A 72,089-nucleotide genomic window follows, 5' to 3' on the forward strand; every position below is an offset into this window, starting at 1 on the left:
TCATAAAATTGTACTATGGATGAATACGGTACATATGGAAGGAAATAGAGCCATTTTATTATTGCTTCAAATATTTACAAAATCAACAAATCAATTACAATTTAAAATCATGTACTCGCATTTTAAAATTTCACTCTTCTACTAAGTGTACATGTATCTACAGTATATATTCATTGAAAAGCAAAGGAATATATGATATATGGAGCTGTAAGATCTGGGCCCCGTTGTACAAAGAGTTACGATTGATCCGATTAATCGTAACTCTATGGAAATCCATCAGAGTCATATTTTTTTCTACAGGAAATTTGCAAAATGTCCTTTGTAATCAAAGGAGAACACCCCAAATTGTCAAGAAATCAATCAATTTATGGATATGCATTCATATCTAGAATTTTTTTTGAACAAACATGCATTTCATATGTTGACTTTGCTGGCTTTCCATAGTTGCAATTGATCGGATCAATCGTAACTCTTTGTACAACGGGGCCCAGACATCTTTGATGATAATATTGTTTCAGTATAATTTTTACTATCAGGATACCAACATAATGTACAGGGGTATTGCTCTTAAATATCGGGGTCCATCAATAGTCCACTAGCATGAGCATATATGGTCTAACTCTTAGATAGTCCAACACCATCTTGGCCAAACTCACTTGATCTTCTATAACTTTGGTCTCATCTTTTGGTCCAACCATTACATTGTCTAACAGCAAGATGTTTAAATTTCCACTTTGTGTGCTTTTCTTTCATACTTTTTGTCAAATCAAACTTTAATAGTTCATGAATAATAATAAGAAGAATAATAACAACATGGTTGTATAGCAAATATCACTGCCAAATGCGTCCCGATGAGCTTTTGAAGAAGACAAAGCAAAGAAAAGTGAGAAATTTGCTGGAAAATTGTGGCACTAACTCATTCAAAAGTCTTTTTTAATAAGTCTGTTTTCAAAGTGGATTTGAACTATGTAATTAAACCTTTGTATCAAGCGCTATATAAATGTTGCATATTATTATTATCATTATTAGTTATATAGACTGAATGGTTTCAGTCCAATTGGATTTTAGATGAAACTTCAAACTATATTTTCTCTTTTTCTTCTCTGATATTCTTCAACATTTAATCAAGTATGTCAGATGGATTTTACATAATCAATATGACAAGTTATATAGATACTGTATTCCAAAGCTTCTGATAAGCCCGTTCATATTATAAAAGACCAAAATGAAGTTTCACTTTGGCTGAACTATTGTGGGTATTGAGCGGCCAGTCACTCCTGTGTTTCATTAAAGCTGTTCGTAAAGTTACGCACAACTTTACGCACGACTAGACCATGTTCTTAGGTCATAAATCAATTATATAGGGATATCATTTGGCACAAGAAAGGATCACCAGTCGTGTGTAAAGTCACTCGTATCTTACAAACAGCTTTATGAAACACCCACCTGGCTACTGTACCACAGAGCCTTGCAATCGACCGCAAGACTTATTTTTATGTTTGATTGTACATTGTGGTAAATGCAATCAATCATCAAGATGTGTTCAGTGATCAATTGCTACGCATTGTGCTACATATCCCTGTTCACATTGGTATCCATCATACAGTCACCATTATCAGTGCCATCACAATCATCTTTTTTCTCATTTTGACGCAATTTACATAAGAACTGAGTGGTCTCGTGGCCAAGAAAAATTAGCCATTTGAATGGCGGCCAGCTAGGTAGGACCCTAAAGCATAGCATTTACAGGGCGTTGATCATAAATACATTACCCCAGCTTTGGGCATGAGATCGAGCAACACCCCTCACCCCTAAGGTTATGGGTGGAACATTGAGCCAGAGGCCATCAAGATACATGTGACAAAGTAAATCAAAAGTGCAGTCACACACTGATTAAAATCAAACAAAGAGTCACAGAAATATCATCAACAGCATCGTCTGCATCGGACCTCAAACGAAGCAGGAACTGCTGGCTTGCTCATCAGTATGACTGATCTTTGAAGAGACATGAAGTTCCAGAGGTGATGTGCCTTCATAGCCGTTTCCTCAGGAGTGTGTCAACAGCTTCTTCATCAGCACTGATGTTGCCCCATCACATGATAGGTCACATGGCATGCCAGTCACATGACATACCAGTCACATGACATCTTAGTCACATGATTCCAGTCATGTTCATCAAGCAGTGGTGAATCTCAAACAAGGCTGGTGTAGTCTTGTGAGTCCAGGAGTTTCTTCAGACTCTGGGGGTAACAAGAGTGATCACAAAACAACCAATCAGTCACTGAGTAATAAATAACTATATGGATTCTACATTATATTCTCTAAATCTATCTTTAACAAAGTTTGGAACCTCAAGATCTAATAAAGGGATACTCCAGGCTGAAGATATTCATATCTCAATAAATAGAGTAAAATTCACAGAGCAAAATGCTGAAAATTTCATCAAAATTGGATAACGAATAACAAATTTATTGAATTTTAAAGATTTGCATTATTCCGCTGAAACAGTGCTAGGCATGTCTTCATGAATATTCAATGAGCAAACTGAAGATGTCATATCCTCACTTGTTCTTTTGTATTATATTATATGAAATTAGGTTTATTTTATTCAAAAATTTTCTACCAAGAACTAAAACAATTGGATTGACAACTGTTTAAGTGCATTAGTTATTTATTGCTGCAACTTATTTCATCAATGGAGACACACCATTTACACATGTACATGTATGAAGAAATGAAACATTTATGATTTCATTTAATAACATAAGAAAAAGGAAAGTGGGGATGTGACATCATCAATCCACCTAATGAATATTCATGATGACGTGCATATAACTGTTTAAAAATAATATTGCTGAAATTTAAATTTCGATAACTTTGTTATTTGTTATCCGACTTTGTTGAAATTTTCAGCATTTTACTCTATTTATTTAGATATGAATATCTCCAGCCCAGAGTATCCCTTTAAGATACAATTAAGTTTATACAATGAATAATTTGAAATACTTTACAGAACATGCAATTAGCATTATGCACAATGACTTTAATAGCATACTACTTTCTAAAATTGAAAAAAATCCATTAGAATCATAATTGTATTTTATTACTCTAAATCTTTGCTTGGAATAAAAATCATTGAGATGTAAATGAAAAATCTGTCAACATACCCTTTTTTTCACACAGGAAGCTCACAAAGAACAAAAAGTAGGTTTTTAAGAAATCAATGCAAAACTAAAGAAGTGGCAAGCTTGGTAGGCTAAGAACATGCAAAGTGGATAGGGATGGTGAGTTGGACGTTGACAAGTTGGTTGATGACAGAGGTCAACTCAGTAACGCAGCCTGCCGCATGGCAGATATTGGCCAAGTGAGGGCGTGCTTTCTCTCTCTGCACTGAAGCTTGGATAGCACACTGTGGCAGTTGAAAAGAATCCGGTAACATTCTTCCATGTCGGTCCATAAGTCATCTTCGACATCGTCATCGGTGTCGCCACTACCCACATCACTGTCGCTATCATATTCTTCGCTATTGTATTCTTCACTATCATACTCGATGTCATCATCCTCATCAGTTTCAGAGCTACATGCAATATGGACAATGGGTAAAGAACATGCAACATGCAGGAATTAAGTTAGTGTCTACCGGTCTGTCTAGGACATAAATAAGATTGCTCAGTAGGAAGCGCATCATCTATTACTATATGTTGATATGGATCATAATCAAATGATTGGCTCAAACCTATCACATGACCTGTCCTTCATTTTAGCTGACAGAAACTTTTGCTAATGACTATAGAGTACCAAAGCATTGACGTCAGTTGCCATGGTGTCATGGTGGCCTGGTTCTAAACAAATGAACCTGGAGCCTGTTTCTCATAGAAGAAAATGGCTGCTTTTGGAATTTCATCGCTTATTTTACATACACATAGAAATTATCTCTCTCTTTGGTACATATATTTTCTGACCTGTTACACAACCTCAGAATGATGGTGATTTTATGCCCTCAATAATGCTCACATTATGTCAGGGTTGCAATAATATGTGGTATGATCTCTTTTAATACACAATTTTTTATACCATCATACCCTGGGCTTTTATTTTGTTTTAGATTATTAACAATGTCAATAACTTCATGTTCTAAGATTGGGGTAAAGAATAAAGCATATGGATTCGGGGATTTTTAAAAGTATTTAAACTTAGGCCCCTCCATTTTTCACTGATTTAAATTCTCATTGCGTATAATTTCTGTCTCAAGAACCATTTATTTCAACTCAAGATAATTATGTTATACTCATGTCAAGCATGTAAATGTCTGTATATGAATTATGGAAATAAACTAAACTGAAACTGAATGAGTATTATTTGCATACTATAACACTGAGAAAGATTTTTAAATCACAAGATGGCTCAATTAAATCAAGTTATTGCAAAGGATTATATTTTGAAGGATCATGAAAACATCACTGAAAACTACATTTCATATCAACATGCATCATGCATTAAGAACAATACAAACAAGTGCAATTTACTAAATAACAAACAAATATTAAATCATTACATATCTTGGCCTATGATTTCCTTTGAAGAATTATTTCAAGTCTGAAAACTTATGACTGTCAAGTGTCGGCTCTCATGGGAATATTGACACCTAAAGGGTGTTAAGCCCAGTGCACACTAAGCGATCCAATGTGACGCGACTTAAAACAAATAAATTGCATTTTGCATTAAAAGTTCTAAGAAGTAAAATTACTTCATTTGAAGTTCTGCAGAATGTTAGGAACAATGAAATCTATTGTTATGTATATTCTTCCCCATACCTTCATACCTTGCCTAAAGCAGGTAACAGAGTGCCAGTGGTTCGATGGTAAAGCATTATTAATTGGATGGGTTCCAAACCTGCAGCTATATTGCAGATATTTTTATGGGCTTTTTGCATAGTCTGGTGTCTGCAAACTATGATCTATTCTTCATGAAATCCCAAAATAGATTGACATTCATATTTAAATGGCATGATATCAAATCATATCTAATGTTTATAATGATGAATCGAATCTTGCAACAATGAAGGAACAGTCACTAACACATGCTACATTAGCTAATCTTGTTCTAAATGCAGGTTGCAATGAAAAAAAAAAGAGGACCTACTTGGAAGCCTTGAGGAACCCTCCAATGGAGCCACCTTTCTTCTTGCTCTTGATGGGATCTGGAGACTTGGCCCTCATCTTAGACCTATCAATAGAACTTGATCTTATTCCTTTGGACTTCCTCTCTGCACTGGGTGATCTCTCTTTGTTCTTGGATCCTGGTCCCACAGATCTTGCTCTCCTGAACAGTTCAAATTTATCTGCCTTGGCAAGGAAACGCCCTCTTCGCGTTGTCTCCTTCCGGGAACGACGATCATCTTCCTCAGCTTCCTTTGGTTTCTCCTTCTCTTTCTCTTTTTCCTTTTCTTTGTCCTCACTCTCAGGTTTGGGAATGGCTTGTCCAATGGCTGCAGCAGCGCCCTTAAGACCCGACTCTGCAACCATAGACCGAGGGCGACGTCTGCCGTTCCCTTCATCCTGTGAGTTTCCCTTGTCCTTGTCATGCAGCCTGGTCTGAGCCAATAGGTCAGGGTAGTCTTGACCTTCTATGCTGTCTATACTGCTTGATTTATTCTCAGCCTCCAGTCTCGCTCTCGTGGGGTCACGTACCTTGACCTCTGGTCTAACATCTTCCCTCTTGCTGACCATTCTCTTCAGTGCAGTCAATGTGGATTCCTTATCCTTCTTTTGGATGTGCCTCTCTGAAGGCTTGGTCACATCTTCCTTCTTTTCATATCTCTTCTCCGACTTTTCCTTTTCTTTCTCTTCCTTCTCTTCTTTTTCCTTAGCCTTTTCCTCTAGCACCTCAACTTTGGGTTTATTCTGGGTGCTTTGCTTTGGTTCATCAGGTATATCGACTGACTGTCCCTTTCCTCGTCTTCTCCTTCTTCCTTTCTTTCCAGTTTCAGTCTTGACCTCAGGCTTGCTCTCTTCCTTCTCCACTTTATTTGGAGGTTCTTCTGCCTTTGTTTCTTTTGTTTCATTCTTCTTTGTATCATGTTTCTCTGGTTCAGGAGTAGGTTCTGGTTTAGATGTTTCCTGTGCTTTCTTGTTAGATTCAGAAGCCTTATGCCTCTCCCGCCGTCTCCTACGCCCCTCCTTGGCATCTTCTTCCCGTTTTCCACTTGGTGTCTTAGGTTCTTTGTTCTCCCTTTCCTCTTTGGTTGGCACAGTGTTAGCATCATCCTTCTTTAGTTTTTCAGTCTCTACTGGTTTAGCCAGATCTTCAGTGACTGGAGGCTCTGCATGTTTGCTGTTACTGTTATTTGTGTTGTCGGCCATCGCCCCATACCGTCTTCTTCCGTGTGAGTTGACAGTAAATGTAACAGTATCTGGCTTCTTGGTAGAGTCAGTTGTTTCCACAACTGCCACAAGTCTTGAAGATTTAGACTTCTGCCTGTACGACCTATCATCTGTCCTTGATGATTCAGAATTTTCCTTGTCACTATCAGTCACAGAGACCGTGTAGGAGATCTTTCCTCCTGCCTTTCTTGTGGGTGACTGTGCAGTGTCCTGGTTACCACTCTTTTCAAACTTGCTCCTGACTGCCTGAATAGCAGGCATTGACTTCCTCTGGGGAGTTTCTGAATGAGTGTCTTTCGGCTGCTCCATCTGAGCAACCCTGGCTTTGATCAGGTCAGCAGACTTTCTTCTTTCAATAGGTTTCTCATCAGTATTTTTCAGCTTTTTAATCTTATCGGCAATTCCAGTGGACAAGGAACCACTAGAAGACGCTGGTGAAAGACTCCTAGGAGAGGACTTGTTAGAATTTCCACCAGTTTTCTTCTCATCTCCTGAACCAAAGGTCTGGCTTAATACTTTGACAGAACCTTCCCTTGGTCTCTCCTTCTCATATTTCAGAGACTTGCTCTTCTGCTTCACTGGACCTACTTGAGCAACATTAGCAGGGCTGCTCCCTGTAAACTTCTTTCTAAGATTCTGAACATCTCCATTAGTTCTTGTCCTGGAGAAGTTGGAGTCATAAAGCCTTCCAGAAGGTGAACTTCTACGCGAGCTGCTGACAGAATCTGAAGACTCCCGACGACGATGTGCCAAGATACTTTCAAAACGTCTTCTGATATCAGAATCAGATCTTAATGAGATGGACTCTTGCTCACTGTCATTTGTGGTATCTGAGAATACCTCCCTCTCTTGGCGATCTCTAGTCCTAGGTGATAATGGCAGTTTGAGTGGTGGTTCCTGAGGCGCTTCAACTGGGCTTTGGGTACTATGACCGCTCTGTCTATCGCGTCGACGACGCACACGGGGGCTCTCAGTAACACTATCCTGAGCTTTGACTGGACCAGTGATACTAGACGATTTGGCAGTCGTCTTGTCGGCTGTCCCTTTGGTTTGAGTAGGTTTAACTTCTTCCTTTGGCTCTGGAATGGGTGGCTTGTCTTGGGCAGAGTGGATTCCCAATCTTACGTTTCTCCTCGCTTCACGTCTAGCTCTTCTCCTTGTGACTATTTCATCCACAGACTCATCCTTTGATTGGTCTGCTTCTTTCTCTGGTTCTTTCTTCTGTTGCGCGACAGCTTTGGTTTGTCCTGCCGAAGTCTCTTCCTTGATATCGTTGCCCCTTCTCCTCCTAGATGATGTCTCAATTGGTCCGTACAGTCCTGGATAGGGTGATTTGGCATCTGGATCCTTGTTAGTACTGGATGCATTCTGTCAAGAAAGAACGAAAATGTTCCACATGGAATGATGAATAGTGAAGTAAGACTAAAGGCCTCCACATACAGAATCCAGTCTGGGTAACCATGTCCTAACCATTTGAAAACATTTGCAGAATGGTAATTGTTTGCTTACCAGACATAGCTAATGATTGGAAGGAACAACAGTATATACCAACAATTCATTTTTACTTTTTTATCTACTGTACGACCAGACCGGAACCCTGAATGCAATAATTGTTTTGGCGCCTTACTTCTTACAATAGAGAAAGTGATTTTTGTACAACAGGGGCATCTTGAAAGGGAATTTAGAATATAAGATCATACATATCTAGAAAGCAGCACCTTAAGTTGGGTTCCATGTGACATTCTACATTGTACATTCCATTCCTTTATTTTTATCATTTTTGTGGTGGTTGTGTTTTTTATTATCAGTTATAATTATTATCAGCATCACTATCATGACCATTGTCATCATCATCACTATCAACATTTTTATAATCATTGATATCATCATGTATCACAATGACGTTTTGAAAGTATCTTGGCACATCGCCGTCGGGAGTCTTCAGATTCTGTCAGCAGCTCACGTAGAAGTTCACCTTCTGGAAGGCTTTATGACTCCAACTTCTCCAGGACAAGAACTAATGGAGATGTTCAGAATCTTAGAAAGAAGTTTACAGGGAGTAGCCCTGCTAATGTTGCTCAAGTAGGTCCACAACTCTTTTCCTTCATTTTGTTTCATTTACCAAAGGTACATTTCTGTTGGCACTTTGTTAAGAATATATCCCAAGAAAGCAGAGAAAGTACATCTTGGCCCTGTCTTACAAAGAGTTGTGACTGATCTTATCAACCACAAATATGAAAAGCCACCAACGCCCATATCTAAAATGCATGTTTTTCAAAATCCTTCTAGACATAATGTATATTCATACATTTATTGTTTTCTTGAAAATATTGGTTTGCTTTGATTTGATTACAAAGGACATTGTGCGAATTTCCTGTAGAAGAAATTTTGATGGATTTCCATACAGTTGAGGTTGATTGGATCGACCGTAACTCTTTGCAAGATGGACGGGCCCAGATGGGTCAGAGTGCGACTCACCTGTTTATTTGAAGATGACTGTAATGTACTCCTCGAACTCTGAGGTTTCTTGGTGGAATCGACATCCATTCTGATGTCTTCAGCTACAATAAAAACATGAATATATAAACTAGAAGTACCATTTGATAGAAAAAATATATTACCACTAATCAAAAGTTTACACCTACAGTATGATTTTTTTTTGTCATGATCATTTCGCAATTAAATCTGTTCATATTCCCTTGGTGTATTGCTCAGTTAGTCCATTACCACATGGGCTAAACCCATTTGGTCAACAAACAATTTGGTCTAATTGTCATTTGGTCTACACTGCAATTGCTCTAACTCCCAATCAGTCTAATTCTTATTAACCCTACTCCCAAGACGGTCTTATTTCCGATGTAGTCTAATAGTTATTTTCTGCTTTGTCGAATGAAAATTTGATTTATAAATAGTTTGTATAATCACAAAGACTAAGTGAGACCGAATGGATATAGCTTGTAAACCAAGGCAGCAGTTTACCAAAGATAGAGAGACAAACAAAAAGAATGAGAAAGAGAGAAATAAAGATATAAAGGAACAGATAGAGGGGAAAAAGGGAGAAGGGGAGGGGCAGAGAGAAAGGCAGGTGAAGAGATAGTGAGAGAGAGGAGCAGATGGAAGGAAAAGAGAGGGGGAGAAAGAAAGGCATACAGAGAGAGAGAGGGGGAGAAAGGGGAGGGGAAGAGAGCAACACACAGTCAGAGAGAGAAAGAAAGAGATAAAGGAACAAATAGAAAGTTAAGAGGGAGAAGGGGAGGGATAGACAGAAAAGCATGTGAAGAGAGAAAAGTAGATGGAGGGAAAAGAGAGGAAGGGGGAGGTGAAAAAAAGCATATAAAGAGAGAGAGAGGGAGAGATGAGAGTAATGCACTGTCAGAGAAAGAAAGAGATAAAGGAACAGAGAGAAAGAAACAGGGAGAAAGGGAGGGATAGACAGAAAGGCACGTGAAGAGAGAGAGAGAGAGGAGTAGATAGAAGGAAAAGAGAGGAAGAGGGGGGAGAAAAGGCACACAAAGAGAGAGGGGGAGGGGTGAAAGAAACGCACGGTCAGAGAGAGATTTCCCCAGGTCCCTTCTAAAAGTTCCCCAAACTCCGTCTGATAAACCTTCCTGCCAGGAGGGGTAAAGAAGTTTCAGGAAGGGGGTCTTTCGACACCCCAGACATGACCCCTACCAATGTAAAGGTTACCATGATAATGTTACAATCACTCATTTACAAACTGGCCTGCTTGTCATATATATAGGGCTACTGAACTCTCCAACCTCCTTGAACTACCTTAAAGTTAAATCAAACAATGGATGAATGAAATCAGTTATGTAAATGATCATAATTATACATCTTTTTATGTAAAAAGTAATGTATTTACTTTTGTGATGGTCACACTATGTACACTGTCATGACATGAAGAAATGAAATAAATTAATAGATAAATAAATAATAAATAAACAATACTGGCACTTCAGTCTGATATTAAGTCAACTAGAATAAATAGAGAAACATTGACCAATTTACACAATGAATTATGGGAATGGTAGGATTCAGTTGTAAATACATTATTTTTAATCAAAAAGATGAAAAAATATTACACAGTTCTTGAATATTTCTATTATTTCATGAAACAGTGATATGCATATTTTCATTTATTTATACATTTATTTAATTCATTAATTCATATATGTATATATACATATATATATATATATATTTATTTATTCCTTTATTTGATTAAGTAATTCATTTGTATATCAATTAATTAATCTATTTATTTATTCACTTATTTATTCATTCATTTATAAAATTCATATGAATTCATTTATATACCTATTATTCATTTATTTATTTCTTTATCTATTTATTTAATTATTATTTTTTTTATTCATTCTTATCCTCTTCTTCTTTACTCCTCCCTCTTTCTTTCTTTCTTTCTTTCTTTCTTTCTCTCTCTTCCTTTCTTCCTTCTTTCTTTCTTTCTTTCTTTTTTTATCTCTCTCTCTCTCTCTCTCTCTCTTCCTTCCTTCTTTCTTTCTTTCTTTGGGGGGAGGGGATGTTATTGATTCTTACCAGAGATATGTAGGGCTTCTAACGATGGAGCACCATCTTGCCTGGAATCAGTCGACTCTGAGACAGAGATAGTTGATGTGGAATCTTTGACCTTGTTCCTCTGAAGGGCAGGATTCCATCCTATTGATGGCTCTATCTGACCTGGGTTCTGCAGATAATACAATAATATTGGCAAATACTGTGGTGTAAAAAGAGAGGAAATCAATTCTGCCGTCCCATGACATGACACAAGGAGGCAACTCTGCAGAATTAAGTTTCTTAGTAAATAAGGAAAATGTGTTTTGTGTGGAAACATATGGAGTTACTTGTTCTCAAACGTCTATTTTAAAAAGAAAAAATGGGGGCTATTTGATTCTTAATCTTAAGGTTATTAAGAGTATACAGAAAATATCTCAAACCAAGAAGAAAAAAAAATCAATTTTGATGAAAATCAGAGTTAGTCCTTTCATCATGAGCTGGCAGAATTAATCACATTACTACGCAAACAATGTAATACTACATAATAAAAATGTTGCACCCCGGGTAACAATCTAGGAACTAAATGAGTAGTTTAGGCCTTAAGGTGGTGTAACTCAAAGTGACCATGTTATATTGCCTTCAAGCAATCAAATTGGGCGCCTTTTATTCATTTATTTATTCATTTATTCATTCATTCATTCATTTATTTATTTATTTATATCATTTATTTATTCATGTCATTTCATTTACTTGTTATATTGACTTTAAGCAGTCAAATTAAGCACTTTTTATCTATTCATTCATTGATTTCATTCATTTATTTTTTTTAATAAATAATTTTTTTTTTGGGGGGGGTGGAAAAGGTGGCCCCCAAACTTACATAGGTTCTGTCTCTTGCCGAGAAGCTCTTTGCCCTCTTAAATGTGTTGCCTTGGTTACGGAGGAATGATATCTCTTGCGATTGTCTTTCAAGCTCTGTCTGAAGAAGTTTGATGATATTCTCTCTCTCCTGAAGACTACGCTTCAAATCTTCAGTGGGGGAGCTCTGTTTTGTTTGCACCTCTGCCTCTGTTCTGCCTGGTAATTTCAGCGGCTCTGTGGAGAAAGTGAGTGACAATTTTGACTTCTTTTTCTTCACTTTGGGTGTTTAGATATTGCCTATGATAAATATAATAATATAAATAACTGTCTACAATCCTAATCCAATTTGGCAAATAATGAACTATATGCATTGAAATGATTGCTAACAAAATAACTTTCAATATACTAAGATCATGGAGCTAATTGTAATAGCTCCATGCTAAGATCATATTTTAACCTTTCATAGGAGTTGCCATATATCAAAATTGAATGAGAATATGTTTCAGTGCAAGAAAATATTCCATTGTTCCAAAAGTTATATGAAACTAATAAACAGCTTAATAAAATAGTCCCCTGTTAAACATCTTTATGTTATCAAATTGAAAATAGAGGATTAAAAATAATCAATTTCTGAAATAAATATAAATATATATTTCATGTAAACATAATTATGATATGGCATACATACTATACAAGCATAAAACATATGTACAGTGGGTAGGTACAGTTCAATGAAATATGAGAAAAGTGTTAAGAAATGTGTTAAGATTAGAGTGAGATGGATGCATTCTAAGGTGGCATGCGTATGAATTAGACAGATAGACAGACAGACATACAGACAAAAAGACAGGCAATACAAAGATATCACAAACACATGTATGGAAAAAAATCTTGTCAAAAAATATCCTCACTGCAAAGAACAATATAAGACAAATTCAACTGCAAAACAATAGAAGTTCACAGAAATATTTGAAAATTGACAATGCCCATGCATATTTATATCTGAATTCAAAGATGCTCTAATTTATGACAACACAGCTACCATAAGTTATCCTTATTCAAGAACCAAGCAGAACAAATTATGATTGTTCATATTTTGCAAATCATGAGGGTTTCATTTTGTTATCATATCGTGTTATATGCAGAAAAACTACATAATTTGTAAAATATGCAAAATCATATCAATTTTGTGTATTTACAGAGTTCATTGTACTTCATACAAAACATTCGCTACAAATCAGATAGAAATAGCATCTTCGTAGTATAAAATAATATTTAAAAATATGACCCACGGGATGGTTCTTCTAATATATTTTGTAGAATTTTTAAGGGTCTGTATTAAGAATTCTTGCACCAATTACAAAATGGTATCACTTTGTTCTCAAGGATTAAACTGCAGAGTTTGAGATTATTAATATTCAAGATTGTCTTCAGATGGACTGTAGTAGTCCCGAGGAGGAACCTCACAAATCCCTCTCAACCTCCCTACTCCTCATGGCCTACTCATGGTTCAAATTATAAGGTGAGTATAAGATGGTGATACTAGAACATATTAGTCACCGAGTCTACATCTTTGATTTAATTTTTTTTCTTTGAATGGTTATAAATCTTGAGCTAACTTCATTTTTTTCTTCAAATGGTTCAGCAGAACCTTTATACAATCACAAAATTTTATTTCAGCCTTTAACTACATGTGTAACCTTTATATTTTTGGAATGGTCCAAACTCCTTTGACTAATCATGAAGTATGATTATTCTTGCACGAGACCTTAAAATAAAAAATATAATCAAATTAGATATTCAAGATTGTGCATTAATACAATGTCCCATTTTGATTTTTAGGTCTTTTTTTAGGGGGGAGGGAGAGCGAGCTGAAACTCTCACAGATCCTTAGTCCTATTTCTTTTCCCCCCTTTATTACAAACTTTAGCAGGGGATCTTTACAAAGAAATCTCATTCTCTTTCAGATTATTTCCTTTGATAGAAGGGAGTAAAAAGAAGGAGTTGTGAAACTTCGGAGAGTTGTCAGGCTTTGTGCGGGACCAACAGGGGAACCTTGAGTATATTAGTCACGTTTGAGAGGTAGGTGGAGAAGTTTCTTAAAATAGTGAATCTTTAAACAAAGGGAACCATTTCAAATCACAATGGTACAGATCAAGGGAGACTGTGGACTCAATCCTTTTTTGGATGGAGTATAAAAGATTAATGAATCCTCAGTTCAACCTGCCTGAGTTTTTTAATTATCTCACTTTTTCTGATCTGGCAAAATGATCCAGATCTGAATAATCTCATCATTTTTCTTATCAAGATGCAATTCTTGGGATATCTTGTGGGATTCATCTAGAGATAATCTAGAGTCAACTTTATATAATTTTAAGCAAAAAAAAATTGGTGAATTACCAAGCTAATTATGAAGGAACTACACCCAGGTTTTGGCTTGGGGTAAACTTATTCACGGTATAATATACATTATATGTGGCACTTTCTTGAGACTTTTAATTGGGGAAGACAACCCTCTCTCATAGGCTCCCGTACAAGATTCAAAATTAAAGGAGGGAACCAAAGGGGGAGTCCCTCAGGGATCACTGCTGTACCCATCATAGACCACCATACCAACATAAGAATCACAAGTCTGCACGCGCCTTTAAAGCCTAATGTCACATTCAACAAAGAAGGGAGAATACCCCTCAGATCGATAGAGATAGAGGAGCATTTCATGAAACAAATAGTCAGTGCATTTTCACTGACAATTGTTATAAGCTACTGAAATCTGTCCATCCGATTGGCTCATAGCAATATATGTTTAATGGAATGATCCTAGGTTTCTTCAATCTGTTTTTTTTTCAAGAGTGTGCGTACTCACTTCTGTAGGATACCGTATGACTAAACCCAGAACACCATATTAGTACACCCTATAAAACCACACATGTAATGGCATACATGTAATTAATGAAATGTGAAAAAATGCAATGAAATACTTATAAGTGAGAACTTATGAGACAACACTACAAAACAGTTAAAGTTGACATTCAAAACCATTCCCACAGCGATAAATACACCAAATTGAATATAAATCTAGTCTAAATCATTTCATTCTCTATCTGCAGTACATAACAAATCATCGATCCAAAAAGTGCTTTTATGCCCCCCTGATCACAAATAAATTACAAGAACTTTTCCAGGCATCAAATGCCTGATAATTTATTTTTCACACATTCACACCTGCCTCAAACAGATTAAAGGTAAATTGTGACATTGGTTTATTTCAAAACTTTTTTTTAGATTTCACTCTTCGCTTATCAAAATACTCATAAACAAGTTCTGAGTCCATAAAATGTATTGCATTGGCCAAAAGAACTGTTTTTATTCTCAAAAAAATATATAAAGAAGAGAAATTTTGCCAAGTGAGCTTTCTTTTGATGCAGATTTTGAAATAGACATACAAAATGAAGAGCGCCACCTTGAGACCAAATGACATCAATACCTGCTCATGAATATTCATATCCATCGCCTCTGCGCTTGTATCACGTGCCGATCTGTATACCGGCTATACAGTACTGTAACAGTATCGGATTGAACGGCGGAGTCTATTTGCGACTTTTTCATTCATATCCTGTAGGAGCGTGTGCATTCGCGCAGTCCCTCGACGGCAAATTAAATAACTTGGAAACAACCAAGGAACTTTTTAAAATGACCATCATAATAATTGTGATGTTATGCACGTTGTTTTTCAAATCGCGGAGAATAGGTCCTACGTACATCTTGATATCTGGGCAGAGTACCAGGTACCGAGAGACGACTTTCTTCCCTTTCCTTGCTTTTCATCTTTGCTTCGTTTCTCTAGCTGTATTTTTTTTTCTTTACTTGTCCAGGGTATGAAGGGAGGGAGAATTATGGTTGCTTGTGAAAGGGCTATTCTTATTTTTTTCCCCGTTTTTTATTTCTATTTTATAATTATATTTACATACGCATTTTTGTTTCGATTCCGATTCACTGAATTGTTATCAATTTCTTCAGGTTCTGTATTTTGATTTGTTCCTTATTATAACGTGTTGTAACATTTTTTTTAAAGGAAAAGGAAATCATTTTGTATTGAACTAGCTTGGCCGCCATTTTTCATTATTTTGCTTTGTGCGTTATATAGGCCTATAAGATGCTCTTTCTCTTCCAGTGATTATTTGTCAATATACTGCCTCAATGTATTTATCACTAAAAAATGACAAATACCGCGTGGCCTATGCCTTTTTTTTTAAACAATATATTCTGGGGCGGATCGAGCTTTCACTAATAACGGGGCCGGGGTGAACAAAATTTTCATCCACATTTTTCCCGATCGATCGGCAGCTCAAAGCTAGTTTTTGTTGGAATCTATAGTCGTAACAGTACTAAGCCCTATAAAAAATGCGAGCGTGAGGTATTATTTTCGGACTGTGTATTGTGTCCTGAAAATTGATCTGAGCAATATGATCATTAAACAAGATGCACACTGACGGATGAGGTGCTCAAAAATTTGAATAAGTAAAGGCCTATTTAGTTCCCTTGTTCGTTTTACTATAAGCCCTTCAACAATGTTTCCGTGTTTTGTATTACATTGATCAGTTAATATTTCTTTATGTCTCATACTATTTTGATATGAATTGTACCTTGTTATTGTACTTGTTACTATGATTTTATATACTAATAACTCTGAACTTGTGAACCTGTTTAACCATGACTGAATGAATAAATCAATAAATGAATTGGTATAGATGAATAGATGTTCCATATCGAACAGGCAATGCGAACACAAAGGGCGGGCTAAATTGTTTTTATACATGTGTAGTGACATGATTGGCTCCCACCCCTCCCCAAGTCTGAATTCCCCTCACCTTTTTTTTATTCATTCTTCCTCTTATATTTTGCCCCCCCCCCCCTCCCCTCTGCTTTCGTTCATATTACTTTGCGCTGCCAATATCGGGGGGGGGGGGCGTAACGTCGGCCTCCTGGATCCGCCTATGATATCGGTGCGTAGGTCTGTATGTTATAACCATGTAACATCGACCCCCCTCCAAGTTTCTCTTTGTATTTTTCTTTTTCAACTTGTTATGGTAGTATATACTGAACAAGAACAAGTATGACGTCTCCTAGGTGCCTCTCCCTCCACCCACTCCTCCTCGGTCCGCTGCATGTGCTCGGATAATAAAATTACGTACTTATCATGGTGATATAATAAAATTGCAAATTTTATTGCAAAAACTGCATTACTCGTGAATTTGTGTTTCGCATTTCTGATGTCTTATTAGATATATATATATATATATATATATATATTCGAGGACATACAACTAGGCGGAACTATTTGGGGGAAGGGGTCTTCCATCTCTGTGTGATTCCGAAGTTCCGATGATGGTTCAGAGAATGTACTTCATGCAAAATCACGTTTTGGCATGACCTCTCAGCGCTGGGCATATCGACGGACAAAAAAATGCAAACATGTGATGGATCTAAATGGTAAAAAATATATATTTTAAAGAAAACCATCGTTATAAAATGCAGTCATACCAACATTTTTTTGTTAATACCAGTTTGAACTTAGATAAAAATTATAACCCAGCAGGGGCGGCGGAACCGGGGAGCGGCAGGGGCACTTAACCCCCTACATAAAAAATCCCAGTAGGAAAAAAATGCCTTTTTTAAATGGAGAGTGCACTTATTTCAAAATGATGTACATGTATGTCCCTTTTCAAAATAAAATACCTTTTAGGTTGGAAATCACAAAATTTTTGGCTCGCGCTTCGCGCCCACATCATTTATTTTTTAGGAAGGCACTCACTTTGTTTTGGTTACAACTTGTGCTTATAATGTTCAATTTACAGGTTTAAATGTCACAAATCTTCAGCTCGCGCTTTCCGCTCGCATCAAAGGTACACATTATGTTCTTGGTTTCAAACTGCTTAGAATATCCAGTTTTCAGGTTGAAATATTACAAATTTTCGGCTCGCGCTTCGCATCAATTATTATTTATTAAGACACACAATTAAGTTCTTGGGTTAAAAAAAGTGCTTAGAATGTCCAGTTTTCTGGTTGGAATATCGCGCTCGCGTCCATTCTTCAATTAGATGCACATCTTTTTCATAACAAAATTGCTCGGAATGTTTGATTTTCATGTCTTATTGGTCATGTTAGTACAAGCAATGTCTAGAATTTATAGCTCGCGATTTGCGCTCTAACACCTCGCAAGAATGCTCTTTTAACAATAATTTGCGCGATTTGACCAAAAAGCGGCGAGTTTCAAAACTTCAGATTTGAAAATAGATTTGAAAATGTTCAAACTGCTTGCTTGCTACGCTCGCTCCCGGAAAAATAAAGCCTAAATAGATATTTTATCAATCAGAAAATACTTTAAAAAGGTTTTGCTCAATTTAATTACTACAAAACGCACAACTACTTAACACAGATGATAATCTCATGGTGAAAATATCAGTTTGCATAAAAAATGCAAATTTTTGCATATAAGTGCCTTTTTTCGCTTTGCCCCCCCCCCCAAAAAAAAAATGAAAATACGTTCCGTCGCCTATGATTCCGTCACCTATGGCACTCGCTGGTATTTTAATATATCATCATTTACACCCTCTCAAAGAAAGCAGACTTACTTTTGCCCTTTATTTTGCCCACAATGGAACTTACAGGAAAGCATATCAAACAGGATGCAAATGGAGGTCTATTTAGCCGGACGTTTTTTATACGCTTTGGAGTTTGGATTCTTGCTTGCCTAGAAAACGTAAAGTATTTCAAGAGTTTTTATATTTTCATTACATCTTTGTCCTTATTTCTCTGTATCCGTAGCTCTATACCATGCGCGTATTCGGGGGCGCCAAAATAGGGAGAAAAGGGAAGGAAAGAAAAGGGGAGGAAAAGGGAGGGGAGAGAAGAGAAAGGGGGCAAGAAAGAGAGGAGGGAAACAAAGAAGCGCCGCATTGGTGTTCGACCTAGGGGGGGGGGCGGAATCGATAATCGACCTAGGGGCGCCGAATTTAAGTCCAACATAGATAGGGGAGCCGAATTGTGGTTCGAAATAAGGGGCGTCGAGTTGATATCCGACCTAGGGGGCGCCGAATTGATGTTTGACCTAGGGGGCGCCAAATCGATGTTCGACCTAGGGGCTGCCAAATTGATGTTCAACCTAGGAAGGGGGGGGAATTGATTTTTTACCTCGGGGAGCCGTATAGATGTTCGACATAGGAGGGTGCCGAATCGAAGTTCGACATAGGGGCACCAAGGGGGCGCCGAATCGATATTTTTTTCGTAGGGTTGACGAATTGCTGTTTGACATGGGGGGGGGGTGGATGCGCCGAATTGATGTTCAACCTATAGCATGTATATAGCGGGTGCCGAATTTATGTTTTGCTTAGGGGCGCCGAATTGATGTTCGACCTAGGGTGTGCCAAATTGATCTTCATCCTAGGGGGGGGGGCGAATTAATGTTTTACCTCGGGGCGCCGTATAGATGTTCGACATAGGGGCACCGAAATGATGTTTAACCTTGGGGATGGGGCGCCGAATAATTATTTTTCCTATATACGGTTGTCGAGTTGCTGTTTGACATATAGGGGCGCCGAATTGATGTTCAACCTAGGGGGTGCCGAATGGATATTCACCACACGCCAATTTGATATTTGTCTCGGTGCATCAAATTCAGGTTCAATTTACCTAGGGAGGGGAGGGGGTGCCAAACTCATGTTTGCTCCCATCAATTAACAATCCTGTTCATGATTACCAAAAGTGCCTAGAAAGTCCTAATTTTAGATCAGAATATAAAAACAAATTCATCCTACTCTTCGCATTAATTGTTTAGTAAGGTGGCGATCCTGTTCATGGTAAGATAAGTGCTTAGAATGTCTGACTTTGTATCAAAATATATAGATTTTTATTCAGCTCGCGCTTCGCGCTCGCATAAACTGTTTTGTTACTGATCATCCTTTTCATGATAACCGAAAATGCTTACTCAAATGTCCAAATTTTAGGTAAGAATATGAAAAAAATTTCATCTCGCTCTTTGCGGACGCATCAATGTTTAGTTAGATGACAATCCTGTTCATGATTACCAAAAGTGCTTAGAATGTCCACATTTTAGGTCAAAATATCAATCACTTTTTAAGCTCGCGCTTCGCACTCGCACAAATTTACGAGGTCAGAATATCAAAAAATTTGAAATCGCGCTTAGCGCTCGCATTAATTATTTAGCTATATACCCATCCTGTTCATGGTTATAAAAAGTGCTTATGATGTCCAGTGTTGGATTGGGAATTCAAAAATTGTAAGTTCGCACTTCGTGATCGCATAAAATGTTGATAGATACCCATCCTGTTCTTGATTGCCAAAAGTGCTCATAGATTTTTTTTCCCCCAAATTTTAGGTCAGAATATACAAAAAATTCAGCTCACGTTAATAATTGTTTAAATAATTCATATACATATCATGTTCACGGTTGCAAAAAGCGTAGAATGTTTGATCGGAAAACAGATGAAAATATCCCCCTCCCCTATTGGCGAAAGCTGGATCTAGCCCCGGTTAAGAAATTACAGCTCCCGCACATAATTTTAGTATGGTCTACCACTCTGATGAAAAGTTGAACTAAATTGAAACACCAAAACGCTTAAAAATTCTATGCTTTCTGGTCGCATTTATTCTTTTCAAGAAGTGGATACAACTTTGATCTTTTTTTACATGGACACATTAAAAAAAATGGTCTTCGATTGCCTTTTTCACGTGGTTGTGGAATAAGACAATTCAAAATGCATTTAGGCACTTTGATTGCCTGAGTGGTCGGGTCGGGGTGCAATTTTCCGAAAAGTTCACAGGGGCGCAAAAATAGTGACCCCCTCGTGGTACAAAATCCTGGATATGCGCATGTCCGTCGGGCATCGTTTCCACTTTTGTACCTCTTTATCTATACCGGTGTGATACTATATAAGTCCATGGATCAGATCAGTTTACTTCCATTTCGTCTGATGCCAAATCGTCAAATTGCCAACTCGCCTACTATCATTAAAGTCTACCATGATTATGTTCATCCACTATCGTCTAGTAACCAGTTGGTCCAATAGCCATTCAGTCCATATACCATTTGGTCTAATTGGACAACGTGCTATTGTGCAAAATGAATGAAAATGAATTGGATACTGGACCAAATAGTTGTTCGACGAAATATTGATGAACGGAATGGATATGGTCTAAATTAAATCAGACCATGTGGTGAGTGCAAGTTGGCACTTGGCAGTCGACGACTTGGCAATTTACCAATGGACCTACTAGGCCACTAAATTGAACTTGTCCGAGTGTGCCATAACACCTAAACTGCATGCTTTCTCATATCCGATACCCCCCCCCCCCATCCCCCGCCGCCCCAAGAAAGGGAAGGGGGGGCATGGAGGAGAGAGAAGAAATAAAGAAAGAAGTAGATTGTTGAAAGGGAATCAAAATAATATGAATCAAAGGGAATGTAAACGCAATATAATACTCTGTTTGAATCGCTTCTCTTTCATGGAATTTATATTTTGAATAGATCGTTTCATTTCAGTCTTTCTCATTATTTTACTTTCAACCCTGTATTTCATCAGCTTTACTATCAAAAGCCTGCGTAGCGAATTACAAAACGTCCCATCCTTGTTTCACCACCCATGACATTACGTAATTATCATTTTATTATTATCATATAATGAAATTCATACTGTGTTTACACGCTGCATCTGCTGTCAGTTTGACTACCTTGTAAATATTTATTTACAAGGTAAAGCTTATTTCCAAGGTAATATTTATTTACAAGGTAAAGCCTATTTCCCCACTGGAAAATAGCTTTAGAGCTTTCGTGGGTCATCCTGTGTAAGCCTGTTGTTTTTAATGCCACTGTATATATATTATGGTGACTTGCGAAATAAAATCAATCAATCAATATTTTTTGACGATATCCAGTTGAAATCAGTGGCGTTAAAAATAATGGGGAAGGATTTGGGCTATATGGATTCCCAAATTTTTCACGGCCAATACAAAAAGAAAGCGAGAAGGGGAACTAATATCTGAATATTATGTCAAAATCTATCACCGATAAAAAATGATTTGTGCCAGACACATATATCTGGCCCCTTAATTCATATTTTTTACGTTTATTATTTACGCCAATGGTTGTATTCATGAATAGTTCAAGCATGGTTCCTAACATCTTTCTGTATTTTTCGATGTTTACACAATTCCTAGCCTTGGGTTGGGGGTTGTGTGTATTCCTTATGTTCGCATTTTTTAATGTTATTTTTCTATTTATTTCAATATTATCCTTTCCAACTTTATTATGGTATGACTATTCAAGGAATTATAATTACTCGTTTGCTTGCATGCTCCATGACCGCTTTGCCTTCACTCCGGGGGGGGGGGGGCACTTAAAACACGTAAAAAGGATGTCTTTTTGTCAAAAACACAAAAATATTGAAAAAAGGGTATCTATGTTGCTAGGAAAGCTACGTGTTTAGGGTCATATTTTCGGGGATGATGAAACAAAATTAAAATGTTTTATAAAGGATGTCCTTTTTGCCCCAACACTACGTGTTTAGAGTCCGACTTGCGCGAGTTGTGGAAGGTGGGGCCGTACTAAACCAAAATAATGATGTGTAAAGGTAAAACCAACGACCGACGGACCCGACATAACAATAAAATATCGCTGTACTTGTTTAGGGGTTCATTTCGGGAATACTTGCCAAGAGTATCGTTTTGTTTCCAATACTTGTTAAGGGTCGGTTTGAGACGCCAATACTTGTTAAGGGGTGCAGTTTCAGAATATGGAAAATACGTGTTTGGGTGCTTTTCGAGACCCCATGGTCGCGCATGGTATCCACTCGTCAATGGAAGTGCCCGGCCTTCACTTCTCTCAGTGCGTATTCAGAACTATTACTGTATTCTCATTGATCCCCCTGGAGTTGTAAAACACCCATAAAGGCAAAATATTATATTTTCATCGGCAGCACATGTGCATTACATCATCATAAATTAAGTACATCAGGGTCCATGATGAGAAAAAGCGTATACCCATTAAACCTCGCCAGATGGGGCTTGCCCCAAAATAACAATTTTATTTTTGTCTCGTTTCGAAATTTCATTTTTATTTTGGCTGCTATATGCTTCAAGCACATATTTGCTTACTGTATATAGTTTGCCTCTGCATTTTACTCATTATATATATATTGTTTTTATATATTGTATTTCTCCAGTCACTACATATATCAGATTGTCACTTGTATTATGATCATGTCTCAAGCATTGTCAATTTGTTTTGTATATTATTCCAATAAATGCAAAAAAATCCTGCAAAAAAAGCCACATCACCACATAGTTGAACCATTCCAACCATTTCTACGATCAATACGATCGCCTCGACTGATCTGATACGATTAATTATTCCGCGATTATAATTATGGCCCTTGGAACCGGGGGTGCAAAGCACCCCCAAGATTTTACAATGGGGTGCGGCGTGCATTATTTTCCATGTAGGCAGCTCCCCCTGGAATTCTGGTATAGGTGTCGAATTGGATAAATGTAGGAAAATTACCAACATTTTGTATTGGAACCTTTTTTAATGTTTTTCTTTTGCTTTGTCAAATTTTCCTCAGCACCGCCACCAAAAAAAAAATCGTGACAGTGTGAACATGGGCACTTTTTTTTCAATCATAAAAAATGATTATATTATTTTCCCGCATGAGTTTTAAAATATTGACACGTACGCCAGAATCTCTTTGGTCCTAATATGAAGCATAAATTTCCACGTCTATAAAACAACAGTTATCATTCGTTTTTCCTATAGTTATAGCAGGGAAATGGGAGTTACAATTCCATTGATAAATAAGTCTAAAATGTTATGCCAATCAAGATGCAAGTCCCGGATGCAAGTAATGCCGGAAAGTAATGTCTTTGTCCTGCTCATGTCGCAGTCATTCACATTTTTCAACGTTTGAACTGCTCGTGCACACTCTGTATGCGTAGGACTTTCCCGGAGGCCTTTCTTCCTCTCATTTGTTGCTATAAAATTTCATCTTTTTATCAATTCTTTCTACTTGTTTACTGTCTATGAAGGGGTAGCAAGTTGATCTCCCATGGGGTGCCCCTATCTATTGCTGCATCATTTGTATCCATTTCTCTTTGACCATCCATTTCTTGGGAAAATACATCAATTGGATGATCCATTTATATATGCCTATCCATCCATTCTTTCAGTCATCCATCCACTGGTCGTGCTGATGGTTTGATTATAGCATGGACCTAATAGGTCCATGATTGTATAAAGTATAAAGCGCCCTACTATATCATTATAGGCTACCCCCACCCCCTCCCCATACTACATAAAAACTTGGCGACCCATGGACTAAATGTCCACATTTCAAAGCAGACGTAATGTACATGCACAATTCCCTTGTACAGGTTTGCTTAGTCTTCTTTCACATACGTTGTTGCACTTTGCCCCACGGCGTGCCTTGTAAAGTTCTGTTGGAAGACTCTACATGCTGGTCGGCCCTGGAAATCACAACTCTGAATACGTAGAGCGTTTCTAGACCATAGCACCGCGCAATACTCAACTTCTCATTTTTCCATATCTCGATGCAAGCTTTCTTGGATGCAAAAATAAGAGTTTTCCCAGAAATCTTGTCCCTGACGTCATGTCTGCCCCCCTCATTTTTTGACTCATGACGCCTTCACTCTGCTTGTTCGACCTTAAGCCGTTGGTCCCCTGGTTGCTTGCTCACAGGCATTCGTGTTTTCTTAGCAGTCAGGTAAAAACCTCGGCAACAGAAATAACAGAAATTTGCAACATGATGCATACGTTGGTCACATTCATGCTATCACGGTCTACACAATGTAGACTACACGTACGTACTTCGCATCAACAGGTTTCTCAGCTCACCTTTTGACCTCGCGAGTTCAATCTAAACAAACGAAGAGTAGTCAAGTGTTGCATTGGGATTGTGTCTTCGTTATGTTTTACTATAGGCCTATATTTAACCCCGCATTGGGGTTGCATCTTCGTTATGTTTTGGTTTTACTATAGGCCTATATTTAACCCCGCACTGGATTGCATCTTCGTAATGTTTTACCATGAAGCTCTCTTAATAGCTTCATGGTTTTACTATAGGCCTATATTTAAGCCCGCATTGGGGTTGCATATTCGTTATGTTTTACTATAGGCCTATATGATTGCATCTTCGTTATGTTTTACTATAGGCCTATATTTAACCCCGTATTAAACAAACCCTGTTTTATATCGTAGAACCTGCTCTGAAAGTAATCGTTTTTCTCTTCGCCCTTTCCCTTCATGCTTGGCTGTAGACAGAATGGTGGTGGCCGTCTGTTTTAGAGTTTTAAATATTTTTGGTCTAACTTTTTTTTCCAATTTCTCCTCTCTACTTTGCGAGTGGATCTAAATAATCTAAAACTGACTGAAACATTCAGGAAAGATAAAAAAACACCAAAATATCAAATTAGGGTATGTTGTATTCAGATCCCTTTATGATGGCTCTCCTGATTCTCTTTCACCAATCCACTTCTTTCTTTCTTCTCTCTCCTCCCTCCCCCTTTCCTTTCTTTGGGGAGGGCCAAGGAGTCAGTATACAGAGTATACAGTAAGCTGCGCTAGCGCCTCGCTCTAGTTTCCGTATGTAGCACGCCAAGCTATACATGAAGGGAAAATGTGCATAAAAGAGCTACAATCCACATGAATAAAGATCAAACTCGGAACTCGGCCCTTGCCCATCTCTGGGATTCTCGTATCTCTTTTAGTCTTGGAGTACTTTCAGATTCATGACATAACAGATTCCGAAAGTAAGCCGTATTGGGCAATCCTTTGCTTCGTCATTCACGTCAGATAATCAACGTGTCTGAATCCTTTTCCACGCGTACGATACAATCATGGAACTATAGGCTCAATATAATATTCTTATCCTGTGTGTGCTATCGCAGATGGTGGATTATATCTGAAACTAAAGCAGAGCGCAAGCATGTCGCTAGCCGGCTAGCATCGGCTCATTGAGCTTGCACGCACCGTTCGATGTTTGCTTTCTACTCAGCTAGCTACACACACAGTACTGCACTTTGTTGATACGATGATTTCTTGATACTGCGCATGCGCCATGACGTATTTCATCAATATGCATGAGGTCGTAATGAATATGCATGATTCGAACGGTGTTCTAATATCAATTTATTTTTTAACCCGAGAGGGCGTCAATAAGAAAGTTCAAACTTTTATCGTTTAACCGAGATTTGTTATAATATATGTTTCACCCCTCAATATCATGAAAATATAAAAGTTATGCAAGTTTCTTTTCCGTGATAAAATAGAGCAATAATGTAGGTATTTAATTAATGTAATAATTTCAAAATTGATTCATTGCCCTTGTCTGAGATCAACCAATCATACACTATACCTTTAAAATCTTGAAGCTATAAGCAGGCAACATGACTCTACCATTCCTATAGCAAAGGGTGCTCTTCAAAAGTTCTTGATATTTTCTTTCACACTGCAAAAATCACAGCATCTTTGGTGATATCCCTCTGAAAGTTCTTGCGATTTTGAAAAGTACCAAGTGATTCTAAAACAGGTATATTCTTTTGGAGATGTAACACATACATGTATTATGCTTCACACTGGTAAAATACCAGTTACATGTATTTTTTGTTATCAGGTGGGTGTGAAAACACCTATAGCTTGACAATTTACTTACACAAGTACTATCAAACTTCCAAGAAGTTTCACAAAATAAGTAGTAAATATCACATCCTGAAGGCATTTCACAAAAAGTTGTCAACACCGAATAAAGTAAAGTGCTAGCAATTTCATTGAAATCCTTGGTTTTTGAGAAGTGCTAGTCTTTGGCAGTTACTATGGTTTACGATAGAAAGACAACTTGTCGGTGCCAACTTTCATGAAATTTCTAAAAATCTTTATATCCAATTGAAAAAAAAGTTGAAATTTATTTTTACAGCTCCTGAAATTATGCTATTTGATTGACCGAGAGCAAATCTAGGAGAGTTCAATCACAAATTTTGTGAAACAAGGCCTTCTTCCCTGGTTTCTTAGTGTAACTAGGGTGTCACCAAGTAATGACTAAATGACCCAAAGTAGGTCTCAAGATTAGTTTAACCGCAACCCACAATCCAGAATGAAACCGTACACTATTAAACAGGAATCATGCCTCTATCGACTTCTGGCGAGAAGAGAAGATTCTTTTTCATTTCCTCTGCAATAATTCAATCCAATTTGCTCATTCGGAATCAATTACGTAAAAGGAGAATGTTTATTAGTCCAGCCCACACAGTTTTCCTACATTGCACAAGAAGTCCTAGAAAGACTTAATTGCCTTTTTCCATGTTTTTATTTGTTTCGAGACACATTGGAAATGTAGACTATTATTAATGAGATTTTTTTTTCTTTTTTCCCCATGCAAAAAGCTAAAATGAAAATGTCCTAAAATCCTGCCCACATTTGCACCAGAAATCCTGGAAAGACCATAATTGATTTTTTCATCATTTTATTTGTTTTGAGCCACTTTGGAAATGAAATCATTGATATATTTATGATTTAAAAGAAAAAATTGTATGAAAAATGAGAAATGGTATTCTTGCATTGTAACTGTTATTTATATGTGAACTTTTTAGATTTTATTTGATACATGTATTTGTTTTTACTCAATTTGTAGAAATAATCTTAAATTGAAAAGCACTTGTCATTGACTGAAGAAGAAATCAATATTCCAGATTTCAATGAGCAATTTAGCAAACCATGAAAATCATTTCAAGGACAGTATCGCAACATTATGTGAAACCATGTAGGATTATGTTGTTTTCAACAATTATTAGAGACTCTTCTCACCAGAAAAAAAAGTATCTGGAGGATGTTTCACAAAGATTTAAGAGTGACTAAAATTTTGCACATAAATTCCAAGTAAGGTGTGGTAAGTGTAACACATCACCACACTGGTCAGATCAAGGTATTTGGACATGTTCTTTAGCCTATCCAAGATATAAATTAGGCATAAATTATCACGTAAGCATTGGCACCTATATAAGCATGATTTTCAGCCACGACTTATCTCTTTGTAAAATACCCCCAAGTTACAATGTAGAAAAAGTATGATATATTCATTTTCTCTGAAATTTTTTAAAGAAAAGAGTTACAGGGTGTAGCATCCACCATTCATTAATGAAATTCAAACGCTTGCAGCAAGCATGCCTTGTTATGGAAATCTGTTGAAAAATGGAGAGTTATTAATAGAAGGAATAAGGATCAGTCAGATAGATAAATAAAATAGGAGTTGGATTTGAATCACACCCAACGGAAGACCGACCTGTAGAGACGCATGCATCAACGACATCCATGGTCTGTGGCTCCTTGGGGTTTGAGGTCGCAACCTCTGAGGTCGTGACCTCCGGATTTGGAACCTTCACCACTGGGCTATCCTTTGATGCCACGGATGACTCTGATGCTGCCGTTGGCTGCGACGACGAAGACAACGATGACGACGATGATGGCGGTGGAGATCGCAGAAGAAGTGAAGATCGTTTGGACGGTTTCATGCGCAGCTGATACTGCTTTTCGAGCTTCTCGACCTGCGATTTGATGTCGTTGAGTTCCTCCTCTAAAAGGGACTCACCGATCGAGGAGCAAGTACTGGTGCGTTTTTGCAAAAGATCTGTGATGGTACGGAACAACAGGTGCACGGAGAGGGGTAAGGTTAGATCAAGCTCACAGTTGGTAGGGTCAGGGAGGGGGGCTGACGACACAAGTTTGTTAGAACACATGTACACACACATGCTTTTTTTTGCCACATAGGAACCTGCAGGAGGTTTGGACAACACAAAACAAACCTTGCATACGGGACCGGATAGTAGAACAGCCAGTCTCGGCACTATCCATAAAAGGGCCAACACATGTGCGGAGGAGGGGGAAAGGAAGGGGTGCATTGCATTTGGAACGGGGTACACATACAAGACACTCACAAATACTTTGTACATTATCACATAATGATCTATTCAAGTGATGCATGCAAGGCAATAGCAAATGGTGCATTCATCTAACTTAAGACATTAAATTTCAGAATCTGCCCCATTATTTTCATGGATGATTCAAAAGGAACATAATATTTGGCAGTTATCTATGAGGCGCCGAATGTACCAATATTATATAGAACAATTATTTGTTATATAATCATTATTTATTAAATAATAACTATTATTTATATATAATTTACATTTTATTTGTAAATAACTACTATTATATAAAATATCATTTCTAATTATTTATATATAATTCCAAGTAATACTTCATTATTTGTAAATAATAATAGTTCGACATTCCATTATTTATAAATAATGATTATTTGTTTTTCATTATTTATAAATAATGATTATTTGTTTTTCATTATTTATAAATAATGATTATTTGTTTTTCATTATTTATAAATAATGATTATTTGTTTTTCATTATTTATAAATAATGATTATTTGTTTTTCATTATTTACAAATAATGATTATTTGTTTTTCATTATTTATAAATAATGATTATTTGTTTTTCATTATTTATAAATAATTTGTTGAGTTTTCCATTATTTATAAATAATGATTATTTGTTAAATAATGAAAACGTCTACTTCATTATTTATAAATAATTTTTTCGAGTGCACCATTATTCTCATTATTTATAAATAATCATTATTTAATGTTCGAGTTTTCCATTATTTATAAATAAAGATTATTTGTTAAATAATGAAATATCTACTTCATTATTTATAAATAATAATTTTGTTTCAATATCCCATTATTTATAAATAATCATTATTTATAAACAATTTTTACAGTTTGCCATTATATACAAATAATCATTATTTATATACAAATAACCATTATTTATTAAATAATGCCATTATTTATTAAATAATGCCATTATTTATTAAATAATGGAAAACTCGCTATAACATGCAAATGTGGGACCGCCCATGATATGAATATTCATGATGCGATTTCCTTTTTCGTGATTTTTCTTCACAAATTTTTGTCCATTTCCTCTTCATAATGACATTTCTTGAAGCAATTTTCTAGGGATATGGTCTGATTGTAATATTCTTCATTTTCTATATAACTTCGTCTTCGTAGAAATATCAAAAAGTGTAATTTTATACGATTTTTCCTACAGTTCACAATCCCCATAGGCGCGCGTGTACGGTAGGGACAACCGGTGAATCGACGGAGTGCTCTTCATCGAAATACTACGTTGGTTGGTCCCCGGAAGTGGCGGGCGGAATTTAGCCCGAATCCTCGATGGAAGTCGATCAAGTGCATATGAGCTGAGAGAGTGAAATATCAGTGTACTTGTACAGGCCCTTCTACTTTTTATAAATATTTCTTGTTGCTTTTTTTGTTAAGTTAATTTTTCCTGGTGTAGAGATAAGTTTCAGTTCTAATAATGCACTTCAAATACATTTTGGAGTGTCTGTTTGAGGCGTTTGGGGCGATTTCACCCTGGCCCCAAAATGCTCGCAACGACAATACGGGGGCATGATGACCCCTAAATTTTTAAAAACTTATTTTTCTATTGAAAATTATCACAAAATTCACCAAAAGTGTGCACGAAAGCCTTCGTATTTCACTTTTAAAACTCTGAAAAGTGCCCAAATGACAAGCTTGGTCGCTTCGCTGTGTCGCTTTCAACTTGAGAACGTTTACGCGTCTGCTCCCCCCCCCTCCTCCGAAAGAAATTCTGTATACGGCCATGCTCTAAAGAGCCTGGCACATTGATTTATGTATACTTTCATTTTCATTATTTTTATCTCATTATCAACATGGCCTTACGCAGAATTTTTTCCAGGGGGGCCGGGGCCGGAGCATGACGCGCGTAAACTTTCTCAAAAAAATCTTGAAAGCGAGACAGCCACGGGACCAAGCCCAAATGACAAGCTTTGTCGCTTCGCTGTCTCGCTTTCAACTTGAGAACGTTTACACGCGTCTGCCCCCACCCCCCGAAAGAAATTCTGTGAACAGCCATGCTCAAAAGAGCATATGGCACATTGATTTATATGTACTTTTCATTTTCATTATTTTTATCACATTATCATCATGGCCTTACACAGAATTTTTACCGGGGGGGGGGGGGGGGGCAGCTAGGACGCGCGTAAAGTTTCTCAAAAAAATCTTGAAAGCGAGACAGCGACGCGACCAAGCTCAAATGACAAGCTTGGTCGCTTCGCTTTCTCAAGATTTTTATGAGAAAGTTTACGCGCGTCTTGCTCCCCCCACCCCCCCCCCCCCCCGGAAAAAATTCTGCGTAAGGCCATGATGATAATGAGATAAAAATAATGAAAATGAAGTATACATAAATCAATGTGCCAGGCTCTTTAGAGCATGGCCGTATACAGAATTTCTTTCGGAGGAGGGGGGGGGGGGGGGGGAAGCAGATGCGTAAACGTTCTCAAGTTGAAAGCGACACAGCGAAGCGACCAAGCTTGTCATTTGGGCACTTTTTGGAGTTTTAAAAGTGAAATACGAAGGCTTTCGTGCACACTTTTGGTGAATTTTGTGATAATTTTCAATAGAAAAATAAGTTTTTAAAAAATTAGGGGTCATCATGCCCCCGTATTGTCGTTGCGAGCATTTTGGGGCCAGGGTGAAATCGCCCCAAACGCCTCAAACAGACACTCCAAAATGTATTTGAAGTGCATTATTAGAACTGAAACTTATCTCTACACCAGGAAAAATTAACTTAACAAAAAAAGCAACAAGAAATATTTATAAAAAGTAGAAGGGCCTGTACAAGTACACTGATATTTCACTCTCTCAGCTCATATGCACTTGATCGACTTCCATCGAGGATTCGGGCTAAATTCCGCCCGCCACTTCCGGGGACCAACCAACGTAGTATTTCGATGAAGAGCACTCCGTCGATTCACCGGTTGTCCCTACCGTACACGCGCGCCTATGGGGATTGTGAACTGTAGGAAAAATCGTATAAAATTACACTTTTTGATATTTCTACGAAGACGAAGTTATATAGAAAATGAAGAATATTACAATCAGACCATATCCCTAGAAAATTGCTTCAAGAAATGTCATTATGAAGAGGAAATGGACAAAAATTTGTGAAGAAAAATCACGAAAAAGGAAATCGCATCATGAATATTCATATCATGGGCGGTCCCACATTTGCATGTTATAGCGAGTTTTCCATTATTTAATAAATAATGGCATTATTTAATAAATAATGGCATTATTTAATAAATAATGGCATTATTTAATAAATAATGGTTATTTGTATATAAATAATGATTATTTGTATATAATGGCAAACTGTAAAAATTGTTTATAAATAATGATTATTTATAAATAATAGGATATTGAAACAAAATTATTATTTATAAATAATGAAGTAGATATTTCATTATTTAACAAATAATCTTTATTTATAAATAATGGAAAACTCGAACATTAAATAATGATTATTTATAAATAATGAGAATAATGGTGCACTCGAAAAAATTATTTATAAATAATGAAGTAGACGTTTTCATTATTTAACAAATAATCATTATTTATAAATAATGGAAAACTCAACAAATTATTTATAAATAATGAAAAACAAATAATCATTATTTATAAATAATGAAAAACAAATAATCATTATTTGTAAATAATGAAAAACAAATAATCATTATTTATAAATAATGAAAAACAAATAATCATTATTTATAAATAATGAAAAACAAATAATCATTATTTATAAATAATGAAAAACAAATAATCATTATTTATAAATAATGAAAAACAAATAATCATTATTTATAAATAATGAAAAACAAATAATCATTATTTATAAATAATGGAATGTCGAACTATTATTATTTACAAATAATGAAGTATTACTTGGAATTATATATAAATAATTAGAAATGATATTTTATATAATAGTAGTTATTTACAAATAAAATGTAAATTATATATAAATAATAGTTATTATTTAATAAATAATGATTATATAACAAATAATTGTTCTATATAATAATGGTACATTCGGCGCCTCATAGTTATCAAACAAAATGTTTATAGATTTACTTCAGGTAGCATAAATACATGAACTAGTACCAAAGGGGAAGGGAAAGGAGGGGGGGGGGGTAAGGGGAGGGGCTTACCAAACTTAGACACGTGGGGGCTCTTTTCTAACAGATCTGTAAGAGATCACAAAAGTGTGTGCATAAGTTGCATTAAAAATCAAAATGTGATCAAAGTGAGTATAAATCTAAAAGTGTAAGGCCAGTGAAACTACATGTGACTACTAAGACAATAATCTAAATATATGCATTCAAAATAAAATTAGAATCATAAATAGCTAGGACATAACTTGCACTGGGTTACTTTTCTAAAGAGACATTATTGGGTCTTCTATTTTTGAAAGCCATAGAGTTATACATGCTACAAAATATCTGGGAAGAAGACTGAAAAAGTTAACTCATATCTCTTTGTAAAATGGGGCCCAGATCAATGGCTAAGCTTCATGTTATGTTCATTAATTGGTTTGTTCTGATTCCTGAAGCTACTGATCTTGAAGATCAGTTATGATCAGTCACAAAATATACAACCCCAACAGTGCGGGAACAGAAAAAAAGGTCCCTAAGTATATTTTCATTCTCAAAGATAGATACTCAATCACACTTTGTTGAAGGGAAAAATTGTGCTTTGAAAAAATTAAAGATTTCTTTCTTTCCAATGATCAACAATCTCCTATTGGCCTCATGTTTCAGTGCCTGTTGAAGATTCTATGACTAAACCCACCAAACATGCTTTCATAAACTTCCACTTTTTTTCTTCAAAAGAACTTTCAGAACATAATTTCCCCATTTCAGAACATGATTTCCCCCTTTCTGACAGTTATTCTGTGTGTTGCAGAATCACAGCGTGAGATCTAGAAAACCATAAAGACACCTGACATTTTGACAGGTTAAATTTAGGTGTTGATTCACCGCATTTTCAGGATAATTCACGGCAACCCGTGACGTGGACAACCTTAAACTACTTTCAATCCCCTTGTCCTCATTCTAATTCGGTTTATAGTGATTTAACCCTCATTGTCTCGGATACTGGAACACAATGAGAAATTTGAATAAACAAATTCTAAGAAAAAGGAAATGAAAGAGAATTGGGACATCACGAAAGATCAATGCATAAGCAATGATTAGAAATTCTGCAAAATAAGGGAAGGTGAGTGATATATATAAAGATGAAAAGAAACATGAAAAAGGATGATCGAAAGAGAAAGGGACATTTTAAAAAAGAAAAAGAAAAAAAATGAGGGGGGGGAGAATAAAAGAGAGGAATGGAGGATGGAAGTAAGAAATAGACAAAGTTCCATTTCCTTTAGAAGAAAATGGAGGAAGAGGAATAAATACATTCAAAAGTGATGTGTTCATGGGATTTAAATGTTGAATAAAGAAATGAAGAGAGAGTGACAGACAGAGAGAAAGATGGACAGACATAGAAAGAGCATAGAGGGGAGGGAAAAGAAATACAAAATAAATGTAATAAGAGAAAAAGCGTAGAAATCCCAAACAAATTCCTTTACTGCAGTTGACAAGCATTTGAGGCCCATAAATAGTTCTTTTCAGTCTATCCATCAGTAGCTGATAGCTTAACATCCTCTATTTTTTTATCAAGAATAAATTTGTCCTGTTTATTATTTTATTTTGACAACCAAAGTACCATGTCCCCCAGAAAATATTTACAAAATCTATTATTAGTCAACTTTGCTAATTGACCACTACCATGAACATACTGACCAATGTCAGGACAATGCTAAAATTAAAATGATGAAATTTGGAGGAAGGCCAACAGCAGACTTCAAAACTTTCCAAATAGAAAAATAAGAACATATTTGCTGCATGTAAAAAAGGCGAAAAGAACTGCATTCTCTGTCTAGAGTGTGTAATAATATCATTATCATTATTTGCATGTATTGAGAAAAATTGACAATTTTCAGGCAGATATTTGAAAGAAATACAAGTTAAAGAATCGTTGCCATATTAAAGATAACCCATAAGTACTACTTCACCTTCGGGTTGATTCAAATGGTTTTGGGTCTCCTAAGGGCAACTTGTTAAAATTCTGTTTGACTCCTCAAGTTTTAGCAGGAACCATGTTACAAAGGCACTATGCATATAGTGGCTTCCAGCCTGCATTCCCATTATTTTGTCTATATGATAAAATGTGAGGATTGATGGTCAAAAGCTGCTTGCAGGAGTCCTGCAGGATCGACGGCAGCTCTGATTTTTGAAAAGGTGCCTATTAAAAATGAGTGACAGTTTTGAAGAACTACAACTTGTGATGCTGAGTCGATCCCACAGAGACAAGGACGAGTTCAGACTGACATCACCACCACCACCAAGAAAGCTGCAACATCACGGCAGCTATTCCGCCCGCGTGACAGTCGTAAATTGCTCAATTTCCTACCTAGAAGGGCTGCTTGGATCACAGTGGACCTTGTATGGCAGACAGACAGACTTAAGTCTTACAATGCCAACGCTTGTTTGGAGGTTCTTCTAAATCCTAACCCATGCCTATCTATCAAACACCCACAGTTCTTATAAGTTCTCCTTCAAAGTCTTGCAAAAGTAGATGAAGTTGTAGGAAATGTATTCATAAAAAATGTGCTGACTTGACTGCATGCAAATTATTGTGAAAAACATATAGATCTGAGCTTCCCATTTGAGTTTCATTCTTTTTTTCTGAATGACTTTTATTGCTTCATACTATAGTGCAAATGGATCCTTTGTGAAATCTTCACTTTTTATATAAAATCCTATGATAGCATATAATGAATGATATCTTTTGAAACCTAGACTTTGGCTCTAAATACTATTTTAATGTAATCATAATATTAAACTGCTATACAGTCCATTTCTAATTTGGTCTTTTATAAAATTCCCATAGGCTTAAACCAGGGATCATCCGGTTCCAGAACGCAATAGTTCTATAAGATTTATCAAACAGGCAAATGAGGGGAGCCCTGAGCAATATTCATCTCTGCCTCGAGGAACTAGGAAAGAATCTCAGCAGAAGGCATTATTAAGGAAATAACAGAAAACAAATGATTCTGAGAGTAGGGAAAAACAGAGAGCACGCCCTTGATGTCTAGCTAAGTAGCAGATTTTTTTTAAGGAGCTCCGGCCAAAAGTATATTTTCTGCATTGTGAGACATAAAATAAATGAAGATGGGTAAAAGCACCAGACTTAAGAGACAACGCCAAGCCACTTCTGAGGAAAAAGGTGACATCGAATCAGGAAAAGCAAATAACTCTGACAGTGCTGCTGCCACGCCCAAGAAAAGGTACGTACTGCAAGTACGAATGATACAGATAAGATGTTACACAACATTTTCCAGAAGGTGTCTCTTCTTGATGAGATAAAAACTGATATAAATTCCATATCAAAGAGAATGAGCATAATTGAAACTAAGTTTGAGAGGATGGGTAGGAAAATACAGAGGACGAAAGGGTGAATAAGACTCTCCTGCATGAGACATTTGTTTCTTTCAAAAGAAGGATCATTGCTTTTGATACAAAACATTCTCTTGGCTTTTACAAGAGATATTTTACAGCTGAAGTTGATGATGCATTTCCGATCTAAGTAAAGCTCATCCCAAGATAGATAGTATCCAGGTTTAAGGCTTCATTGGAATGATACTGAACAGATTTATCTGTCGTCAGTTAAAATGAAGCTGGCGTTTCATAAGTTGTGGAACTCTCAATCAAATTTAATAATCCTTTCCACCGTTGCTCTAATTTCTTAATGGTGTTTTGTATCCATTCAATGTTAACTCATAAAAAATATAACTAAAACAAAGACAGTCCTCCCTACTCTACACATTAAAAGGAAAGAAAAGACAGATGTTTGCAGGCGCTTGAGGCCCGCAAGGCAGAACATCTTTAATGTTGGCTACCCAGGGTACCCTGGGAAAAACATAGCAATAATCATTGCCATTCCCCCGTGCCCCTATGACAAAGTCGAGATGCAACGGCTCATTGTAACGGACAGGATTGTTGGAATATAAATCATCTGTGGAAGTTATGGAGGAAAGGTATAATAAAGGTCTTCCCAGGACCAACTCCCAAAGAACCCCACACCTATCCAGTATATTACAAGCAGGAGTCCAAAAAGGTACCTGACCTGTGCTAGAAGTAATACAGTGTCAAAATTTCTATTCTATTAGGTTGCCATGCTGAGGGTGCTCTGGTCTTACCTCTCTTGCTACCTCCTATCTGCTCCAGCTGATGCTGCATGGTCTCCAGCTCCGACTGGACGGCCTGGAGATTCACATCTTTCCTCTTCAGCTGCGTTGCTAGGAAGGTGTTCTTTTCCTCCAGCTTGGTGATGTGTTCCTCTGCTTCTGCAAAGACTGCATCTTCCCCTGGCCTTCCATCATCCGGGAACTCTGACTGGGACCCTGCCTCGTGGGATGTGGCTCCTGCTTTCTTCTGAGCTTGACTGTTGTCCTTCCTTGAGGGTGTGGTCTTTGAGGGATCGTCTGTCCTTCTAGGAGACGCTGCCCGTTCTCTCTGAGGACCTGGCTCACTGCTATCCTCAGAACCTTGCTTCATCACCCTCTGAGACGGGGAGTCACTGTCCGAAGTGTTCATGGATGATTGGCTTCTCATCTTCTCCCACTCCTGGAAGCGTTTGGAAAATTCTTTTGAGGCACCCTCAAGTTTCAACTGTCCATCTGCATCCTCAATGACTACAATGTTCCGTGAGAGTTTTGCCTCTGGAGATTTACTCCTCCTAGTCAACAAAGGCGACTCTTTGGTCTTCTGCTTCTCCTTGTCTTTCGAGTTCTTTGTACTGTCCTTCTTCTCCTTGACATTTCTCTTCTGCTTGGGCTCACCCTTGGGGCTGGTGGCACCATACCCAGACTTCTTCATCTTCTCCCATTCTGCAAGTTTCTTGCTGAACTCTTCCGTAAGACCTTTGTTCAGTTCGGACTCTATATCCACTGGACGGGACGATGGTACATCGGATCCACTCTCGAAGGATCCTTGTTTCTGCAATGGAGCTGGACCTTCAGAAAAATCATAAAAGCAGATATTCAAATTAGCAACGTCACTAAATTTTCATAAAAATTCATAATTTCCTAAGTCTTGTCAACTTCATAGAAGAATCACCAGTTATGTGAGAGTAAAAGAGCTATGTTAATTGGTTAACAATTGATCAATCAAAACCTTGTTCAATCTTGATCCAACCTCAAGGTTGGTTTCAGGTCTTATGAACACTAACTAAAGCTTACATGTTGAATGCAAATCATTAAACATGATTAATTAGCTGGCGCAGAAACATGCATGCTTTTTCAGATTTTATATACACAAAGACATAAACACAATAGTATTATGTAACTTATACATTTATTTTTTTAAATGAAAAATTAAGCAGATTGCAGTGTTTTGGCAAGCACACAATGCAGACTAAATTGCAATAATCAAACACAGTCATGCATAAGGGTGGGGGAAAAAAATCAAATAATCAGACAATTACAATTCTTCCATCAAATAGAGAAATGAACACATGTTAACTCATTAATAAGTTTTGAAAATAAATAAAATATGTAAGTGAATAAAACAAATTACATATATTATTCAAATGATACATGCACAGCTAAAGTTACATAGTCATATAATACTGATGGTCAGTCTTTTCTATTTCTCTCCCTTTTATTACTTACTCAAAATAAGAATTACTATTGTTGGAGAAGAGGGTTGATTGGGCTCCAACCTCAAGATTCGATTAACTTGGGTGCTGACGGAGCACCATCTATTCATAACTTAACTCCTAATTCAAGATATTTGGATATTTAATTTCCCCCTAAATTTGCCTAATCAGTGCATATCCCCAAGAAAATATATCACAATAACTTCTCAATTCTTTTAGTACCTGCTAAAATATATAACTCAAAATGTTATACGATTGTAGACCTCAACTCCAGCAATTGTGTGAATAACGTGTGACATATTTTGGGAGTGGGTACCTTTGAATGCTTTTTTTTTCACAGATTTATGGCACTTTAAGAAATAATGTTTGTCATCAACATCTTCATCGGATTCCTGAGCCATTAACACTCAATTTTTTACTAATAACCTAGAGCAATTAGCTTATGACTCCCTTGAAAATTGATGCATCACTCAGGGCAAGAATGGCCTTCGTTCTTCAACACATTTTCAGCGAAAGCAATGCAATGCGGATATTGGGGGAATAGCCTGACCCTGGTGCGTTGCATATGCAACAATGGAAGGCATCTCCTTCGGGTCCAAGCTGAGATTCCAACCTTGCCTCTACACTTTCAAAACCCATCACTCATTACATTATATGGGATTACATGATTATATCTTCATCATGACAGGCAATTTACAAGACATTATTGTCAATTTCCATCCTTCTAAAAAAAAAATCATCAAGGACCTTCCCCTTTTCTTGTTCTACAGGATGCGGAAGAAGCTACAGTGACATCTCTTGCAAGTCATAAGAGTTGAAAACTTAATACCCCTGATGCACGATCCCGGCGGGGATTTGTCTCAAAGGTTTCAAGGAAAATGGAAGTGTTAATAATTGAGATATGGCATTAATCCAGTAACAGAATAATCATAGCGATAAAGACACAAATAAAGGGAAAGCGTGCAAGAAGGGAGAAGTACTTTGGTTAAGGTTTTGACAAAGACTGGAACTCTTGCGGATGTCCTATAACAGGCATTAAATATGGTTTATTCTCTGCTTTCCAAATTTTAGTGTCAGGAAGTGACAATTTTCTTACAATTTAACGGTCCTCAACTTCTGACCAGATTAATTAGTTTGAAAGCCACAGCCATAAAGCATGAAACATCAAAGAATCACCACATCAAGCAACCCAAAACCCACAGCTTCCTTCTGTTCCAGCAAGTACACATCAGACCATGTAGCTCTATCAGGTCATACTAACTAATTATATCAAAATTTCTCTAAATTTCTTCCTGACCCAACAACACTTGCCCTCCCTGTTAGTGTCGTGATTAAGGAAAGTAAATAATTTGAATTCTGTCGTTGAAACCTTGATGACATAATTAACATTGATTATGGGTTACTCCATCTGACGTATTCTTTAATACCAAATACTTTTTTATGCAACCTCTTAATAGGTAGTGTAGATGACAGTTCAAAACACAGAATATTTTGGGGAATTTTATTAAAGGCATCTTACATGTAGCTATGGGACTAGTATACTCTCTTTCATAATACCCATTCTGGGTTTGAAAATGGCAAATATTTATATTTGTACAAGTTCATCAAGTAGTGTAAATGACCCGACAGTCCAAATTATCAACAAATCAATGAAAATCGATGACTCATGAAGCTTGTCTGTAGCCCTCCAGTCATTAACCTTCACTAAGTCAAGCATATCACACTGCCCCCCTTACACACATGAAACCCTCTCACTCTGTGACAAAATCTCTGATTCTAATTAAGAAACCGCCCGAAAATCATCCTCCATTTTCTTCCTACCCCCATTCAGACCCCAAAGGATCCCGGGAGGAATGCACATCCTGCTTAGAATTTCAAGAATTTGATTTAACCTTACGAATTTCCTTTAGACGATAATTACATCAAGCGTCCTGGAAACTTCAATCTAGAACAAAAAAGGATTCTTCTCACTCAATTTCTATTTACATGTACATATATTTCATTTTTAATTTATTTATTTTATTTATCAATTCTTTAAAGTGAACAAAGTAAAACTCTAAATAACTTTTTTAAAATTCCAAAAAATGATTTTTTCTCTCAGTATGAAAATCCTGCCAATAGCACACTGTAGGTCACTCTTTATAATTACTTCTTGTTTGTTTATTTCCCCTATATTAGCCTATTGTTTTTTGTTTTTGTTTATTAATTGTATTTTAATGTTATTTGTTGTTTGTTCTTTACGTATGTCTTATATTGATTTGCATTTAATTATATCATGGTGGTGCCCCACCCACAAGTTTTTTATATAAAAAAAACTTCCAGGGGCTCCCAATCCCATGTTTTTTTTCATCAAACTTGAATGTACCTGTATTTTTATGATTGATTGATTGATTGAAATAAATTTTGAATTGAATTGAGTTTTGAATTGAAGTAGTTATCAAAGCATTTTTTCATCTTCTATCTATCTACATGTATCTATCTATCTGTCTATCTATCTATCTGTCTATCTATCTATATATCTATCTATCTATCTATCTACCCATCAATCTATCCATCCATTCATCCATCCATCCATCCATCAATCTAATTATTAATTCATTTTTTAAATATTTGTATTGAAGGATGAGGGATCACCGCCAAGTCAAGAGAAAACAAAATTATATCAAATCTGTAAAGCGTTACATGCAAAATTATTTAAAAATGGAGGGGGGGGGGCTTACTTTCAAACCTATCATAATGATTGTCCAAAATATGATTCATCTCTTTTGTATTCTCAAACCCAAACATGTTATCAGATGAAATAACATTTTTATTGAAAATAAATATAAAGAGTAATACTGACATGAAATGGGGCCCACAGAATGGTAACATTCATTAAACATGACTATTTGGTTTTCTATGATAGGCCTATATTCATCTACATGTATGTATGTATCCTATCTTGGTATATTTTCTTTGATTTCCACAAAAATCACAAACAAACAAACAACCATTCATTTCTCTTCATCAATATCTCTAAAACTTCAACATGATTTTTTTTCCTTTGGTAAAACATTGAAAAAAAAACAGTCATGAATGATTAATTCTTGAGGTCTCCAGACTTGCATCATGACGTACAGGAACAGTCAAAATCTCCCCCATGGCAAGATAAATGAGATGAATAAAGGATGGATGCACCATGTGGCTTTAGGAATAGGATGGGTGGGAGAAAACCAACGGAAGAACGTCTGAATTTTTGTTCATCATGGGAGTATCCCCGAGTGACTTCCATGTGAACCTTCATAGTTGAATAGTTCAAAGACAAAGAGGTAAGTAAATGTTTTATTCATTTATTTATTTATTCTGGTATATTTACCCAGGGTAGTCTCGTCAGTACAGAGCTGCTTTACAAGGGAGCCCCCGCCTTTATGATTCATTTGGTAAGACAAGAAATTTTGCTTATTTCAGTCATGGGGGAAAAAATGTGTTTTGCTGCAGCTGTGAAGTTTGCTACATAATGCCCGAAAATTGATTCCATGACAGTTCTGCAACACATTTGCTGAATTTAATTTTAATTTCATTCACTTTCCTTTTCCCTTCCTCTTTAAAAATAATATTTTTTGTCTGTTTACATCATTTTTCTTTACCCTTTTCCCTTTTTTTCTCAATATTTCAAATAATGATGTGACATCATTTTCATAGACCCATGAAGTTTTCTCTACAATGCTTTCCATGTAGCTCCCTTCCCCTGGCTGCTATTCTCTCAAGCATTTTGCTTACGATAGCTGGCCACTGCATTTTGTTTTATTTGTTATTGCTTTTATGTATATATATGTAAATTATTCTTCTATTATGCAATTCTATCATCTATTTTTTTTATTTGTTTATATGCATTAATATGATTACTGTGATTCATGTATTGAATTATCAATAAATGCAGAAACACCTGCAAAAAAAAGTATTGCGCTGTATCTTTTTCCCCTCAATCCTTTCGAAGTCATCATCAATTTCCAAAATCTGAGCATAAGATTGCAGCTCTCCCACATTGCTACCATAAATTGTTATTTCTTATCCAAAAGGGGGAAAATAATTAACAAATGTCACTAAATTTAATGATTTTATTTAGATTTGTCTTCTGATTATTATTATTCCTTTCCATTCCTTGGTAGCGCTACTACAAGCATGCTTTGAAAAATGATTGTAATATGTAATATATAAAATGCAATAATTCTATCAAAGCAATCTAGACAATTAAAGTGATAAAGTGTACTACCCATAAGTACCCAAATTCATTAAAAAAAGCAGGCTAATAGCAAACTCAATTAAAATTCATAATCAATTTAAATTTCAATCTATGAAAACAAAATATGTGTATATTATAGGAAACTTATTTTAGTACAGGAATCTCTCATCACAACACGTCCGATCAAATAAGTAACTTGATACTCAATAGAAACATGTACATTCACTTCGCAGTAGCGAAGAACCTATAAGCCATGTGTTAAAGATTGGACTTCACTAATCAGTTTTATCCTTCTTCGTCTCCAATATTTATGAATCACAGGTCAGTGGCTCAAATCCTTTAAATCTCTCCAAAATTTCCCCTCCGGTCAGCACCCGTCTTGATTGTGGCTATTTTGTGCAATGGAGGAGCAGCAAGTCAGGGGGCAGGGGGTGACGCCCCCCCCCCTTCCTAAAGATTAAAAATTTTGATTTAAAAATAACCCAAATTCAAACATGAAGGAGAGTAATGAAAGGGGATATGCAATTATAAAACTTAAATTTCTTTTACTCTAAAAAAAATAATCATCAAGTGAATTCTTCACTCCATGGAGGCAGAGAATGAATTTGGATTAAGAGTGACTTCCACTTGTTGAGCAAATTCTACATTTATTAGAGTGAACTTTGTGTGAAAAATTGGTATGTTCATCCTAAATTCAATCTCAATGTCACTACCAAGGGGATCGAGTGAAAATTGCACTCATTTTTTAAAGAGAGTACACATACTACACACTAAATATAAAATTACCTCATGTCGCCTTGCTAGTCTGCAGGCACATACCCTGATTGAAACTTTGATCAACAAGTGGGTCTCCACGCAAAGACTAGCACATACAAAACTTGCTGTTTCAATTCCTGAGCGAGAGGGCCTTTCGTACACAAGGCATGAGAAGGCTGCAATTCAGACCCTTACATGTAACTCGAGTAAACCCCTCCAAAAATATCAAGTGATCACAAAATTGAAAAAAATGTATATAAAAGAAATAAACAGATAAAGAGCGAGAATGAGAGAGAGTATTGAAATGAAAATAGTACGTGGGACATGCAAATTTATTACAAATCTGCCTTCTTGTATATATTGTAATCAAAATGACCTCAGCTTTAGTTCAGCTCCCCCCTCCCCCCAAAAAAAATTGGAATACCATGGTACTACTTTTGGTGTGACAAGAAACAACATAATCTCCCTAATAAAATGCCCTGGATATAATTGAATTAAACTGTCATTTCTAAATCTAAAATTAGTATCTGCCTAAAGATATAAGAAATATGAAGAGGGTAATGAAAAGTTATCCCTGTCATTTTGAGACAATTATGAAAGATTAAGCTTTTGAATAAATGTATCAATGTAAAATTTACTCGAGATTCAGAATGGTAAAACAAGTGACAGTTATTGATTTTAGTTTACCCATTTAAAGTCATTGCCAATGAACTATTATTTTGTAAAGAGAGCAACTGATCATTCAGGAATTATTGGGATTCCACCTTTTGAAAGGGTTTTCTTGAAAGCATCCAAGATGCTATGCAGAAGTTTACGTCATTTATTAATAAAAAAAATTGGAAAAAAAAAATTGGAGAAAGAAAATGTAGCATCCAATTTATGTCAATGAACATATTGGGACATGCATCTCCAAGTACATTGTGTTGAAAAAATTGACATTGCACAGATTTCCTTGAAAAGGACAATTATTACTTTGTGTCTCTCTTTATATAAAAAAATGGGACGATCTCATATTTTTGTAATAATCATTAAACACATATCAAAATTTGTTTTTTAAATGAGCCTGAATATTTTCAATGAATAAGAGATCAATCAAACACAAAAGCAAAGAATCAAAAAATTAATTTTAAGGAAAAAGAAACTTACTCATATCCCCATAAAAAATAACACATCAAAGTATTTCTTTGTTGAGTCAGAAATAATGAAGTTAGTGAAAAAAAAAAAGAAAAAAAAAACATCAATCATTTTCAAAAGTCATCAAAATTTCTGATGGAAAAATCTAAAAAACAGTATGATATAATGAAAACCATCAAAGACAAAACAAAGAATGAAGGGGAAAAATAGAAATATAGAACTGCAAACAGCACTAATGTCATACTTACAAACATATTAATATGTTCCTATTGTCATTCCATTTGTAGTGAAAAAGTGAGCATGAAATAGAAGATTCCACTTTAGTCAAAGTTTATCATGATAAATTGAGTAAAGTCATCGTTCAACTAAAATTTGCTGTATGGTATTCATCAACTCTCTCAATGCAGTTATGGAGCAGTTACAACAATGTGTACTACTTGCTTTAACGAATTTTTAAATTTGATTTACACAACATGTTGACAATACAGTATATTGCTGGATACATGCATAACCAAAAAATATGTAGAAAAGGTATTTTTTCTGATAAAGAAATGTGGTAGAGTCAGGATTTCAAAAGGTGCAAAAAAATTGTAAAAAGGGTAAGATTATAATGCCATTCTATTTGCAGTGCAGTTATGTGCAAATGTGCATATGTATCAATTATGTTGGTCAATGAAGGTTAGGTTTAATTTGACAAGGAATAATGCATGCAGGTAAATTGTATCTGACAATTTTATAAAAATAATACTAGCACTTGAGGAATTTATCCTGCAAGTTTTCAACATGCCATGCACATCTTATTCTGTTTGTGTCATGATTAAACCATAATTTGTGTATTTCATCATACATGCACGCCCATCATGTTACTCCTGAGTTATTGGTTGACCGCTCGCTCGTGATGGGCGATATTTCAATATTATCAAAATAATATGATATTGAAAAAATATTGAATATTCGATAATGATTTCATGATCATATTGATATATAAGGGCAAAATGATATGACCAAAATATTGCAGATTATGAAATGTTGCTCACTATTTATTTACCCCCCAAAAATACTGCTCTGAATTGCTTTAAAAGAACTCAGAACTTTAAGTTGGTACCAAATGCCCGCTTTTCATGGACAACCACCGATAAAAGCCATACTTCCCCCTCCCTGCTTTTATGGAGCTGTGGCTAATACATGTATATGATGAATTTTCAGATTCTGTGATACAGTATATCATGTTATCGGCGGTATTCTTCTGGCGATAATTGAAATCACACCATCAACCAGCACTATTGACCACAGTGCTCTCAACTGCATGCATAAATCACAATATTTCTTCTCCAAAGTGATTAAAAATTCCATTCAAACTCAAGTTTTCCTGGGAAAATAGTTACTAAAAATCCTTATTTTTCCCTGCCTTTGGGATTAACCATTTTTTTTTTAAATTCTAACCTCACAGTCCATGCTATTTTATCTTAGGAAAAAGTGGTGGCGCAGCAGGCCTCACAAGAACATAGGTGACGCATGTATTATCAAACACACAAATGTAACCATCCACCCCAAAAACCAAAAATAAGTTGCCAAGGGAGGTTCTCTGTAAATCGCCAAAATAGTAATATGCCTACAAAAAGCGAAAAATTAAAAAGATTATCTGAATGAGCAATTCTTATTCTTTACATTGTCAAAAATTTAAGTTGTAAAGTTTATATAATTAATACGAGACACAAGAGTTTCTTTGACACAAGTTTTTACGGACTGCTTGGAAGTTTCATTGTCATTGCACAAGTGTTCACATCTAATGCTTGAGTGAACCCTTAACTTCAAACGTTGTATTCTCCTTAATTTTTGAAGCTCTCCCTTGATTTGTTTCTTCTGCATTCAAACAAGTTCTTACGTGGGTTACTGTTGACCAATCATGACAAACATATATTGCATGTATTTTAATGCTTTAATGATGTGGTTTCCAAACTCACTTAAAATCTCAAATTTTATTTTGGCAACTTATTTTTGGTTTTGGGGTGGTTCGTCAAAAAAATGTATCATGCATTTCGTTGAAACTCGAGAGTTATTATCACCTGACGGTCTCAGCCTCATTTTCTCCCATTCTTGCAACTTTCGTGCAAATTCGTCGCTGAAGCTTGATGTGGAGAGATCGCTTTTGCTTGAGGATGAGCGTGCTAGGGGATCATGCTCATTAAAACTGCAATCTGTGCGTGTCAATATTGATACACAGCGAGAGGTGAGATATAGGGATAAATATCAGAGTATATAGTTTTTAATATGGGTGCATCTATTTGAAATTCAATGGGTTAATAACAATACATTATTGAACACTCTCTGACTAAAAATAGACAGTGCTTGAATATACATATATAATTCAAAAAAATCAAACAAGTTATGAATACGATAATGTGACATGCATATATATATACTACAAATACAGCTCAGGGGTTTTAAAAAAAGTTGACACAATTCAAACAATTTCATTTGACATGATAATATCTAACAATAATCAATGAGTAAAATTAAAAGCAAGTGACATTTATTATATGAGATTAAAAGATAAAAGTAGTGAGTGAACATTTACTACCATAATCTTGTTTGAAAGTGGGGGAAAGTGGGTTAGCTGGAATGGACACAAAAAGTGCAAAATATGGAGCGTAGGAGTAAATTACTCCCAGAGTGTCATAATCTAATAATCATGATAAATCAAAAGCCTAATTTTTTTTATTCATATTTAGATAAATATATAGCAGCACATTTCACTTGTTTTATTAACATACTATGCAAAGGTGTGAGCACTCCAGATTAGCCAGGTGGGTCAATAATAACATTAATTGAATTTCAAATTTTTGACACACATATACATGTATATGAGACTAAATTATTGTAGTATCATAATTGTAGAGAGCTGTTCAGTGCCAAGTGGAACAACAAAATTTCAAGTTTTTCCCCACCTGTTGAGAGAAATTTAAAGTACATACACATCCTAAAGCGTATATCTTGCTTGTTTAATCTACAAGTCAGGTCCACTCCAGCATGAAGATGATTTGAATAAATAGAGAGAAATGAAACGAGCATTGTGCTTAAAATTTCTTTAAACTTGGATATAAAAAAGTTATGAAATTTTACGGTTTAGTTCATTTTTCACAAACAGTTATATATGATATACAATGACGTCACTCACTCACTATTTCTTCTTTATTTCATTATATGAAATATAATAACAAAATACACAAAAGAAATAGTGAATGGAAACATCATCAGTTCCCTCATTTGTATACAGAGGTTTTTATCTGTTTTATGTCATATAAAACTTTTTTATTTTACATTCGATTTTGATGAGAGTTTAAGAAATATGCTTGTTTTATATTTCTCAGTTAATTCAAATCAAATTTTTGCTTGGGTGGACTTGACCTTTAAAAGTTATGCAAAGGTGTGTTCCATATTGTCTGGGCGTGTCATCCAAGATCTCATTACCTTAATTTTTATAAATTTTTGGCTCAAATTTGAGACAAGATTATCCTATTATTATAATCAAAGGAAACAGCTGAATGCCAAAGTATTTGGCAAATAGGATGTATAAAGTTCAAAAGTTTGGGACGACAAATTTTCAGTCAGCTAATATTAGCAAATTGTATAATATCTGACAAAATCAGGGCAGAAAATTATGATACAGCAGTGATTTAAGTGTATCCCCCCATTTAAAATGAATTATTTATGTGGATGTGTTAAGGATGACACAATCTGGACATTGGATTTACTTTTCTCAATATTCAAATAAAATCGACTTGAATCTATATTCCAGAGAAATTCATCAATTTTGTAGCCAGAGTACCGCTTTTCCGTTATATTCCTTGATTTTCTTCCACACCCAATATTGATATTTAAATTTTGGAATTGATCAGACTTTTTTTCTGTGGTTTAAGTAACATATCACTCATTCTACATAATTTAATTATCTCTTCAGAACTTTAATTGTAATCATAAAAATTTGAAAGTTTTGGTACTTTCAGTTTTATAATTGTTTTTTTTTCTCTCTTTCCTCAAATCAACTTCCTGTTGTGGTGGACTTGGATTTTACAAATTCTTTTAAAGAAGGATTTTATGATTGTGGTAGGCAAGCCTCTATCTGTCATATACCATGCCTAATTGTTTTCCTTGTTTTAAACAAGAACATTAATTTTATTTTCTTTGCTTTCAATAGACAAGAAAAATTGATTATGATATTCTACTTATGCAATTCAGTTGTACTAGGTAATGCCTTTTTCCAATGAAAATTCATATATAAAAAATAAAAATTGAGAAGATGGGGGGCTGAAAAGGGAACGTGGATATTTTACTAGGCTGCATAGAAAAGAGTATGGCATTACCTTTATCTCTCTTGCTCGATTTTTTGCTTCCATCTCCTCTCCTTGAAGATACCTTCCTCATACCATCGTCGGTAGATTCTCCCGGAGTTAGGTAGCCATCCTCGGCCATCTCCTGTCGCTTAGAAACCGGAGGACTCTCCTCCGTCGATGATGTCATCAAGCGCTGTCGGTTGGCTTCTGCTAAATGTCTCTTGGTCATGGCATGCTTAACTTTTTCCCATCCTGATTGGTTAAAAAATTAGATAAATTCATCAGGCATTTGTTTAAAATTCATCAAATCTTAAATCAGTTACTAAAATTTATATAGAATCAACAAATTAATATTTATGAAAAGAGCCCTTTACTTCATTAAAAATGAAAAATAAACAAAAACACATCATCGTATCTTTATTCTGAAAAGAGCCCTCCAAATACACTGTAATAACGCAACAACTATTGTTTAAATTCTTAAACAACTGTTTAAACTTTTAAACTATTTAAACAACTGTTTAAACATTTTAAATAAGTTGTTTAACAAGTTTAAACAATTACAATAAAGTTTAAACAACTTGTTATTAGAGTGACAGGCTTAAACAGTGTGTTATTATGTTTACTGTGTAAATGGGGGAGGGGCACTACTTCTCCCAATCTCTTCCATCCCCCACCAAAAGACCCCTACACCAACGTCAAGCAAAGACATTTTGAAAATGATAAATGAAACTTGTTTACAAAGTCCTATCTCGTCTATTGCGATCCAACACACATTGGCAAGGGTAGGTCTTATTTATTTCTTTTACCAATAAGAACTGGTACATGTATCAACTAGATTTACAGTGAAATATAGAAGTAGATGGCAGAATGAATACATACACTGCAAAAACTCTGGTGTTGATTTAAGACCAGCCCGGAATCTATATATGTCCACACCAGAGAAGTGTTAAACAACACCAGTTTTGTTTTGGTCTAACACCAGATAGGTTTGTACATCACCAATTAGTATTAAAATAGCATCGGTTTGATTCCAAACTGGTGTTGTTTCAATACTTCTCTGGTGTGGACATATATAGATTCTGGGCTGGTGTAAATCAACACCGGAGTTTTTGCAGTGTACAATCATGACCCATCGGTTGGTCTGCTAAGCTTGAGTTTCCATGCTTTCATTAAATGGATTTATGAAATTATGATGCATGCTAACCACTGAAATTATTCACATGCTGACCATGACAATGGTCGAGTACAAAACACACAAGGATATTGAACTTAATCTTATACTTAACAATGTTGTCTCATTATAAATTAATTCAATCATGGCTATTAATGGACTAATAGGATAAACTTCGAGTCATAATTGACATGTCAAATTTAATATCCTTAATATTCAATGAGAGGGAGAACATGGGAAGGGGGAGCATGAGAAAGAGAGAGAGGGAGAGACAGAATGACAAAAACATCGAAAGTAAGAGAGAATATCAATTGTCAAACAGATATTTCAGATAAACAGATGTCTTCAAAAATATTAATGCAGACAGACTAGAAAAAAATAATTCCTTTAATAAGTACTTTGTTAAATATGTCCAAATGATAATACTTTTGTCACTAGAAATACAAACAACAAATATTCTATGCCAAACTTGATAAGAGATTGTAAAAGTCAAGGAAAGAAAACTAACTGGTCAAAAACTTTCCAAGGATACAAGCTTAAATCGGATTCCATGACAAAACTTGATGACACAATTATGACATCCTCGACACCTGCAGAGCCCCTGTCAATACCGAATCTCAGTTGTCATGGAAACCTACCTTTTTCACCATGACAAGAGGACAATTTTTGTTGTTTTATTTTGCCCAGCATGTCAAAAAAAATGTTAAGTCACTTTTTGATAAGAGTTTGCTATAACCATGTGTCAGTCTTTTGAAGGTCATTCTAAAGGCTTCTTGTATCAAAGCGGAGGGGAAAGTAAAACCCTTATTAAAACCCCATCAGTCCTATTTCCTGCCTTGTATCGGTGATTTAAGAATGAAGTATGAGTAATGCTTACTATTTAGAGTTATCAGATGCTGATGATGTGCAGATGCTATGAGAAGCATTTAGAAATAGGTGTTTGATTGGAGGTGAAAGATTATCGAACCCCCCAAAATGTTATCTGACAGATGCATTTGACTTTCACAGATGTCAATACCTGTGCACTATTTGTTTTATAAAAGAGTAACAGAGAAACACTGTAGGTCTTTAAAAAGGTGTTATGGTACCTTTTTGTTACTCTCCTACTCTGTCATGACAGCTAGTGTTGGGTCCCCGTCTCATAAAGACTTGTTATAATAGCAAATGCACAATTTCTATAACTTAATTTACTATCAGCCAGTCATATTGAAGGATATCAGTAGCTTTTAACTCCTATTGCTAATTTGTTATTATAACAAGTTTTATGAAACAGGCCCTAGTCTGCTGGAGCATGCAATGTCAACTTTCATTGCACACGTTTTCGGACTAGAGTGCGATGTCCAATATGAACTTATATGCTGAGGGCGGGGGGGGGGGGGTCATCCCCTTGGATTGCACATTTTGTACAGAAGCATATGGGATGGTCATATCGCCACCCCCCCCCCCCTCGATGGACAAAAATCTCATGATCATTCTAACTTATTGTGATACTCATCAAAACTCTCTCATCCTTTTATTATTTCTTTCCTCAGAATGGATATTTCCAGACAAAGCAAGCTTTATAATGCCTATTACTACCCTCAATAAATGGAGAGCTTCATTCAAATCCATCAATATTAATAAACATTCAAATAATTACGTCTTGACATTACTTTTTGAGCTGATGAGTTCCTTTGATGCTATTTTCATAGTTGATTTTCTTGGTGTCCATAGCTGCGTCCTCCAGCCTTTTAACTCTCTTAAATCAGTCTTATCCCCAAGCATGCGTGGCATGCTGATATGTGCCGGCCGTCACTGCAGGATACGCAGCGGAAAGTGCACCAAGAACGTGCCGTTGCCCCCTCAAAGCAGTGAGGGTCTCAACCCAGGCTTTGAAATTGGTATTGACTAAACTTGAGCAGGAATCATACCCCTTTCACATGTAGAACAAAATATGGGCATGTCCTATAACTCTACCAGATGCAAGTCTTTCACATTACCAATATTTGTTTTGGCTGGCAAAGTGCTTTTCAGACTATTAAAAAAATACCATGTCCCTGTTAAAAATAGTGTTTACCGCGAAAGGAACTCATCATTAGTGTTATCAAAGCATATTCTGTTTGCTATCTTAACACCATTTATGTTATGTTCAACTTCCACTGTGTACTACTAACACCTGAGGATGTGGCCCTCTCAGAATGTTTGAAAGTAACATTTCAAAGACACTTTTTATTCAATAATAGGCCTAATATTTAATTTGCTTGACAAAAGTGCTATTAAGATACCATTTAACTCTAATTTTGTGGCTTTCGTTTGCAAGCTTTTACAAATATGAACATCTGATGCCTGCACTCAGGTTCAATAATGTGAATTACATTTTAATATCATCTACTACTTCAACTTTCAAAAAGTGCAGTGACCCTTAAATTTTTGTTTATCCACTAATTCTTTGAGAGAGGTTAAATTTTACAATTTTAAATATTCAGTGCCCTTTCTGGTTACAAAATTGAAATAGAGTTACTTATTTTGTTTCATATTTCCTTACAAATTCAAGAGTTATCTCATACGACGATATAGCAGGTCTATTCAAACAATAGTCATGATTTGAAGACATGACTGTCATCAAACAAAAGAATGTCAAAACAGAGAAATGTGTTTTATTTGACACAGATATCATGTTGCAGATGAAATTACATTTTGAAATTCTTCCCGAACTAAAAATAGTATCAATATAATCCTCTTAATCCATGGTAGTGCCAAAATAGATTCAAACGGAAAAGGAAACCTTCAAATATTGACTACAGAAGCTAAAAATTTAGATTTTAAATAGAGATATCGATGTATTATGCTTCGAACAGAACACTGTATATTTCTGAAACTCACTCTGATTCTTCAATATTTCTCTCATGACTGCGCAATCAGTATACTACTATAAGATGATGAATGCAAAATACAATGATTTTTTCCCTTCTAATAATCAAATAGAACTTTATATGCATTTTAGTTTACCTGAAGATCTTTCTCCATTTGGGCAATACATGTATAAATGCAATATATCATCAGCAGAATATTTTCAATAATTTTCATTGTAGTCCACTAGTCTCGGGTCGTGCATGGTCCAGCGGTCAGAGCATTGGACTCATAATCGTAAGGTTGTGAGTTCGAATCCCCACTTTGATTAAAAGACCCGAGAGTAATATCTGTCGTCAATAAGGTCAGCCACTATGACTGATCAACCTAGATGTAAAATGTTTCGAAGGTAATTGGTTATATACCAGCTTGGCGTTTACCAGCAAAAAGCCGCCTACCGAGCTCCTACGGGAGTTACCATAAACAGAAACAGAATTATAATTAGAGGTTTCTATAAAAGATAGTAATAATGGATGATATACCATAAGTGAATTTTGAAAGATGTCTAATTTGACATCTAACAAAAAATTGATTGAAAACAACTATAGTTTGAACTATTCATCTTTGAAAACCATAGTTCTAGGATGAATAAAAAGTGCGGAGTGAACACAGCCTTTGATGTTTTCAAGATATACGGGGCCATCATCTTGGTCTCTGTCAAAACAAGGAAAAGATCTGACACTCAATTCCCCTCGTATAATTGGAAGCAGACGTTCCATTCTCCAGCACTTCCGAAAATATAAACATTTGATCAATGTTTTTCACCCTTTTGGAGTATCTTTACCTTTGAACTTCAATCTAGTTTTCATTCTGGGGCCCGTAACACAAAGCTTAGCAAGGATCATAGATCATTTTTCTACGATTGATTCCATTGACTTCAATGTACAATCAGTCGTGAAAATCAAGCGTACGATCAATCGCTAAGCTTTGTGTTAAGGGACTGTGGTCATTGTTTTATTATGTTCTTTTTGTTGTTTTGTTTTCAACTATTAAAAGAAAACTTGTACTATCCTATGTATTTCTATATTTTTTTATGGCCTACCTATTTGGTAGGGACAGGGGTTGGGGGGTGTATAGAAAAGGTCTCGCAAAACTGCCTTCTTTATGTCCCCAATCAAAGAATGTAGATGAATCCTTTGTCTTTTTTGTATGTTAATACAAAATAAATGAATTGAACACATTCAGAAATGTGTTAACCAGCTTACAGGGTTTATTGGTACATCATGAACCTATACCAAATATTGGTTAAGAAAAACATCCATTCGTTTCACATGCAATTTTCTTTTAACAAACAGTTGATAGGTTTTAACCAAACTAATATTTTTTCTGAGTGTGAATAGAATTACTTTAAAGATATTTCATATCTGTCTTTCAAAATGGGTAGTTCTTTGTTTATTTTACTCTTCATCACGTCAATAAAACATCTAGAAAATGACTACCCCCCCCCCTTGTTACATCCAACATAAGGGAATCACTGAAAAACTCAAGAGAAATACTTTATAAAAAAAAACATGTATTTTCATACAAAACTTTTTACTTCTACTTGTATACATCTATTAAACCAAGTTGGAAGCTCCTTCATTAAACTAAACTTCAATATCAATCTCATAAATACCTCTTTAACCCCCTCCCCCTGCTTGAAACTGATTTATTGCTATATTGCTCTGACTCTCTGACTGTGTGCATGATCAAGTTGAAAGGGTCAATATTTTGTTAGTTCTAGACAGGATCGGATTAATTATCTCATTGATGTTGATCTCTCCTAGCACCTTCATGTCCAATCTTAACTGGCACCTCATTAGAAACCATAACATATCACAGGAAACGCTTACAAATTAAGGTCAATGTAAAATGACAGAGATAATATATTGTGTACACAATTTGATTTATAAAGACCAACAATGAAGTTGAATACAGCTAAACAGGGAAATAAGAGTGCTGCTAAAGCCTTTATCTTTTCAAATAAGACAACACCAAAAAAAGAAGCTTTAATATGAAAACGAAAGCAATTTCAAAGCAGAGTCTGGCTCACTATCTAACGTAATCCTGATACAGTTTTCTAGTAGGATCATCACTGCATTTATGAACCTTACTCTGAAAACAAAACAGTTAGGATCAAAGAATCAGCTCCGCACTTCTTCTTACAGGCCTACATCTTCACTTTATTCTAGTCAAATGTGACTACAAAATATTTTGAAAAAAATATATTGTAACCAAAAAAGGAGCGGTTTCATCGCAATCCCGATATCATTAAGGTAAACTAATTTGGTTTAAGAGTAGTTGAATATATACTCTAAAAGGATTGGTCAAAATGGCAATTCTTTTGGTTAATATGTGTCCGATCAAGAAAAATTATTGGTTAAAACCTACCAGGAATTTGATTGATTTTTACCAATTTTATCGGTTGGACACTTATGATTAATCCTTTTTTAGAGCAAATTATAATGATTTAATTAACTTCATATCATAAATGATTTATTTTGTCTGACCAGTCTGCAGTCCATAAAAATCAATCACTTCAGATTTAACATGTTACAGATTGGGGAAAATAGTTTAATATGTTTTTGTCATTGCAAATTCCACAAAAACATAAAATAATCAATTAAAATTATTCAGTCTTATATGAGTCATCACGGCCTCAATTTATGAACTTCCCTCAACATACCTTGGGATATGTTTGAGGTATGATATTAAAACATTTGGGGCAATAAAAAGGTTTGAATTTCTTGGGGAAGTCATAATTTAGCTTGGGAAAACACATCACTTCTGTTTTCTCCTGCATGAAGGTTTAAAGGGGGACTGTCATGCATGAAAGGTCAATTGAGAAGGGGAGGGAGGGGGTTCTCTAATAGACCCCTGTGGTGTAGATTAGTCTTGATATATAAACATTTTGACAAATCGATTTTCAATATCTTGAATTTTGTTCAAAATTAAGATGGATATGGATTTTTATTGGAAAATGAGAATGCTTTGGAGGTGAAATACCAAGATGATGAGCTAAAATCCCGGCTTTTTGAGACCCCATGATCGCACATGGAATCCACACGTCGATGGAAGTGCCCCCCCCCCCCCCCGGCTCAAGTATCAAAATGAAGCTACATTCAATGCGGTTGCTGCAGTGTAAAAAAAAGCATGAGGGTGATTTCATCGATTTCACCCTCATGACAGCCCAAATCTCCCATAAAATTCCCAAACGAGATGCTTTGGGGTGGCTATCTTTTCAATCAGAGTCGCACCAAGATCTGCCACAGACATTATATCAACTCAAGAATATTTTAACAGAAAATCAATATTCTACACTTTGATGGCAGAATGATGTTTACATTTACTGAATAATAGTTTGTTGCATAAAAAAGTTTGTTGTTTCAAAAGAAAGAAATATTCAACCAAATTTTGAAATAGCTCTGACGTGAAAATGAATAAATGTAGTCCCTAAAATGTTAGAAATTTTCTACGCCGAGCTGCAGCATATTACCTTTTAAACATGTTATTTCCTATAAATGCATCAACTCAAATTGGTCGCAGGAGAATTCCCCAATGGCATAACCCTCTATGATGTACCTCAGGAAAAGTTACAGGTCAGGATATACCGTCTAAAGGGGAAACGTTGCAAGGATTATGATACTTACTAATCAGTATCGACTGAAAGACATTGAAAAAAACTTCAATGATATGATGTTATTTGTGAAAATAGGATTCATTAATTTTAAGAAAGATTAAATAGTTTATAATATTTATAACAAAAACAGTGAGGGGAGGTAAACAGAACCAGACACAAGGGTATATTTTATAGTGTTAAGAATCAAGAAAATGGATAGTAAAATCAGAGATGATAATAAGAAGATTCTAAGATCACAAAACTGCTTGAGTTAATTAATTAATTTTAGATTTCAGTTATTTACATATTCTTCATGTAGCAATATTGACTGGTGAAAAACCTGCAGTTTCCAAGATGTTTTCTGACTGATTTTTCTGATTAAATGTGGGATTTAATTCATAGGTTTTAAGCCAGAAATGAATTTACATTAATACTCAAACACTTAAAAAAAAAGTAAAACAGAATAATAATCATCGAAGATTAAAATAAAGGCCTATGATCACAACAATGTGGAAAATTGATGGATATCTAAAAATTATTCAACTGAGAGAGAAATAATATTATGATGGATTCTTATAAAAGAAAAACCTGATGTCCCTGAAATAAGTATTCATGAATTGATAATAAAATAATTATAATAATACATAGGATTTATAAAGCATCTTTTTCATTTTGAATAAATGTTCAAGGTGTTTTATAGAAGAGAGCAAAACATAAAAGTAAAGAGGACTTAGAGAAGTACTGTACAAGAAAAGGTACATTATAAATGATGAAAAATGTCTGTCTTCAAACCTATAGTACCTGCTGGTGAACAAATGCAATTTAAGGTTGCAATTGATTGGAGAAAACTTCTTATATTTGCTTTTATTGTGATTCATGTTTGTGATTCTGGCTCAAGAAAATGAACTGAACAAACTCCTGGAAGTTTCCTATGACAGGAACACTGAATCTAAAGTTTATTTCAATTTTATTGTACGGATAAAGAGGAATAAGAAGTTATTCTTGATCCTTATCATAACATCACAATGCCAAGGTAAAAAGGAAAAAATCTACTTATCTTTGATCTAAGGGCACAAACCTAGCCAGGGAATATCAACACAAAGCATTGAGATTGATTACAGCATGGATTCTAACAATTGATTCTACACGATTATCAATGCAATCGTTCATAAAAGCCAGTCTTATGATCACTTGCCACGATTTGTTTTACTGGGTTTACGTCTGTAACATGAGTCATAACACCTGACCGCGAATGCAGGTAGGAAATGAAAACCCGGGTTGAGGTTGTCGTCTGCTCTCCCTGTTGTGCGGACATGCCTTGGGCTCGAGGCTATGAGAAATCTTCCTCCTCACCTTGCATTAGTATCTCGGCCTCAAGATCAAGGGAGTTTTGCACGAAGCAAATAGTCAAGAGATTTATGTTATTAGCCAATCAGATGCAAGGATTTTGGTAGCTTATAACAGTTGTCAGTGAAAATTATTGACTATTGATTTCATGAAAAACTCCCCAGGTGTAAATCAGAAAGTCAAATCTTCAACTACCAAGGGACAAGCTCACCTGGCAGAAGATAATCAAATTACCCCCCCCCCTTACCTTAATCTTCTTAATTTTCAAGTTTACTTAAAAGTGACAAGTGCTTGTTAGACCAAATTAGATTTATACTCCAAACTACTCCAAACTTTCTTTGACATAGGCCTAAACTCTACATTACAACCTTGATCTAAAATAAATCCATATTGACTGTGGTTTGATAGCCAGCAGTTGATAACTCTAGACTCAATGTCAATCCTTAAATCTCAATTCTAAATATCAGCATCAAAAGATTTAAATTCAGATGATAATGTCTAATTCTAAATTAAATGTTTGGATTTTTAAATTCAAATATATGACGTTTAAAGTGTACATTATAATTACAGAATTTTACGGAAAGTTTATGCTACCCGGAAGCCTACCTTAAGAAGATACGCACATAGGTCAGAACTGAATGGAGCATCATCAGCTTTTTAACTTATTAATAAATATGATTTATCAATTCCCATTCCTAGCTTATCTTTCATTCAACCCTCCCCCATTTATTGTTTCTTTTGTATCTTTATCTTTCATAACACAAAAACCATTTACAGAAATCACCACAATGACATTCTCATTTCAATCAAATATCAATGTAAAAAAGGCTTCACAATGAAAGAATTGATTAACTTCTGAAAAGCCAGCAGGGTTTTCAAATCCAAAACATGAATGCTCTTTTTGATGCCAGAAGTGATTTATACACTCCATTTTTTGTGAAGTTAATCTTGACAATGAAAATGTAACAAAATATAATACAATGTAAGAAAGTATAATTATTCGATAGGTGTCATGATATTCGCCAGGAGATAATTTATTCATTCTAATCATTTCTATATAAATCTATTTATTTCTTATTCACTCAATCATGATTGATAAAGCCTTACCAAAAGTATCAGATATTATCAAATTGTTTATTGTGTAATTACCTTCTTTTCTTTTTTTTTACAGTAGCAGCCTCGTACAATACACATCATAATTTGTCCAATCATATATATCTACCACACAGAAGCAGTCTTCTATCTTATCATAACATCAAGTTAATTGTATATCCTGCCCTGACGAGGAAGCAGACGATTAATTTCAGAACATTCCGAACATGTTTCAAGGAAACTTGATATATCTCTCAAAATGTGGGAGAATCCAGACAACAATATTCCAATATCACATTATTATCAATTAATTTCAGAACATTCCAGACATATCTTCAGGAAACTTGATATATCTTTCATAATGTGGGAGAATCCAGACAACAATATTCTAATATCATATTATCAATTAATTTCAGAACATTCCAAACATGTTTCAAGGAAACTTGATATATCTTTCAAAATGTGGGAGAATCCAGACAACAATATTCCAATATCACATTATTATCAATTAATTTCAGAACATTCCAAACACGTTGCAGGAAACTTGATATATCTTTCATAATGTGGGGGATTTCAGACTACAGTATTCCGATATCACATTATTATCAATTAATTTCAGAACGTTCCAAACATATCTTCGGGAAACTTGATATATCTTTCATAATGTGGGAGAATTCAGACAACAGTATTCCAATATCACATTATTATCAAGAACATTCCAGACATGTTGCAGGAAACTTGATATATCTTTCATAATGTAGGAGAATTCAGACAACGGTATTCCAATATCACATTATTATCAATTAATTTCAGAACATTCCAGACATGGTTTCAGGAAACTTGATAAACATGAATTTTTCATAATATTGGGCAAATGCAGGATATGGTTCTTCCCTATCACTCCATTCCAACTGTGGGTGTCTAGGTCTCACTCCATAACATGAAAATAATAATAATAATACCAACATGATCAATTGGATATTATTACCCTGGCTTTAGCCCCGCAGCCTCTTTATAGCGTGGTGGCATTTCAAGGAATAAATTCCTACCGGGTACCCATTCACCTCACCTGAGTTGAGTGCAGCATAATGCAGATTTATTTCTTGCTAAAGGAAATTACGCCATGGCTGGGATTCGAACCCACAACCCTCTGTTTGGAAGGCAGAAGACTTATCCACTGGGCCATAACGCACCACATGATTGCATTTACGTGAATTCAAAGGCATAATATGATAAGAAAAAAATAATGACCCTACATGGCTAGTCTCTTGTGGTTTTCAATATTGTATAACATGATACAACCCCAATATCACTCACATTAAAAATGTGAAAAATAAGAGATAAAATGAGAAAGAGAATCAACCCTGACACTCTTAAGACTCAAGACTCCAACATTTTTGTCAGATTCACCATCGATGATCATGATGATGGGCAATTTCTCTTGTTCCACAGACTCTTTAAAAGTTGATACCTAGTATCTGTTTTTCACTCGTTTGACTAATTTGTAATATTATTATGCATGATTCTTATACAGTTATATAAATACTTCTATTCCAGTTTACATTAATAGCCCTTTGAAACTTCCTTATTATACACATATTATTATTATTTTCGTAGCTGAGCACTGTAGAACTAGGATTTTTTTTTTATCAAATAGAATGTGAAATAATTAAGTTATCTAGTACACGGCTGCCACATCCGCTTACCATTGATATCAAGTGGAAGAATATTAGAACTAGCTTTAATAGTGTCTGGAATTACTCTAGTTTATCCTACACTGTAATTCATATCTCACTATTTTATTTTATTTTATTTTACACCATTTCTGTAAAGTCACATGGATTAAAAAATATGCATTAATCCTTTTCTTTTCCCTAGCATCCAAGTGAAACTCTTCTGATTGTACTTCTGTTTATATTGCGAAATTCCTTTGTCGATTTCTAAATGGAAAATGATAACGACTATATCCTTTATGTCAAAGCCAGAAGGGCATATATCTAATTCTATCCATTAGAATTTGATTAGAATGTGCATTTGGCCCCTGTGCAGCCAGAAGGGCATATATCTAATTCTATCCAATAGAATTTGACTAGTATGTGCACTTGGCCCCTCCCCCATTAATCCGAAAGTGAAAATTAGAGCTCTTGATCGATCGTTGTCACTAGAATAACCATCCTTGTTGCCTTCATCTTTCCCTGTCAAACTCCTGCCACCAATTCTTTCTTGGAAATGTAGGAGGACAGCATCATGCTGTGGTATGAATTTTTGACCCGAGACCAAACCCCTTTTCATTTCCATTTAAATGATTGGCAACTTAAAGCAAATAACCTTTTTCTTCTTCTTTCATTTCTTAGAGGAAATGTATATTAAGACTTCCCTGGTGTATTCACCGATGATTTAGATTTCTGTAAAATATTTACTTGGTATCTGCACTTTAATAAAACTTGTATAAATTGATATACAAGTAAGCCCTCCCTAGATGATTCCATGCTGTGTGATATGGGACATTAATTTTGACATTTTACTTCATTTTTACTTGAAAATAAAATAATACACGTAGATGGTGATCCTGAAGTAGTACAAGAAGGGCAACAAGAACTATGATTTAACTTCATTTTTTTATACATAACCTGCTCAATTGAAATGAGGAATAGTACTGTGTTGCTCGAGACACCAAAATAACAGAAAAACCAAACAGAGTACAAAAACAAAAGCATGGACCAGGGATGCCACTAGGTGTCCTCCAAAAATACTGAAACTTATCGCGGGCCGGGATAGTGTCCAAGAATTTTTTTTTTAGGGGGGTCCACCTTTAATTTTGGGATGGACACATGTCACAGGTAAAAAATTGGACAAGCAAAAAAAAAAAAAAAAAAAAAAAAAAAAAAAGGGGGGGGGGTCCGCCCCCACCTCAAATTTAGGGGAGGGGGGAGGACCAAGTGGTTTCTTACCTTCTTGTGATCGATGACTTTGAAGTCAATTAGGTTTGAAAAACTGACGGTAGTTAATTGTGTGTTTCTCATTGGACTCATCCCCTGCTGCACAAAAAATCAGTATGTCTCACAGTTTGTTCACAGTGTTCATAGTGTGTCAACAGTGTATTCATATAATGGACTGTGATTCAAAATGAGTTAAAATGCTCAAAATTAACTATGTGAAGATATGTTCACACTGTGAACGGTTATAAGTGTGTTCAAAGAGTGAACTCTGTATGCACAATGTTTAATTTTGGCATTTCAATAGTGTGAATGTGATTGCACATTGAGTTCCACACTGTGGGACAATGGGGGGGGGGGTTCCAGCAGGGATTATTTATTTAGAAAATAGAATGCATGCTCTTGAGTCTGCATTCAGCTACATACAACTGCATCAGGGATAGAAAAGTTGTGATAAGATTTTCATTTTAAAAAATCACTAATTGCATCACTTTTTCTCATGCTTCTGATTCAATTTTGTTTTAATGAAAAGTTGCTTTAACACTTTGAGAATGAAATATCTGATATACATGTAAACCTTCAAGAGCAATACATATTTTGTTATTAATCCATGAGTAGGCCTCCTGGTTTACATTAGGAAATGTCTGGTCATTATCATTTCATACCAATTCAAAATTAAAGTTGTGTTGGTTCTTTATATATCACTGACATTCTCATCCCATGTGGTTTAATACGAGCATGCACTTTCAAAAAATAAGATCTCTATAAAACACTCTTCCAAGCCTGTCAATACCTATTATAATGGATGGGAAGCATACAAATAAATCAAAGTTTCATATATTAAAGGACAATTCCACCCCAACAAAAAGTTGATTTGAATAAAAAGAGAAAAATCCAACAAGCATAACACTGAAAATTTCATCGAAATCGGATGTAAAATAAGAAAGTTATGACATTTTAAAGTTTCGCTTAATTTCACAAAACAGTTATATGCACATCCTGGCTGGTATGCAAATGAGGAGGCTGTGACGTCATCCACTCACTATTTCTTTTGTATTTTATTACATGAAATAAGAAATATTCTAATTTTCTCCTCATTGTCAAGTGATACAACGATTAATTCCTCCCTGAGCATGTGGAATTAGCATTGCTTAATACTATATGATTGGGTCATGTTGGTCCTTATTGTCAAATCTATAAAAAATGAAATATTGTATAATTTAAACAATAAAAAACAAAAGAAATAGTGAGTGATGGACATCATCGACTGAGTCACCTAGTTGTGCATATCACTCTTTTGTGAAAAATAAGCGAAATTTTAAAATATCATAACTTTCTTATTTTACATCCAATTTTGATGAAATTTTCAGCACTATGCTAGTTTGATTTTTCTCTATTTATTCAAGTCAGCATTTTCCTGGGGTGGACTTGACCTTTAAGTGTAAAGTGGTTTCCTTTATGTTCCACACGGTGTCTTTAACGGGCAAATCAGAAGACTTAATCAAGATCATTATCGATCCCCATGTGTTAATGTGCTGGAAGCCAAAACACGATGCCGAGAGGAGATAACTTCAAACAAAGGTTACCAAAACCTGGCTAACCTTCACCCCCCAAAAAATAGAGAGCCAAAATAGGAGTTTCTCATGACTTATCGATGCCTCATCAAACTGGGCTGTTGAAAATGACAAAGCAGTGTGGAGCAGCTAATTTAGTCTTTAGTAAGAACGGTGTTGCGATAATATTCCCTGGTTTCGCAGAGGGTGACCTTGGCCTGTGATTAGAAATAAAGACAGATCATCGTTCTATATTGAACCAGACCACGAGGGGGTAATTCTCTGTGGTCCTTCGAACGGATGACGAGCTTAAAACCAATCATTGGCACCATCCAGGCCACTCTTATAAAGCTCTAAGAAGGTCTTATCAAGAGAAATCACAAAGTGAAATAAAGAATAGGCCTATGCATTTTGATACCTTGGATAACATATTTGTCAAACATACCAGATGATGCATGAAGAAAATAATGCAGATGTATGGAAGATTGAAAAAAAAATTGCGTTGCATTCTAAATCACACATATAAGATATCAGTATTTTATATCATTTCAAGTGAAATATAATCCCTTCTCGTTTGTAGTTACCTGGATAAATTCAAATTTATCTAAGGAGGGTTTGAAAGATGTCAAAGGGTGATGAGCAGAATTCGACATTTAACTATACAGTGTACATCAATTGAGATGGATAATTCACTTAGGTAATGAAAATTAATGCAGGAGGGTGGATGATCTACAAGCAAGGCAGAGAACTTAGATCTGTCCGAAGTAAATTTTTGCAAAAAGTTTTGGAAGGTACAGTATAGTTTGTGGGTGAACTGATGATTTTAAGAGTATAGGTTGATACAATATTCAATCAGGATGAACGAATAATGGTTCGAAACGATGACAAATGAAAAATTCAGTATAGTGAATATATAACACTGATTATATTTCTCTACATATTTTGATTAGATATAGAAAATGTACATGACAAATGATTGAATCAAAAGACAAAGATACCAAAGTACCATCTCTACATCGAGTTCATTCAATCAATACATCATTGGGTAATTATGAGGTTCACTTTAACCATACAGATGATGAAGATGATGATGATGATGATGAAGATGAAGAAAAAGATGATGATGATGATTATGAAGCTGATGATGATACATATGGATGAAATGCAAGAAGGTATTGCAAAAATCATGCTAAAAACTAATGACAATTTTTTAATTATGAAATGTTTGATATATGGGAAGTATTAAAAAAACTGGAAGTAGTAATTGAAAGGAAAGAAACACCATGCAACAAGCTCTTGATTTAAAAACAGTCATTAGATGAGGAGAGCATTTCATGAAATAAATAGTCATTGATTTTCACTGACTAATGTTATAAGCTACTGAAATCCTTGCTTCTGATTGGCTGAGTGCAAATTTGTCAGTGGAAATCACTCACAAGATGTTTCATGAAACACTCCAGAGATGGTGAATGACGATGTACACAACCATATATATGGTTTCTGGGATGATAAAGATAGTAACACGATGCTGCAAGCTCTTAACTACAAAGATTCGGAGGATAATGATGCCATATACCTGGGCCCTGTCTTACAAAGAGTTATGATTGATCCGATCAATCTTAAGTATATGGAAATCCATCAATGACATAATTTTTTCTTTAGGAAATTTGCTAATGTCCTTTGAAAATAGAGAGACGCAAACTGAATGGTCGAGAAAACTGAATGTATGAATATATATCATTTCTAGAAAATATTTTGGACAAACATGCATTTTAGATGTTGATGTTGCTGGCTTTCCATAGTTGCGATTGATCGGATCAATCGTAACTCTTTACAAGACGGGCCCCAGGTATATGAAAGGTGAAATGATAGCAAGAGTAATACCATGCGAAACACTTTTAGTTATAAATCATTCAGTAGATGAGGAGTATGATGTCATGTAACCATGGATACGAAGCTGAGATGATAAGAAGTAACGCCATGCAGCAAGCTCTTGATTACGTAACATTGATTAGATGAGAAGGAGAAGGATGGCAAACCAAAACATGGATGGCGAGCATGGACAGTGAGACAAGGCTCTTACCTCGGTGCTTCTTCTTCTCCGGAGGTGATGCTTTCGGGGACCTGACATCCTTGAAAGCTCCATCTACTGACACCGATGACGTAGAGTGACCATCAAGATCCACATCCACTGTTTGGCTCTTCCTGAAATACTTCCTTTTCTGAGGTTGTTTGTACTCCGATCCTGACATTCGACCAGACTCCCTTTCTGAGACACCACCAGCGTCGGTCATCTCTATGTCCAAGCTATGGCTTTGCAGAAGTCGCTTCTGCTTGAGTTTCTCCTCTACGGGTCCCATCGACCGAGCTGCAACCGCTCGTTCCCCATCAATGTCATCAAATGATGCACCGTTATCCTGGCAACTAGGAGTTCTACGGAACCGCGATCTTTTCGATGAGATCTCGTCCGTCTCTTGCTGTGACACTGTTGCCAGATTGGACTTGCGTTCTTCACTTGGTGAAGTTCGCTTAGGTTTAGATTCAAGGTAGTCTTCACCGGAGCTACCCGTTGACAAATCACTACCCTTTCTACGGCTTTGGGCAAGCACGGCTGTCCTGGCCCAGTTTAGTGGAACAGTGCCTTGGAAAATATCTTCATTGTCTGAAATATCATCAGTGGACTTTTGCATGAATGCTTCAAGTCTTGCAGTGGCCGCTAAATCATCAGGACCAATGTGATAAATCCCACTATCCTCTGATTTGGTCTCTAAGCCATCTACATGGAACGGAGGACCGGATTTGCCCTCTTCTCCTTCATCATCCGACTTGGCGCCATCTCCTCTAGAGTTGGAGCGGCGTTTGACACTACCCCTACGATTTGTTAACTTCTCTTTCATCTTCTCGATCTTTGAGAAGAGACCCTGTTTGCTCCTGTCCTTGCTATCTCCCTCCTCACCAAACGGATCTAGAGACCTACTACGCTTTTTGATATTTTTGTTCTTACCGTCTCTCTTGGAAGAACGTCCCCGCTTCTCGCCCCTCGCTGCCATGTCTCCGTCCATGTCCTCACCCATCTGGCTCTCTGGCTCCGACAGTGATTCCCCGGTCACATGGGTGTGTTCGAACCTGGATCCACTGCTGCTGCTCAGGTCTGAAGCTCTCCTGTGACCCTCACAATGGCAGTTTTGCCTTAATGTCTCGTTCCGCAATTCGTGCAAGTTCTTGATAGCCGCAAGGTACTCGGCTTGTTCTCTTAACTTTGAGTTTTGCCTCTGAAGGGCACACATTTGGTCCATAAGTCTTATGAGATGGTTAAGTTGCTGCATGCCCTGGCCTCGTTGTAACTCTCCTGCATCGGCACTTTGTATATTCTCACTCAACGGTGGCATCCTAGGCTGAGGGGGTGGAGGCGTCTTCACCTTGGTACACCTACTCTGGTTAGTGCTCTCAATGCTTTTCAGCAAGTCTGCAATAGAGCCCCATTCATCAGAATCCTTGTGGCTCAAACCGGGAGGGGAGCCATCCGAGTCCCTCACCCTTGCGACATTCCTATTCTCCGCCATTATTGTATTCCAAACTAGTCTTTCCTAAACCACATTACATCACAGAGGCAAGAAACTCATATTGTTCCCAAGTCAGATCTCAAAGCACATTGCAAATCATGGTGAACATGTTTTTGATTCTCCCAAAGGAAGTTGACTTTTAATTCAGCCTCAAGGCCCAGTCTTGGTCGACGGTGAGGCAATGCGGTCTGACGTCTGCCTACGCGAAGCTCTGGTCCGACCCCTCTCCTACGCTATTGTGTCCAGGAAGGATGTCTTCATCTGACGACAGCGCTAATGAAGTGTCTGGCGCTAATCCAACCAATTCACATCCCACGAGCCTGCCATCTGCTGTCCTGCCAAGGAAAAGGTAAACAATGCACAGTCAAAAAATTGTCAAGTAGGAGTTGAGGAGGGAGGGAATGGAAATCAAGGGAAAGTGAAGTTAGAAAGACATGCACATTGTGTTGCGGATAGACTGGATGAGTTTCAACAACAACTCCAAGCGGCTGATGACGTAAGCGAAAAAAGGGAGTGGGACTGAGGGCAGACGAATCAAACCGCATTCGACTGGATTAGAATAGGAATCATTCTGTTACAAATCAAACAATCCGAAAATGCTTTCGGCTTTTATCAGATCTCGATATCAGTGAAAGTGTTGATATTTTAAGCTGAGGGGAGATGGGATGCTTGGTTGGCAGCATATGCCAAAGTGACAGAAGAAAAGTAGACAAGGGCATACAGCATTTGAAGAGCTGGTTCTCTATCAGCCCAAATAATCTTGATATTCTAGCCAGAAAACTGCTCAGCACTTGCTCATGCTTGGGGCTAATTTATAAAATTGATCATACACAACAATCAATGCAATCGAATTGTAAAAATGCCCCCCACCCATGATTATTCGCTATAAAGCTTTATATTATTTGCCCTGGATTGATCAGCCCTCTTTGGGATTTTGGGGATTCTAGCTTTGAAGTCAGCCGAACAAATCCATAATAATCTGGAGAGGGTTGATCAGACAAGAGTTGTGAGCTCAAGCAAACTTGGACTATAAAGGAAACCTACCTAGAAATACATACTCACCTAAGGCAGACTAGTTATTACCAATACTACAAATCTTGGCAATGATGTAACATTCTTCAATGGTAAGACAGCTAGCGATAGACTGATTGAACTCCACCTGTCAAAGTGAAAAAAATGAGATAAAAGGTGATTAAGGGTATCACTTAGACTCAGAGGACAGGTGCAAGGGCCATCTCTAAGTGCAGGTAACAGGGTCTGTTGTAGAGAGAGCTGTAATCGACACAATTTAAAAAATTGATTTTCAACCGATTGGATGGGAGTATTAGAAATTTGCGACTGATTTTTTTAGTTGCATTTTACCTTTTTTTTCTGCAACCGGCCCTTTCCTGGTATACACGTACATACCGGACCTCAAAGAAATTATTTATGTTTGTAATATACAAAGTGTATTACATTTACAAGCGATGATGATGATGATGATGGACATGATCATGAACAGCATTTGTATAGTGTCATATATCTGTTTAAAAAAAAAAGAATCTAAAGGCGCTGGCTCCCTCAATATGTCACACATTATTCACATAGTTGCGGGAAAATATAGGTCTTTAGTTCACATTTGAAGGTATTAATCTACTTCTTTTTGTTCATTTTTTTTAACATGGCCTATGTGATTGTGTCGGTACAATACAATAAAAATATAACAATTGCGACAAATCTGACGCAAAGCACATTCTCGTTTTCAGAAACTTCCATGCTGAAGACCCAATTAAAACTCAGTGCAAAAGTCACTGAAAGGTTGACCCACATTTTCTCAGATGTGACAATTCACTCAACTTGCAGATTTTCAAGCGTAGCAATCGCTGCAGTAGTGTTATTGAACCTTCCTTCTTGATTACTCTAAAAATAAATCGGACCTTTCGGCCCGTATTCTGAACTGTGGTATAAAATTGTGATTTAACTGTAGGTAGCACAATGTGACACATAAATAATCTCAAACTGTAGAGGTCAAAACTACAAGTGCACTTTGCATTAAAAATATCACTTGCTTAAAGAGAATCATTATTTGAAATGAAATCTTCACTATTAAAATATGTGCATTTACAAATACAATAGAAAGAAAATTGTCAATATTTTTGGCTTTCCATAGTTTCAGCACAGACTTAGACAGTGGTAAGTTCAACCAGCCTTCAAACAGGTTATTGAGTCAAAGGAACATTAATCTATTATCATATTTTTTACAGAATATCAGTTTCATCAGCCATCTTCTTCCTGAAAGGGATGATTTAAACTTGTATGAAAGTAGAAAAATCATTTGGATGAGAGATACCAAATCTTTTCCGAATGTAAAACCAACAAATACATACAAAGTGATACCTAGGAATGTGACAAATTGAGGTATACCATACTGTGCATAGCAGCCAACGGAGTGAGAGGATGCTAAAAGGAAGAATATCTTTTTCTGATTTTTCTATCATTGATATCTTGATATTAAACAATCTCCTTGATATTTTAATGGTATAGTAGTAAGCTATGAGTTTCTATCATGGATATCTTGCTATCTTGGCAACTGAACAACTTCTTCGTCTGAAAAGCTCATGTCAGGTGACTCCTGTACGACCTAACAGTTTGCAATAAAGATTGATTTCCATTTTGCCATGGATAGAGTAACAAACTGCCTATAACAAGGATTATACAAGCTGACACCTGAAAAAATTATAGAACAGAGATGAAGACCTGAAAAATATGATCTCATCGATTCCACATTCCACAGATCTGTAATCCTCAAAAACAGAGGCAGCAAAGTCAATACGAGAACTATATTGTAGGAAAGTTGACAGTCTGGAGACTTTATTTCCATTTTTGAAATAATTCTTACCATGCAATTTTGAACTATAGGAATATGATGATTTCAAGTTGAAAGTTAACATAAAAATCACTTGTGATAAAATTAAACAAAGCAAGCAGTTTGTAAAGAACTAAATTCAAAGACTGGGGGATGATTTTGTGTGAAATATACAAATTGTATTCAAGCAAATATTTAAAAAAAAAAGCTTTACTGTTTCTAATCAATTGCATGCTGTTGATGATGCCATATATGTAGCAAACAACTTTCAATGAAAAAGAGCAATGAAAAAAATGGTCCGGAATAAAAGAAATATAAAATAAATAAAAATTATATAATAATATACATTAAAACATTAATTTCAAAATGGAGTTTGAAGTATATTTACTATTTGAGACTATAATTTTTTTTATAACTACAAATAATCATATCTTTTTATGAATTATTTCAGTGTGGTTGCACATCTGACAGAATATTAGCTACGGCATCAAGAGGGTACCCCAGCCGCCCGCCCCCCCCCCCCCCATTGGCTCTTGCCTCTATATATTACACCCCAGTCAAATCACTTTTCATGGATACAAGATTTATTCAAACAATCACATTTCATATAACAGTTTCCACATTGAGAAAAAAGACTAATTTCAATGATCTTTCCAAAGGCACAATTGTACATGTAATTCAAGGAGATTTCCCCCAATAAGCTTTGTCCATATTTAAAAATCAATTTTAAATCACAGTTTCAATACTTTTTACAAAAGCAACCATACAGAGCTATTGGCTGCTCAATATCAATATTAACATTGATTTAGTGCTGAGTGAATAAGTATCACAGTGTTTGATGATATAGAAGGGACGATTAGAGCAGCAAGTTCAATGCCATACCTGAAATAGAAGACAAACAGTGTCACACCTTTAAAATAAATCCGATCCAATTCAGGAAGGCTTGGTGAATGATCAATCCCAAAAACATCTAATCCTAGATATCAAGTAGAAACAAACATAAGATATTTCCTCTAGGACTATATAGGTTTGTTCCACCAACACCTCAAAGATGTCCTAATCACCGAGGAAACAGTCCAAAATTAAACATGGAGGTGAATTCTCAACCATCGATTTCCTTCAGGACTGCACGTTTGTAGTGCCAACACGTCCGAGATATCCTAATCAACCACTAACATCACAGATAGAACAGTCCAAAACGAAAAACGGTAGCTGAATTCTTAACCATCGATTTCCTTCAGGACTACACGTTTGTTCTGCCAGCACCTCCAAGATATCCTAATCAACCACTAACATCACAGATAAAACAGTCCAAAACGAAAAACGGTAGCTGAATTCTTAACCATCGATTTCCTTCAGGGCTACGAAGGAGGTTTGATCACCAATCAAGATAAGGCAAGATGTCAGTCATAAAAACCAAAGAAATCTGATAAGAAACTGGCCCTCCTCGGATCGACCTCCTTGGGTTTGTTCGACTAATTTTGTTTTTCCACTATTAAAAACAAAATGTGAATCTCAGCCTAATGATCCTTGCAGGTACTTACGTACGACCTGTTTTCCTGACGTGCTTTCAAAGTACAATCCAACGGCTAATGAGCAATCACAAGAAAGAGGGAGAGACATACACATATATGGCTCTTAATAGCAAAGGGTAGGTTGGATGTCAACGCACGCACGATCCAAACACGGGATTACCTCGGAGATCGCAGAAGCAGCACACATCGAAATATAACCCATCGGCAGCGGCTGGCCTGAGATCGGAGCAACACAAGAGGTTCTCTCGTTTGGCCAGGCTTGGGGTCCGACGTCACAGCACGGCTGGCAAACCTTTGCAAGTGCCCACTGCACCTAATTTCCGCTGACCTGAAACACGATGAGAGGGGTATTTGTCATGTTTCCTGGTTTCCCCTTCAGGTTTCTCCAGCCAGCTTTTTTCTGACAGGTTCATATTCACTTGGTCTACAGGCAGTTAACAGGTCTAATTCTCAGATAGTCCCATATCACACAGGCAAAAACCCATTTGGTCTAATTTGGTCTGAACTGCACTACACTTGGTCTAATACTGACTTAGGGGTACTGCAAGAGATTATTTGCAACAAACTGCAAATTTGATTCTGTTGCAATTTTATGATAGA

General features: G+C 36.0%; 3 protein-coding genes across 3 annotated transcripts; all 3 read right to left on the reverse strand.

Annotated features, from left to right (window-relative positions):
* Positions 1–640: 640 nt before the first annotated feature.
* LOC129281583 (serine/arginine repetitive matrix protein 5-like) lies at positions 641–13,269 on the reverse strand. Its single transcript, XM_064113431.1, has 7 exons — positions 13,266–13,269; positions 11,782–12,038; positions 10,944–11,091; positions 8,862–8,944; positions 5,143–7,751; positions 3,168–3,577; positions 641–2,240 (listed from the first exon to the last, which is right to left on the reverse strand). The coding sequence occupies exons 1-6, from the start codon at positions 13,267–13,269 to the stop codon at positions 3,322–3,324; spliced, it is 3,357 nt and encodes a 1,118-aa protein (XP_063969501.1). The 3' UTR covers positions 641–2,240; positions 3,168–3,321.
* Positions 13,270–27,213: 13,944 nt separating this feature from the next.
* On the reverse strand, positions 27,214–49,208 carry LOC129281577 (probable replication factor C subunit 1). Its single transcript, XM_064113029.1, has 4 exons — positions 48,991–49,208; positions 46,693–46,824; positions 37,055–37,870; positions 27,214–28,468 (listed from the first exon to the last, which is right to left on the reverse strand). Exons 1-4 carry the CDS (start codon positions 49,187–49,189, stop codon positions 28,044–28,046), a joined length of 1,572 nt encoding a protein of 523 aa, XP_063969099.1. The 5' UTR covers positions 49,190–49,208; the 3' UTR covers positions 27,214–28,043.
* Positions 49,209–65,206: 15,998 nt separating this feature from the next.
* LOC129281398 (splicing regulatory glutamine/lysine-rich protein 1-like) lies at positions 65,207–71,713 on the reverse strand. Its single transcript, XM_054917340.2, has 3 exons — positions 70,837–71,713; positions 68,172–68,268; positions 65,207–67,444 (listed from the first exon to the last, which is right to left on the reverse strand). Exon 3 carries the CDS (start codon positions 67,107–67,109, stop codon positions 65,544–65,546), a length of 1,566 nt encoding a protein of 521 aa, XP_054773315.2. The 5' UTR covers positions 67,110–67,444; positions 68,172–68,268; positions 70,837–71,713; the 3' UTR covers positions 65,207–65,543.
* Between the last annotated feature and the right edge of the window lie 376 nt (positions 71,714–72,089).

The sequence above is a fragment of the Lytechinus pictus genome, chromosome 18 (assembly GCF_037042905.1).
Source record: "Lytechinus pictus isolate F3 Inbred chromosome 18, Lp3.0, whole genome shotgun sequence".
Lineage (NCBI taxonomy): Eukaryota > Metazoa > Echinodermata > Echinoidea > Temnopleuroida > Toxopneustidae > Lytechinus > Lytechinus pictus.

Coding starts and splice junctions, on each gene's coding strand:
- LOC129281583 (XM_064113431.1), bottom strand. Junction 11,092..11,781: donor CGGCAAGAGACAGAACCTAT/GTAAGTTTGGGG, acceptor TATTATCTGCAG/AACCCAGGTCAGATAGAGCC. Junction 8,945..10,943: donor AGAAGCCCTACATATCTCTG/GTAAGAATCAAT, acceptor TTTTTATTGTAG/CTGAAGACATCAGAATGGAT.
- LOC129281577 (XM_064113029.1), bottom strand. CDS start 49,189: ATGACCAAGAGACATTTAGCAGAAGCCAACCGACAGCGCTTGATGACA. Junction 46,825..48,990: donor ATCGAGCAAGAGAGATAAAG/GTAATGCCATAC, acceptor TGACACGCACAG/ATTGCAGTTTTAATGAGCAT. Junction 37,871..46,692: donor AATGAGGCTGAGACCGTCAG/GTGATAATAACT, acceptor ATTTTTCTGAAG/GTCCAGCTCCATTGCAGAAA.
- LOC129281398 (XM_054917340.2), bottom strand. CDS start 67,109: ATGGCGGAGAATAGGAATGTCGCAAGGGTGAGGGACTCGGATGGCTCC.